The 72,089-nt window shown below is 35.8% G+C and overlaps 1 non-coding gene across 1 annotated transcript; it reads right to left on the reverse strand.

Moving 5' to 3' along the window:
• Positions 1-36,651: 36,651 nt before the first annotated feature.
• On the reverse strand, positions 36,652-36,722 carry LOC112578596. Its single transcript, XR_003102935.3, has one exon. It is a non-coding gene; the product is annotated as a small nucleolar RNA SNORD56 (small nucleolar RNA).
• Between the last annotated feature and the right edge of the window lie 35,367 nt (positions 36,723-72,089).

Genomic DNA, 72,089 nt, shown 5'->3' on the forward strand with positions numbered 1-72,089 from the left:
GCTTATTTAACTTATATGCAGAGCACATCATAAATGCTCAGCTGGATGAAGCACAAGCTGGATTCAAGATTGCCAGGAGACATATAAATAACATCAAACATGCAGATGACACCACCCTATGGCAGAAAGTGAAGAACTAAAGAGCCTCTTGATGAAAATAAAAGAGGAGAGTGGAAAATTTGGCTTAAAGGTTAGCATTCAGAAAACCCAGATCACGGCATCTGGTCCTGTCACTTCATGGCACATAGATAGGGAAACAGTGGAAACAGTGGCTCCGAAATTACTGCAGATGGTGACTGCAGCCATGAAATTAAAAGATGCTAACTCTTTGAAAGGAAAGTTATGACCAACCAAGACAGCATATTAAAAAGCAGAGACATTATTTTGCCAACAAATTTGGTCTAGTCAATGCTATCTTTTTTCCAGTATCATGTATGGATCTGAGAGTTGGAGTATAAAGAAAGCTGAGCGCCAAAGAATTGATGCTTTTGAACTGTGGTGTTGGAGAAGATTCTTGAGAGTCCTTTGGACTGCAAGGAGATCCACCCAGTCCATCCCAAAGGAAATCAGTCCTGAATATTAATTGGAAGGACTGATGTTGAAACTGAAACTCCAATACTTTGGCCACCTGATGCAAAAAGCTGACTCATTTGAAAAGACCCTGATTCTGGGAAAGATTGAAAGCAGGAGGAAAAGGCGACAACAGAGGATGAGACGGTTGGATAGCATCACCGACTCAATGGACATGAATTTGAGTAAACTCCAGGAGTTGGTGATGGACAGGGAGGCCTGGTGTGCTGCAGTCCATGGCGTCACAAAGAGTCAGACACAACTGAGAGACTGAACTGAACTGTTTTTCAAGATTATGTGATAAAATAATATTTGGGAAAAATGCAAATTTTAAGCTTATTGTTTTAATTAATACAAGTATATCTTTGGAGGTATCAGCATTTAATATAATGTAGATAAAGAATATTTTTTCAACTTAGATTTGCTAGTCAAATGGTTCATATTGTCTCTGTTGTAAAGTTTGTCAACCAAGGAAAAAAATCATAATAACCTTGCTGCTGCTGCTGCTGCTAAGTCGCTTCAGTCGTGTCTGACTCTGTGCGACCCCATAGACAGCAGCCCACCAGGCTTCCCGTCCCTGGGATTCTCCAGGCAAGAACACTGGAGAGGGTTGCCATTTCCTTCTCCAATGCATGAAAGTGAAAAGTGAAAGTGAAGTCGCTCAGTCGTGTCCTACTTCTAGCGACCCCATGGACTGCAGCCTACCAGGCTCCCCTGTCCATGGGATTTTCCAGGCAAAGTACTGGAGTGGGGCTTAGATAATGGCTAACTGCTTTAAGAGCTCATGAAATTTTCAGGAGTAATCTAAATATCAGTAAAGAGAAATAAATTAAATAGATGTAAATAAACGAGGTAAGAGTTTAAGTGAACTTTTCAGCAGCAGTTGTATTATGATATGTTTTCTTAAACAGTTTCCCAACTGTGTCTGGTAAGTTACACCTTTAGAGTTAAATTAAATAACGAAAATTTACTAAATATCTAGATCATTTCAAAATACTATAAGTAACATCAGTTACTAAATATGAGTGTCTCTACTTTTGACTTCCTATTGCAGAGGAACTAGATAAGTTTGGATCAATTGGTAAACAAGCTGTATGACAAGTTTAAAAATGTATACAATAAAATATAATTTTTCTAGAAATTATGAAATTTATTCATAAATTTGCCAAACAAACAAACAAAAATGCTTGTGTGACTGATCATTCACAGTTGTTTTATTCTTAGTTTTCCAGAAGTTGAGGTTTCTAAGAGTTAAAAAATTTAAATAATAAAAGTAAGTAGAGCAACTAAATCTAATGAGAAATAACTCTGTGTGCAAAGAAGGTAGGGTATATTTTTAAATAAGAAAGGGGAAAAAGTGGTGATACAATTTTGCTAAGGTAACATAAAGTAATTTTGACTTGAAATATAGCTGACATTTCAGAATGAGACAAAGGAAAATAAAGAACAAAAATAATAGAAGATTTCTGGAAAAAGAATCTTGGGAAATAGTTTTAGGTATGATTCGGCTGAATAAGATTGAATGAATTTAAGGGTTTAAAAATTAGCTTTAGATTAATAGTGTACTTTCGTAAAACTAAAATTTAGTTTTCTTTCATCTGATGGGGAAATAATGTCTTCTTGGACTACTATGCTTTTGGGAACAGATTATTCAAGCATCTTTACCTTTTACATAAACTAAAAAAAACATAAATTTCATGTTCTTGCCAAAATTGCATTCTGTTTGCTGTCTCCATTACCATGTCTTTAATTACTTAAGGAAGCTGAGTCTTTTTACTTAAAGAGCTTAGTGTTTTGTTTTGTTTTGTTTTCCATTTCATAAGTGCTCAACTTTCTGTATTTTGCTTCAGTCTTTGGTTAAATAGATAATGAGTATTATTTTATAATGGACTATGATCCTATGTAGTCAAATGTGCAAATCTTATGCTATTCTGACAAACTACCCCAAATCAAATTATAAATTAATTCCTTTTCACCTCATATATACTTGAAATTTTTCAGAGGATTCCTTGAACATTTCAAAGAATCTGTTCCTTCTCTTTATAAAAAGAGACATGTTTAAACTAATTAGGTGTATTTTACATGTTAAATTACATGAGAATGAAAAGTAATGCTAAACCTTCTTAAATTACATTTGTGTGGATGCTAATATGGCTTTAGAAATTATATAACACTTCTAAAGTTCTTATATCTCCTGGTAGAAAATTATCACTTTTAATTCTATTTTTTTTCCTTAAATTTTCCATGTCACAGAAATAACTAAATATCCTTATTAATTGCATCTGACTTTTAATCATGGGGATTTTAAGGTCTTTTTTACTTAAAGAGAGTTAATGCTTTACTCTGGTGCTTTTGCAAATATATTTTATCCTCAGAGAGACTTTTGGAAAGGCCTCTAACACTTAGTCTAGAATACATGGTTTGGATAAACTTTCAGATCATATCATTGAGTTGGATAAGGCTTTTCAGAACTCTAAAACACTGTTGGTTTCACAAAAATCAATAAGAATTAATAACATGAGACTGATGAACTGAGAAAGATAATTATATTTTTAGTTTTTAACTTTTTAATTGCTGGCTCTTTAACCTTTGCTTTTTAGATATAATGGAACATTTCCTCTTAACTTAAATTTTACTTATAACAATTCAGTAAAATTTGCCTTTCCAACAGAACTGAAACATTTAATTTTTTTCTCCCTACCTGATCCATTCAAAATTTGGAAACTTGAGTATTCATAATTTCATTGAAATATAATCGTTTACATAAGTTCAATAAGAATCTGTTATCCTTCTCACAGGACACAATTGGAAATTGATCATATTACTAAGGCTTTGATAGGAATGCTATATTTGAGAAAGACATACATAGACTCAGATATGAATAGACAACTTCAAGCAACTAAGGCTGACTGTACGGAACAAATAATTGCTTCTTGGAAATATTGACCTAACACCTTGCTTATATAGAATTCTCCAAAAAACTTTACAGGTGAGTAAATAAATCACTTCCTGGCAGGCAGGTGACCTCAGTATATTTTGGAGACTTCAAGAAGATTAGAACTCTATGAAATCTATAGGCATTGCTGGTGATGTCTGATGGCAAGTATTTGACTTGGCCATGTAGTCTCAAGAGGGTAACATAATCTCCATAAATGGAGATTGCTCATGAAAAGTGCCTTCAAAACAGAGTTAAAATGGTTTATATAGTCAATCACTATTCTTTCTGCTTTTATGTAAATAATTATGCTATGTTTATTGATACTAGACTTATTCTGTAAACAAATTAGCTTTATTTTTGCTACTTTTGTAAAAAAATAAGTAATTTTAGATTAAAACATGTTTTAGTGAAAACTATGATGCACAATTATGATATTAGATATAAGACTCTACTGCCATTAAATTTATTTGATATTTTGTCACTTATCTAAAAATTGTATTGGATCCTGATTTTGTTGTTGTTGCTGTTGTTTTTTAGTTTTCTCCAGTATTTAACTACAACTCTCTCAACTAACATTTACAATTTTCTCTTATCCTTTTGACTTGGAATCCAGGAGAACTAGAATTGCATTTTGTTTTTCCCCAAAATGGAAGCTAGAAAACTTAATATAAACTTCAGAGAAGTCACCACAATAAGTTTTTTTTTTTTTTTGTCTCCATGGAAATGCCTCTTATTAAATACCTGATTGCTTGCACCATAGGTCTGACTTTGGGAGCCCACCTGCATCACCGTCTCCTGAAATGAATTCAACTAAACTGACTTATTATCAAGACTAAGAGACTGATTCAATGAGACATAACAATCAAAAAGCTCAACTTTAATATGTAAAACTTGGAAAACAAGGAAAGTTTCACAGAAACTGTTGGGGCCCAGGACAGGACACCCAAATGTGCCTCAAAGGCATATTGATTATTTCAAATTGAAGTTACTTGAAAAACGATAGGTACAAGAAGGACACTTTGAACTTATTTGTGTCCTTCAATGCAGGAAATAAATATTTCATGTGATGTGTACCCTCCCTGTGGCACAAGGCTGGTGAGAGGCATCTGTATCAACAGAGAAAGGAAGTTCAGGGCCCAGAAGTCTGTATCAACAAACCTTGTTACTTCTCCATTAATTTACTCTCCAAGCCTAAGCTTTGCTTAAATTTCTTACTAATTAAGCATCTTACCTAAGCTTCTTTATTCTGTCAAATCCTCACAAATTTATTATTTCTTTATGTAAAAAGATGTATAATAACTGTCTGCTTTTAGTTGTTCTCTGAGTGTCACTTTAATAATTTCCCTTGCATGCAAATTTAAATTAGTTTTAAACTGTCTCCTGTCAATTTAATTATCAGACCAACTACAAGAATGTAGCAGGTAGAGTAATATTTTTTTAGTTTCCTTCACAACAGTGTTATCAATATATTTTCAAAGCAACTAGGTGTAACATTTTTCAGAATAGTCCTCTTATCTGAATATTAAGAGTTATAATAGAAATGTAAAACTTCTTTAAAACATAGGCTAAAATACAGTTTTTCTACTTTAATACACAAATTTATCATTTTTATCAATTTTTTATAGTATGTCTCTGTAATTATACCAACATAAATAATTTTGAAGTCCCTTGGCTCCCTGATACTGGAACAAAATGTGTTGGACAAGCTTGTATCATCCGATTACTAAAGTTCTCCATGATCATTTGTAAATATTTTATCTCATTACTTACTCATCAGTTACTCTTTAACCCATCAATAATGTATTGATGCCTACTATGAGTGGTTGCTGTTCAGTTGCTAAGTTGTTTCTGATTCTTTGCAACCCCATGGACTGTATGTAGCCTGCTAGGTTCCTGTGTCCATGGGATTCTCTAGGCAAGAATACTGGAGTGGATTGCCATTCCTCCTTCCATGTTATATACCTAGAATAAAGATATGTATATTATATATATTTTGCCTTAAGGAAGCTCACAGTGCAATTTATGTGATTGGCAAACACCATTTCTAATAGAATAAATAAAATTGTTGAATTAGGGTTCTTAACAAAGTCATATGGAAACTCGGAAGTGGATGGTGATTAGTACTCACTGCAAACCTTTATTCTTTATAGTGAAGGGAAGGCTTGGGCTGTCTCTTAGAGATATAGGTAATTTTTTTTTTTCAGATGGGAAAATATTCTAAGTATTTCAGATAATATGAATGAAACATATGATATGAAATACATGCTTGGCAATTAAAGAACACCAAGTAACTAGAATAGAAGAGACAGGTAAGTTAAGTCTGTGCCACATGATAAAATAGGCTGAACTCTGCTCAAATAATTTGGGATTTTATTTTGATAACATTGGGGAAATCACAATGATTCATCTCAAAAGATTGATTGTAGGATTGCCTTTATTTCTGTATACTTTGAGGTAATTCTGTTGGCAGTTTCAGATTGAATGCAATAACAAAGAACAGGATATTTTCTAGTTAGATTATTATTTCAGGCAAGGAATCATAAACAATTAAACTAGGGCAACAGTATGATAACTAAGAACATTGTAAATTTAAAATTTTTTATAATTAATTTTAAACTTGATTGTTAGAAAATTTACAATATTGTAAAGTAATTAGCCTACAATTAAAATAAATTAATTTCAAAAAGTCATTTTGGGGAAAATTAAAAATATATTCACATTAAAAATAATTTTATTCCTTTATCTAAAAATGGTAAATTTTATTTTGCAGTGATTAAGATGATTTTGACAACATAAGGTGTTATTTTAGAAATACAAAAAAATGAGATATATATACCATTGTACATTTTATCATACATAAAGGATACAAAAATCATTGTACAGTTTAAAAGTTAAAGTCTTTTATAAAATATATGGGGACTTGATAGAAATACAAATTTGAGGGTCCATCTCAAGCATAGGAACCAGAAATCTGTATTTTAACAAGTTCTCAAGGTGACACAGATGAACACAGAAGTTTGAGAATTGTTGTGCTATGGTAACAGGCAGGTGGCTATATACTAAAGTAAGTTTGATATTTTAATATTAGAAAGTTGAGGAAGCTCTTATTTGATCCATTGCAGTTTTATTTGATTTAATAAGATAAGGAAGTGGGGGAAATGGAAGATTAAAGAAAGTTTTTGAAACAGTATGAAATAAATTTTAGGTAGAAATAAATCCAAATTGAGAGACTTTTAAGGCATAAATTTTATCTGTCACAGACTGAAATGACCTCTTCCTTCTCTGAAATTTCATATTTTATTGATGCTGTGAAATAATGCTATTTTATACCTCTGTACACTTTGGATAATGCCTTTGATGTTAGTATCCTCTTATTTCTACTGGAATGTCTCAGAACTTTGTCTTTTTTTTTTTTTTCCAGTTTGTGTTTTTTTGGGCCAGGTCTGTTGCCTTCCACTCTTTTACTTCCTTAATTATTTCTATGATGTGATTTTAAATTATTTTCAAACTGTTTAAGACATGAATAAAACAACTTAGACATAAAGAAATGCTGTGGAGACCCAAATGGAAAACAAAACAAAACAAAAATGTGATAAAGTTTTAGAAAAAAAAAAAAAAAATGGACCATGCTTTCTATTTTTGTGGCACATTTGAAAAATTGTTAGTAACTATTATGAGGTCAAAATCAAACTAAATTTCCTATTAAAGGTGTGATAAAAGCGACCAACATTATTCTCCTCTGCTATATCGCTCAGCTTATTAAGTTGTCATACAGGAATTCTATGTGTTGTCAACCTATAAGCTGTAAGCTACCTTGTCACAAGACAAAAAAGCCTTTGTGCTCTGAAATTTTTACTTTACTCACACAGACATGATATATTGTATGTGTGCTTTTTAACCTTGAAATTCAGTTACCCTATCTCATGTTGTTGAATAAAAATAAAGAGGGAACCAGATCATGGAAAGATACTAGTACTTTTCCTTGCTCATTCTTTGAAAAACTTAAAATAATGATAATATAAATATAAGAGACTCTGCAGCACACCAGAGTATTAGAAAGAATTTTAGATGACTCCCAGTAACAGAAGTAATATCAATCAATTGAAAATGAATGAGACTTATTTCCGCTAAGACAAGCCTGACTAATGAAGTGAAAGAGACTCAAGGAGAAATGAGTATCAGGGAAGATTGACCTGTCTCACTGAGTCATGTTCAGGCTATTCAACAGCCTTGTATAAAAGTGACTGAATCCGTCTTTATTTTTAATATTCAGACCTTGATGAGCTTCAAAAACACATGCATCTCTGGTGCAAATATTAGGAACAGTGAAAAGTGTTCTATTAAACACCTAATTTTAAACCACCATATTTAAGTTTGTCAAAAGAAGTAGAAATAGTTGATAACAAATAAATAAATAGTAAATAAAGTAAGTATTAGAATAAAGAAAGAGTTCCAGATAAAAACATCTACTTCTGCTTAATTGATTACACCAAAGCCTTTGTGTGGATCACAACAAACTGCGGAAAATTCTGAAAGAGCTGGGAATACTAGATGACTTGACCTGCCTCTAGAGAAATCATTATGCAGGTAAAGAAGCAACAGTTAGAACTGGACATGGAAAAACAGACTGGCTCCAAATAGGAAAAGGAGAATGACAGGGTATATATTGTCAGTCTGCTTATTTAACTTATATGCAGAGTACATCATGAGAAACGCTGCTCTGGAGGAAGCACAAGCTGGAATCAAATTGCTGGGAGAAATATCAATAACCTCAGATATGCAGATGACACCACCCTTATTGCAGAAAGCAAAGAAGAACTAAAGAACCCCTTGATGAAAGTGAAAGAGGAGAGTTAAAAAGCTGGCTTAAAACTTAATATTCAGAAAACTAAGATCATGACACCTCCGGTCCCATCACTTAATGGCAAATAGATGGGGAAACAATGGAAACAGTTAAAGACTTTATTTTTGGGGGCTCCAAACACACTGCAGATGGTGACTGCAGCTTAGAAATTTAAAGACGCTTGCTCCTTGAAAGGAAAGCTATGATCAACCTAGCTGCTGCTGCTGCTAAGTCACTTCAGCCGTGTCCAACTCTGTGCGACCCCATAGACGGCAGCCCACCAGTCTCCCCCGTCCCTGGGATTCTCCAGGCAAGAACACTGGAGTGGGTTGCCATTACCTTCTCCAATGCTTGAAAGTGAAAAGTGAAAGTGAAGTCGCTCAGTCGTGTCCAACCCCCAGCGACGCCATGGACTGCAGCCTACCAGGCTCCTCTGCCCATGGGATTTTCCAGGCAAGAGTACTGGAGTGGGGTGCCATTGCCTTCTCTGACAGCATATTAAAAAGAAGAGACATTACTTTGCCAATAAAGTCTAGTCAAAGCTTTGGTTTTTCCAGTAGTCATGTATGGAGGTGAGATTTGGAATAGAAAGAAAGCTGAGTGCCAAAGAATTGATGCTTTTGAACTGTGGCGTTGGAGAAGACTCTTGAGCGTCCCTTGGACTGCAAAGCAATCCAACCAGTTTATCCCAAGGGAAATCAGTCCTGACTATTCATTGGAAGGACTGATGCTGAAGCTGAAACTCTAATACTTTGGCCACCTGATGCGAAGAACTGAATCACTAGAAGAGACCCTTTTGCTGGGAAAGATTGAAGGTGGGAGGAGAAGGGACTGACAGAGGATGACATGGTTGGATGGCATCACATACACGATGGACATGAGTTTGAGCAAGCTCTGCAAGTTGGTGACGGACAGGGAAGCCTGGTGTACTGCAGTCCATGTGGTTACAAAGAGTCAGACAAAACTGAGCGACTGAAATGAACTGAACTGAACTGAGAGTAAATAAATAGTAAATGTTTCCTGAATTGATGAAGAAAACTGGTAAAACTTAAGAGTTACTGATACAAAGATGTAGGAAACATAGTATAATCAACAAACTTCATATTTATGATATGATGATAAGATTTCATTAAGTAAAAAATCTTGTTGTTGGCATGAATTAAACTTGTTTTTAACATTTCTTGAATGCTTAAAGTTTAAAGCCTAAGTTTTAACATTTCCACAATGGAAGGGATACATCAGCAGGCTACTTTTGTAGGCAAAGTAATATCCATAATTTAAAAACTTCTATATTTTGTATAAAACTTAGGGACGAATTATTTAATTCTTACTTTTTTTTTTAATTTTATCAGTAAGATGAATGAATACAAGTACCCTTATCAGAGAACCATTGATCTTCTATCCCATGACTGTTTCAAACACTTGTATATATTTAAAAATTTATATCATCATTAAATTGCATATTATGAATTATCAGATTAAAAAAATGCTAGTTTACTCTCTGTATTAGTTTCTTAGGGCTGGTATAACAATTTATCAAAAAAAGTTGGCATTTAAACAACAAAAATTAGTTTTCTCACAGTAAGGAGGCCAAAAGTCTGAAATCAGGATTTTGACACAGCTGCACTTGCTGTGTCAAAACTTTAGGGGAAACTTTAGGGGAGAATCAACTCTTTAACTCACAGTTTTTGTGCCTATCAGCATTTGTTGTTTGTGGCAGCATTAATACAGTCTCTACCATCATCTTCATATTGTCTCTATCTATCTTCCTTTTTTCTCACTTTTTAAAGAATTACTTGTCATTAGATTTAGGGCCTACCTAGATAATCCAGGATGAAGCTCCTTAATTTAATCACATCTTTTCCCATATAAAGTAATTTTCACAAATGCCAAGAAACAAAAATCTATTTTTATATCACGTTCAACACATTAAATACTGTCATTTCAATTGTAAATAAGATTAAATCAATTTATCTCATCTCAAAGATTATTTTTAACTATAGTTTGTGATTTAAAACATTTGTCAGCAATGAAAAGTTATACTAAAAATAGACTAAAGTTATCTTTTTTAAATTTGAACAAAAATAGTGTAACTAAACTTTTTCCTTTACAGTCAGTTCATCTCAGTTCATTTCAGTCACTAAGTCTTATCTAACTCTTTGTGACCCCATGCACTGTACCGTGCCAGCCTTCCTTGTCTCTCACCATCTCTCAGAGTTTATTTCTAAAAATAATTTCCTATGGTCTACCTCATCAACCCACGCCAGTATTCTTGCCTGGAAAAATTCCATGGATGAAGAAGCCTGGTAGGATTACAGTCTGCAGGGTTGAAAATGAATTGGACATGACTTAGCAACTAAAAACAACAACAACCTCAACTTAGCTGCACCTGTTCAAAAACATTTGTACTGTCAACACGTTTTCAACAATATAGTTCAAGAGTGAGGCAGAAAGCAAAGGGCAGTAATAATTTTTTAAAACAGCCAGATATATTTAGGCAAAATGTGACTTTTAATTTTTAATAGTTTCAATAATATGATTTTTAATACCAGTTATAAAACTATGGCAGATACTATCTGGAGACAATCTATAGTTATTTTATTGAATTTAAAGTAAGTTCCTTGGCTAATATAACATTTTAGTTGTTTTGATTCATCTACATATTATCCCACAGTAAACAAAATTTTGTAAAAAAGATTATAAATAAAATATTTCCATTTTGCCAATATGTAGGAGTTGGTGATGGACAAGGAGGCCTGACGTGCTGTGATTCATGGGGTTGCAAAGAGTTGGACATGATTGAGGGACTGAACTGAACTGAAAACTTCAATCTGCCTATTTTATAAATATAAACCTTTTTTGATTTGATTATATCTAGATATTTATTTTCTAGACATAAAATATATGTGGCTTTATTTTCTCAAAATATTTAATAATTTAAGTAATCATTATTTATTTTCCCTCATCAGATTTTATCTTTAAAAATTAAACAACAATGACTGAATAAAACTAATTTTCATCTCAGTCATTTTTAATTTATGTGTGTGGAATGAATTTGTATTAAAAGATGATTAGGAGACTATTGTATTGAAAGCTACTAGTTGTTGTTTAAAGATTATTATGAAGTGACTCTTAAAAATGGTAACAAAATTTATAACTACACATAGCCATTAAATTTCTCATACCTAAATTTAAATATGGTTACTTTAAAAAAAAATAGAATTTCTTTGAAGAAAATGTTCAAGGAAAATAAAACAAATTGCTATAGAAATTTCAATAGAAGTTATAGTCAATTTTATGTAAATACATATTTGTGAGTGTGTATGTGTGTGTGTGTGTGTATATATATATATATATATATAAACAATATATTCCTTTCCTAAGTCTAAAATGTCTCCAGAGATTAATGTTTAAAAAAGAACAAGAGTATGTCAGGAAATAAGGATTAAACATATTTTGGACTGATGCAACAGAAATATTATAACGTAAGCATTTCATAACCTTGGCATTGACAGTTGACAGTCTATCACTGTTAATGCATCCTGTAAAGCACAAAAAATAAGTTGTTAAAAATATAGAAACAGTACAAATTAGAGCCAGATCACATTAGTATGAGTTTACTGTGCTTGTAAAAAATTTGCAACCTGGGACCTATCCCCCCCATACTCATATGGAGCTCAGAAGTATGCAGCTACAAACTGACTTCTGTAAGTGAAAATAGAGTTTTTTAACCTTTGAAAATGATAGTCTATCACAATTGAGGTTCCAGGTGATAGAGTATTAGTTAAGAACAATTATCCTAAACGATTTCCCAAACCCAATAATGCAGTAAGCCACAAGAATGCATCAATGAATGGGTGATAAATATGTGCATTAATATTGTATGCTACCACTGTAATTTTCATTTGATATTATTATGACTTTAACCACTAATGTATACTTATGTGTGTGTGTGTGTGTGTGTATATATATATATATATATACACCCACATACACATATATACATAATTATATATTGATATAAATGTATACTGATATATAGGGAGTCTCCAAATTTAAAGGTTTGATATATTTGTTTCTTTTTGATGCACACTAAAATAATGCCTGATCTTCCAGTAAGAATAAATTATATCTGATTATTCTAAGGCAAAGTGACATATTAGAAAATTAACTCAATTCAAATTAATTACTTCTTGTAATTACTTCTTTATTTTTATTATATAATAATAAAAATATTTTAAAATTTAAAAAAATGTCTGAAATATTGCAAAATAAATTTTAAGTCATTTAAAAGAAATGGATAGAAAACATTTATTTATCAAGATACTACAGAACTTACCTAATTAAGTTTGATGTCTGATTCCTCATGGGCTATAGATATCTAATCTTTCCAGTTCAAACATGACTCAATGATCACTATCACAATTAAATCAAGAAAACCATTCGGTTTATGATAATAGTAAAAAGAATAAAATAACTAAGGATAAAATTAACCAATAAAGTGAAATACATGTACACTAAAAACTGTAAGATACTTGAGAAAGCAATTGAAGAAGACACAAGTAGATGGAAATATGTTTTGCCTTCATGGATTGAAAGAATTAATATTGCTAAAATATTCATGTAATTCTAAGTGATATACAGATTCAATGCAGTCCTTATCCAAATCCCAACATTTGTTTCACAAAAGTAGTAAAAGAAATCCTAAAATTCATATGGAATCACAAAAGACTCTGAATAATTAAGGGAAATTTAAGAAAGAACAGAGCTAGATTCACTACAGTCTGATTTCAAATTATTGTTCAAAGGTATAATAATAAAAACAATGGTACTGTCATCAAAACAAAGACATAGGTCAATGAAACAGAATACTGAGCCTGAAAATAGACTCAAGAATATATGGTCAATTAATTTTCATAAGTGATATCAAGAACACACATGATGGTGTAAGTACAGTTCAACAAATGGTGAGGGGGACTGGGTATCCATATATATAAGAAAACATATATTGGTCTCTGCCCATAGTACCTGCACAGAGGATTGTGAAACTTTGTAATTCTCTGGATGATAAGAGCATTAGGAACGTCTTTTGTTCTAATATTTGGTCTTTGACCCCAGTTCCTGATACAGGACTCCTGAAACACTGGTAAATCTCCTGGATGATAGGAGTGTTTTTCTTTCTAATGAAGCAACTATCAGATGGGTTTCTGGATGGCTTCTGAATAAGTGCTGGTCAACCAGAAAGAACAAACTATGATTCAGTCAGTTCAGTCACAGACAATGAGTCGTGTCTGACTCATTGTGACCTAATGGATTACAGCACACCAGGCTTCCCTGTCCATCACCAACTCCTGGAGCTTGCTAAAACTCATGTCCATTGAGTCAGTGATGCCATCCCACCATTTCATCCTCTGTTGGCCCCTTCTCCTCCTGCCTTCAATCTTTTCCAGCATCAGGGTCTTTTCAAATGAGTCAGTTCTTTGCATCAGGTGGCTAAATAATTGGAGGTTCATCTTCAGCATCAGTCCTTCCAACGAATATTCAGGACTTATTTTCTTAAGGATTGACTGGTTGGATCTCCTTGCAGTCCAAGGGACTCTCAAGAGTCTTCCTCAACACCACATTTCAAAAGCATCAATTCTTCTGCCCTCAGCTTTCTTTATAATCCAACTTTCATATCCATGTATGACTACTGGAAAACCATAGCTTTGACTAGACAGACCGTCAGCAAAGTAATGTCTCTGTTTTCTAATATTCTGTTTAAATTGGTCTTAACTTGTCTTCCAAGGAGCAAGCATCTTTTAATTTCATTGCTACAGTCATCATATGCAGTGATTTTGGAGCCCAAGAAAATAAAGTCTGTCACTGCTTCCATTATTTCACCATCCATTTGCCATGAAATGATGGGACCAGATGCCATGATCTTGGTTTTCTGAACATTGAGTTTTAAGTCATCTTTTTCACTCTCCCTGCTGGGAGCCAGCACCGGAGTTCCCACCCATGACAAGGTCATGTGGGAGAGCCCTGACAGGCAAGGTGAGTCAGGGCTCAAGGGCGCCGCCCGCCCCCCCCCCTCCCCCGCCCCCCGATCTGCCTGAGCGTCTACCCCAAAGCCAAAATCTGTCTGTTTTACTATTTCGCGACTTTGACCAACTCTTCTGACATTAACGGGGGGCTATCCCCGACCACCTTTCTCTAAAGAAAATCAATTTAGAGCTCTAGTTAATAAGTCTCCTGGGCATAATAGGAGTGTTTCAATTCAAAGCCCTCTGATGACTTTCTAGCATGTCTGACAGGTTTGTTCAGATTCACAGCCTCCCAACCACAAGAGGCACAGGAAGTTTAAGATATTCTAACAATGCAGAGCTTCTCAGAGAGTTAAAATTGTTAGAACAGAACTAGTAGAGGATTTCTTTGTTGAGCTAATGCTTGCTTCCAAGTTTCCATATCCCTTACCTACTGTGTCCCTGGGAGTGTATTGATTAATATAGTTGATGTATAGAAATTTAAGTAGTAGCTTTAATGTTTGTAACCTTGGACCCTTGAGTTAATTCTTTTCTTGTTATAGCCCACCAAACTTTTACCTTATAGGAATGCAACTTTATCTAATGCTTTTGGAGGGTGGCACCTGACTTTAGAATAATCACCTTTAGAGAAAAATAAGTTTTCTGAAGAAAGGGTCATAAAATGTTAACAGGCCTCCTGGCCAGAAGATGATGTAAATCACCTAAAGCTTTTGCATATGATAAGTTTGCAGAAGAAACCCTGGCTTCCATAAGGATCAAGGACTGCTGACCTTGCATGACTCTACCCCCCTCATTATCCTCTATGCACAACTTAAGGTATAAAAACTACTTTGGAAAATAAAGTATGGGCCTTGGTCAAAGTTTGGTCTCCCCGTGTCATTCTTTCTTGTTTATTTTTATCTCCTTTTCTTTTCTGTTCTTCCTTCAGGACATTTAATTGGAGTGTGGGGTCCTCTGGGACCACTTACTTGCCTGGGCTTCTAAGACCCATTTGAGAAGGTGCCTAAGGTGGGGCACCTTCAGCTATTTGAGAGGGTGCCTGCGACCTACGTGAACAGAGCAAGGCCCGTGCTGGGGCTTTATTGGCTTTCTGCATAAACCAAGGAATATCAGCCTCTTTTCTCTCCTCTATTTTCTTAACTGCAAAATTCTTTCCCTGTCTCTTTCTCCTTTTATCTATCCTTTTAATCGCCAACGCCATCCTCCCAAGGGAATCCCTGGATCCAATCAGGGCTGGACCTCAGTATTCCCCTTTCACTTTCATCAAGAGGCTCTTTAGTTCCTCTTCACTTTCTGCCATAAGTGTGGTGTCATCTGCATATCTGAGGTTATTGATATTTCTTCCAGTAATCTTTATTCCAGCTTATGCTTCATCCAGCCTAGAGCTATCAGGGAAGCTCTGATTAGAAGTTTGAAATTTTCAGCCCTGCTCCTCATTCTCTTGAGAAGGGCTGGAAAATGAATTAATGTTCTATTATGCCTATGTGATGAGGCCATGATAAGAATCCCAATAGTATCGGGTTCAGAGAGTTTTCAGGTTCCCAAGCACATTTATGTACCAAGTAGGTGATGCACATTAACTCTACAGGAACAGAAGTTCCTACTCTTGGGACCATTCTATATTTAACTCTATCTCTTCATCTGACTGTTCTTCTTTGTCCTATATCATTTCCTTTAAAAAATAAATATGTTTTTCTTAGTTCTGCTAGCCTCTGTAACAAATTAATCAAATATGAAGAAGGGCTCATGGGAACCTCTAATTTATAGCCAAATCAGAGTTGTGGGTAACCTGGGGACCTACTACCTGCATTTGACATCTGAACTGGGGAGTGGGAAAGCAATCTTGCTGGACTGAGTCCTTAATGTGGAATCGGACATTGTCTTCAGGCAAATAATGTTAGAAATGAGTTAAGTTATAGGACATCCAGCTGGTGTTGCAGATAATTGCTTGTAATGGGGAAAAAATCCCACACATTTGGTGGCCAGAAGTCTCAGAAGTGAAGAGTTCTTTAGGAAATTAGAGGAGAAAGACACACAGGATAGAAATATACAGGAGCAGAAGAATAGTAGTTTTTTTTTCTTCAATATAACATGTAAAAGAATAAAATTGGAACTTTATGCCACACTGGGCTTCCCTGGTCGCTCAGATGGTAAAGAATTTTCCTACAATGAAGGATACTTGTTTTGATCACTGGATTGGGAAGATGCCCTAGAGGAGAGGATGGCAATCCACTCCAGTATTCTTGCCTGGAGATTTAATGGACAGAGGAACCTGGTGGGCTACAGTCTTTGGGGTCTCAGAGTCCAAACTACTGAGCAACTAAGGATGGCACAGCACAGCATGCTGCACTATAGACAAAACTCAATAAAATAAATTAAAACTTGAAACCATACATCTCCAAGAAGAAAACAAAGGGAAAAACACCTTGACATTGGCCTTGGCAATGCTTTTTTGGATATAACATCAAAAGCTTGGGTAACAAAAGTGAAAATAAAATGAAACTACTCAAACTAGGGAAACTTCCAAGACAGCCATGTCAAAAAAATAAAATGGAGGAAAAAATAATGGCTATCTTTTCAGGATATTAATGCAGAAAATCATAAAATGATTTTAATAGTAAATATTTTTTAAAATAAATGTTAGTTGTAAGTATCTTCCTCAGTAATATCTTACATAGAATATTTGTTTATTCCACTCATAAATCAGTCCTATAAGATAGGTATTATTATTACATTTTTACAGATAAGTAAATACTGGCTCAGAGAAATTATGGAACACTGCTTCTAGTGAAGACAAAATTCAACTCAATTTTTTTTTTTTTTTGGCATTTCTTAAAATTTATTAAGTATTATAGCTTAACATCTGTGGTATTTACATTGTAAATTCATTTTAAAAGGAAAAAGATTATGCTTCATTTAAAAATGTGTACCATGCAAGAGAAGCTATGGTTTTATTTTATTTATTTTTTTTTTTGCTTTTTAATTCTTTTTTTTTTTTTTTTTTTTTTACTTTACAATATTGTATTGGTTTTGCCACACATCAACTCAAATTTTACAGTCATTCTCTTAAATAATTCTCAACTTATCAAGTTAATTTTTAGAGGACTCAATTTTTCTTGTGGACCTGTAGAAAGTAATATGAAGCAGATTTCCTTCATGTGGTTAACATGTACTTGAATTCTAAGAATTCAAATAAAGCCTAAAATGGATAAATCTGTTGAATGATCTGGACAGCTGAACAGCAAATACCTGAGGTTGAATAACATCTGTATCCAGTTACATTCTACAAGCAGTACACAGAAGATGTAAAATACATAAAATTTTATAAAATAATTTTCATGTTAAATTTCATCTGAAAATAGAATGTATAGATGGAAATGTTATGTAGAGAGTTCAAAACATACAATTTTGGCAGTAGAATACAATGCATATTTATAAGGTATTTGTCTCTGTTAATCCAAAAACAAGCAGGCAGATTCAAACACAGAACATTAAGCACAAATTATTGAGAAAGTTAGGGAAATGATATCACAGTCATTATGTCAAAGCTTACTGAATACTTTTCATATAATATTTCATAAGCTCACAGTCCATAAGAAACATGAGCTTGCAGAGAAATGCCTGAAAATTAACATAAGTTTATTTTTGTTGTATGTACAAAAGTGGTAACAAAAAAATGGTGACCAATTCATTGAAAAAATAAGGAGAGATATCATGAAATTGAAAATAATTTAGTAGGCATTAAGGATAGGCAGAAACTTTTATATTTGGGCCCATGGAGAAACTGGGGTCCTAAAATAGACATTAGAAAAAACATCGACAACAAAAAAAAACTATACTAATGTTAAAAAATGCACTACTAAAGACTCTATAAAGAAAGCTGAGCACCAAAGAACTTATGATTTTGAACTGTGGTATTGGAGAAGACTCTTGAGATTCCTTTGGACTGCAAGGAAATCCAACGAGTCCATCCTAAAGGAGATCAGTCCTAGGTGTTCATCGGAAGGACTGATGTTGAAGCCGAAACTACAATACTTTGGCCACCTGATGTGGAGAGCTGACTCATTTGAAAAGACCCTGATGCCTGGAAAGATCGAGGGCAGGAGGAGAAGGGGAGGACAGAGGATGAGATGGTTGGATGGCCTGACCGACTCAATGGACATGGGTTTGGGTAGACTCCAGGAGTTGGTGATGGACAGGGAGGCCTGGTGTGCTGTGATTCTTGGGGTCACAAGGAGTCGGACATGACTGAGCAACTGAACTGAACTGAACTGAACTGAAAGACTTTAGTCCAGGAATAACAGGGACTATTAAATGAGAAAATATTACCCGTTAATTAATCTGATACATAATGAAATATAAATATGGTCAAAGCAGCAGTTACCTACTGTTATTTGAGATTATTTTATGTTCTACTTGCAATGCTGAGAGACAGTCAATATATAACATCTAACTTAATCACTCCCATAAATATTATTGTTAATAAAAAGTATCTTATAGCCCAAGTTGTATAAATAGTGTGTATGAAAGTCACTAAACATATTATCCCATCCCAAATTGTCTGCAAAATATATTGTATTTTGTAAGATCCCTTACTCCTCCTAAAGTCTTTTTTAAAAATCCATTTGAAAATTAAAATTAGTAATATCAGTAAGACCTAGTAATAGATTTTTAACATTTTAAGTTCCTTGATTTTACTTTTATATTTAATGTTGCCATTCATTTTACAATAGAAAGTCAGCCTTGCAATTATTGGAAACCCTTAGGCACTGATTACTCCGTGTTATCAATACCTATAGCTTCTCCATTTTTTTTTTCTCCTAAACCAGACTCCTGAGTGGGTGTGTCTAAATGATGTAACCATCTTTGCCTGCTTCCTTACATAAAGGAAAGGAATGTTTTAAGGTTTTTTCTTTAAACAAGAAGACTCATTAACAAGAATCCCTAAAGGAAAGTAAAAGTCCATTAAAGGTATTCCAAGGCCTTATTTTTATTCCTGTAACATGAATTGAATCCACTATAATTGGTATATGCAAAGTTAATAGCCAAGAGGGGGTTGCAAGTGGAGGAAATGTTAAGTTGATTTAAAATTTTAATTCATTTATCCGGATAGTGTAGCTTTGTTTTTCCTCCCATTACAAAGCTCTTTGTACAAAAGAGCAAATATATATATATATATATGTATATATATATATATATAACCATAGAATAAATAAAAATTGGCTCAAAGTGAATAACTCACCAGAATGTATCCACAAATATATAGCCATTATGCTAAAGTCAAAAAATTTGAGGTTGAAAAAGCATCTTCTTTAACTTTATCAGCAAATCATACCAACCTTAGTTTTCTAAACTTTCTAAAGATTCCTTGTATAATGCATGTTATTTAGTTTATGATACAAGTATTCTTAGATGTATGGATGTGAGAGTTGGACTGTGAAGAAATCTGAGCACCGAAGAATTAATGCTTTGAATTGTGGTGTTGGAGAAGACTCTTGAGAGTCCCTTGGACTGCAAGGAGATCCAGCCAGTCCATCCTAAAGGAGATCAGTCCTGGCTGTTCATTGAAAGGACTGATGCTGAAGCTGAAACTCCAATACTTTGGTCACCTCATGCGAAGAGTTGACTCATTGGAAAAGACCCTGATGCTGGGAAAGATTGAGGGCAGGAGGAGAAGGGACGACAGAGGATAAGATGGCTGGATGGCATCACCGACTCAATGGACATGGGTTTGGGTGAACTCTAGAAGTTGGTGATGGACAGGGAGGCCTGGTGTGCTGCGGTTCATGGGATTGCAAAGAGTTGGACATGACTGAGTGACTGAGCTGAACTAAACTGAACTGATATGATTCAATTTTATTCAAAATTTATAAATAGGTTTGTGATAAATAAAAGGAGCACAATTTTCTATAAACTATATAAAATGAATCATCTTGAAGAAAATGAGCAGTTTGCTTTATATAGAGTATTAATAGTATTCAACATAGACTGCTTAAAAAAAAAATCCTGAGTTTTTATAATGCATTAAAAAGAATACATGTGAATCAGTTCTAATGAGGTGGATGAAACTGGAGCCTATTATACAGAGTGAAGTAAGCCAGAAAGAAAAACACCAATACAGTATACTAACACATATATATGGAATTTAGAAAGATGGTAATGACAATCCTGTATGCAAGACAGCAAAAGAGACACAGATGTATAGAACAGTCTTTTGGACTCTGTGGGGGGGAGGGGGCATGATTTGGGAGAATGACATTAAAACATGTATAATATGATATAAGAAATGAATCACCAGCATTCAGCATCTATATGCTGTTTCTGCTGATGGATTTAGTTTTGTGTATCAGTTCAGTTCAGTTGCTCAGTCATGTCCAACTCTTTGCAACCCCATGAATCGAAGCACGCCAGGCCTCCCTGTCCATCACCAACTCCCTGAGTTCACCCAGACTGACGTCCATCGAGTCAGTGATGCCATCCAGCCATCTCATCCTCTGTCGTCCCCTTCTCCTCCTGCCCCCAATCCCTCCCAGCATCAGAGTCTTTTCCAATGAGTCAACTCTTCGCATGAGGTGGCCAAAGTACTGGAGTTTCAGCTTTAGCTGGATCTCCTTGCAGTCCAAGGGACTCTCAAGAGTCTTCTCCAACACCACAGTTCAAAAGCATCAATTCTTCGGCGCTCAGCCTTCTTCACAGTCCAACTCTGACATCCATACATGACCACAGGAAAAACCATAGCCTTGACTAGACGAACCTTTGTTGGCAAAGTAATGTCTCTGCTTTTGAATATGCTATCTAGGTTGGTCATAACTTTCCTTCCAAAGGAGTAAGCATCTTTCAATTTCATGGCTGCAGTCACCATCTATGGTGATTTTGGAGCCCAGAAACATAAAGTCTGACACTGTTTCCCCATCTATTTCCCATGAAGTGATGGGACCGGATGCCATGATCTTCGTTTTCTGAATGTTGAGCTTTAAGCCAACTTTTTCACTCTCCACCTTCACTTTCATCAAGAGGCTTTTGAGTTCCTCTTCACTTTCTGCCATAAGGGTGGTGTCATCTGCATATCTGAGGTTATTGATATTTCTCCTGGCAATCTTGATTCCAGCTTGTGCTTCTTCCAGTCCAGCATTTCTCATGATGTACTCTGCATAGAAGTTAAATAAGCAGGGTGACAATATACAGCCTTGACGAACTCCTTTTCCTATTTGGAACCAGTCTGTTGTTCCATGTCCAGTTCTAACTATTGCTTCCTGACCTGCATACAAATTTCTCAAGAGGCAGATCAGGTGGTCTGGTATTCCCATCTCTTTCAGAATTTAGACTGGCTCAAAATGAGGCAAGGAGTACATTAAGGCTGTGTGTTGTCTCTCTGCTTATTTAACTTTTATGCATAGTACATCATGCAAAATGCCACACTGAGAGAACCACAAGCTGGAATCAAGGGTGCCCGGAGAAATATCAACAAGCTCAGATTTGCAGATGATACCACTCTAATGGCTGAAAACAAAGAGGAACTAAAGAGCCTCCTGATGAAAGTGAAAGAAGAGAGTGAAAAAGCTGACTTAAAACAACATTCAAACAACAAAGATCATAGCATCCAGTGTCATCACTTCATGGCAAATAGATGGGGAAACATTGGAAACAGTGACAGATTTAATTTTCTTGAGCTCCAAAATCACTGCAGATGGTGACTGCAGCCATGAAATTAAAAGATGCTTGCCTCTTGAAAGAAAGGCTATAAGAAACCTAGACAGCATATTAAAGGCAGAGACATCACTTTGCCGACAAAGGTCTATACAGTCAAAGCTATTGTTTTTCCAGTAGTCATATATGGATGTAAGAGTTGGGCCATAAATAAGGCTGAGTGCCCAAGAATTAATGCTTTTAACTATGAGGCTGGAAAAGACTCCTGAGAGTCCCTTAAAAACAAAGAGTTCAAACCATTCAATTCTAAAGGAAATGAGCCCTCAGTATTCATTGAATGGACTGATTCTGAAGCCAAAGCTGAAGCTCCAATACTTTGGCCACCTGATGTGAAGGGCCAGCTCATTGAAAAAGACCCTGATGCTGGGAAAGACTGAGGACAGGAAGAAAAGAGAGCGACAGAAGATGAAATGGTAGGATGCCTTCACTGACTCAGTGGACATGAGTTTAAGCAAACTCTGGGAGATAGTGAAGGACAGAGAAGGTTGTCTGCATTCCATGGGCTTGCAAAAGACATACATGACTTAGCAATTGAACAATGAATAAAAATTATTCCTCTTAGTTTCCTAAGACAGAACTGTGCAAATAATCCTAGTTTTCCTCTATCACTTTCCAACTCTCTTCAATGACTTCATATAATCAGTATAGCACATGAATAATACAAGCAGAAATGTATATGAATGGAATAAGTACTTTCTACAATTAATTTATTCAACAAGACCTGATTTATATAAAAATAATTATGTAAATCCCTTAAGGTATTATTTATTAGAAATCTGGTATTGGATAACAGAATTTGATACAAGCAGAAGCTTTTGGAAATTTAGTCCTAATGAAAATTCATTCCAATTTACAGTATATACAATGATGAGTACAGGGCCTGTCCTTAATATCTTGAACTTAAAACATCTAGGCCTACAAACATATTTTTAATTGTCTATTTTATTTTTATGCAAATTATTACTGTTGTAATTGAATTTACTAGTTGGTAGATTATTACTATTACTGTTGTTTGTTTTTATATATGTTAGGTAGTTAGAATAGGAAAAAGGAGTCCAAATGGCGTTGGCTAAAAGACAGGGAAGGGAAAAGCCCATGAAAATAGAACAAAGGAAGGTCCAAGGACCAGAGTGAAGACCTCAGTTAAAACAAACATCCCTCCCAGCTATTCCAATTTACATAAGGCAGGCTCAGGGGGAGGAGGAAAAACATATAAAAAGAGGAGCCAAAACAGCCTGGGGCTTCTCTTCTCTTCCCATCTTTTGGGTCGGCCTGCTCTCACGCCTCAAGAGGATGTCTTTTCCTCTGCTTGCCAAATAAAACTTAGCTGTAACATGGAGTTGTAATACTGGTCTGTCCATTGCTTCTAATTTTTGCTGTGGTGAGACAGAACCAAGGAAATTAAACACTCTCCCAACAATATACAAATTAACCATGAATTTTATTGCATTATTGCTATGTATGATGTCATTATTTCATATTGTCCTAATATGTTCAAAATATATATATATATAGTACTCTTATCTTTGTCAATAACTATATGAAATTAAACAATTATTTAATCTTTTGAGTATCTTACTCAAAAAGGTAATTACTATAGATATTTTGAGCTTTTATGGACTGTAGCCCACCAGGCTTCTCTGCCTATGGGATTCTCCAGGCAAGAATACTGGAGTGGGTTGCCATTTCCTTCTCCAGGAGATCTTCCCTACCTAGGGATCAAACCTGGGTCTCATACATTGCAGGGTTCTCCTGCATTGTGGGCAGATTCTTTGCCATCGAACCACTAGGGAATAAGCTTTTATATTGCTTATTAAAAAAAAGAAAGAAAGAAAATAGCAGATAAATACATCTATATCATGTTAATACTTAGTTCCTAAATAAACTTTTCCATAAATTGCCGATTGGAATTCCTATTATTGAGTCTTAAATGGGTTTTTATCTCTGCCAGATTTAGATTTTTCTAGTTCTTTCATATTTATATTCATATTTTACCTGAAATGATGTCTTGCTTATTGATTCCAATGTTGTAAAACCACTAACTATTTTAAAACTCTCCCCTCAAATTTTATACCTCTTCTTTACCTTATCCTTTCCAAAGATTAATTCTGTATTCAAAACTTTAAGAACAGGGGGTATCTGAAGACCAATATAGGGCTCTCTATTTTTTCTTCTATTTGCACATCAACAAAAATCTGTAAGGAGACACAGAGCAACTTGAATCAAGATGCCTGCCTCAGGAGGATGGATTGCATAACTTTTATCACCCATATTCTCATTCACACTGATTTAAAAACAGAAATGTTTATAAAGTTGACAATATAACAAAGAAATGGAGATGAATATATGTGCTAAGCATTGTGTGTGAATATGTTAGAGATCTGTGTATTTCAAAGTTCTATTCTCCCTGTTCTTACTGTTTTCTCCTAGAGCTCAGATAAGCAATGATACTGCTTCAAATTGTGCTGAATAAAAGCAGCTCCATACCTCATACATAATTCACCTTTACTGACAGGAACACACAATTATACAATCCTGTCAGCCTATAATATTATTTGGTAATTGAAAGGAAAATTTATTTTATGTGTGAGTTGATATTTATCTGTAGACAGTAGGGAAAAAAAAGGAAATTTTCAGTGTTTCTTTTTCGAGTTACTCAATATATTTTTTACTAGATAATAATACTTCCAAGTTGCACTATCCTTAGTTTTACAATATTTGAGATTTGATTATATCTTTACATACATGAGAACTTTTCAGTTTTAGTTTCAGACTACTAATAGAACTGAATACCCAAAATATATGCCCTTCCAATGTCCTATTTTTAGAAGCTTTAGAGTTTTCATTATTTCATCTTGTTATGTAACACATAATCATGTGATGTTTTCTAAGAGAATTGGATTTGTCAAGCATCAAAAAATTAAAAGAAAGCATAAAATAAACATATATTGATGATTTTAATTATATACTAAACTGATCTACTTGAAAGTACAACTTAACAACAACAACAAAAAAAACTTGGTGCCCATGATTGATTTTGAAAATGATCCCCGAGTGTAGAAATTGGAAGCCAGATGCATGGATGAAGGAAATAAGGAAAATCAATCCAAGAAGCCTTCTCAAGGTGACCACTGCTAAGGATGATGGGTCAACATGCTCATTGACTCCTTTTGATGATCTGGAGTTCATTTTCTGATTTTGTGTATAAAACATTTAACAACCTTATTTACATATTTAAGGAGAAATTTAGGCTTCAAGGCAGTTTTTAAGGCACTTGTTAAATGTCTATTTAACATTTTATTTCTATCTATAATTCCAAATTAAGTGCATTCATGTGTCTGTTAGCAACTAGACTAGAGTCCGTGTAGAGTGTTAAGATTTTGCCACTGACTCTAACTTCGAAAGAAAAATAGGTCAAAAGTTGTTTAAAATGAAAATATTTCCCACAATGGTCTCTCTGAGGATGAGTACAAACGGGTAATTCGTTTTGCTTCATCATAGTCTGTACTCCTCAAAGTCAAATCTGAAATTCTTGTGTTTTAAATGTCTCTTTCAGAGGCTTAACAACAAAGGAGAATAACAAAGTACCCTTGGAAAAACAAATCAGGCACAAATACTGGGGGGTGGAGGGAGCTGTGGATTATACTCACTTACACTTCCCTTTTCCTTTTTAGTACTGTTTACTTGCCACCAACACAAACTTGAACAAATACTCAACAAACTGAAATTTAATTCTACCAAGGTCCCAGGGAATGCTAGGGGAGAGGTTTGACTAGAGAGCTTCACTGAAAACTCCACGGTTGCCCACTGACTTTGGAAAACTGAAAGGCCAATATCTGTACTACAGACCATTTCTGCAATCAGAATTAAGAAACTGGAATGCTTCCTCCCAAATATGCTGGCCACAGATAAAAGTGGGAAGCGGTTATCTACAAGTGGCTATCCCCAAATGGTCCTAATCAACCCTGCTCTGCTGACTCTCCTTTTTTCTAAGTGTGCAGGTATGATTGACACCTGTTTATCACAGAAATTATCACCCTCAGCATCAGAGAAGTCCCCATGAAAGAGACTGAAAGGTCTATAATAAGATTTGGGTCAGAAGCTGCCCTGACACCTGAACAAGACTTGTTTCGAATCATCTTGAAACTGGTTGCTGATGGAAAAGTTCTAGATAGAGTTGGGGCTGAAAGACTCTATCATGGCACACAAATTATGCCCCATAGGACTTGCCATCCAGGGGCAAGATACCCTAGAGAAGGAAATGGCAACCCACTCAGCAGCTGCTTCACTGCTATGTTAACCAAAGCAAAGCTAATGCTGTGAGTTATTTTGGTTTAAAAAATATATGTGATTTTTCTATCCATATTATGCAGGTGAAATCTACTGGAATTGAAAATAAAATATAAAATAATTTTTGTTTGTCAAGATCTTGGCTCTACTGTTTTGAGTCCCTATCTTGTTCTAAAAGAAAAAAAATAACCCTGTTATTAATAACTGAAGTATGCTTTAAAATAGTGGCAAGGGAAATTGGAAAAAATCATTTTTAGTTGAAACTGAACATCCCAGGAAAATATCACTACTTAAGGGTATTTTGGATGTAAAATTGTATTCAAATTTATTCCTAGTAATAAAGCAGATATTTGCAGGAAAATGAAATTATGAAATTCAGGAGTTGTTTTTCTAATCAAAAATCATAGTTTACTTATAGTCTATATGTTCTAATATCAAATTGCCTATGAAATGGCTAGCCTTTAATATATTTGTTAGTTGGGAGAACTAGTTTGGTTTTCTGAAAAATTCACACGTTCTATTTACAAAGTTTTTAATGCAGTTGTTTTTAGTAAAATAATGCATACCCTTTAGCTGTTTATATTGGAATTAACTGCTAAGACTTGTATTTGAAAAAAAGATATAAGTTAATTAACCTAACAAATGAGCACAGAAGAAGCTGGATACATCTACAGGTGGTAAATCATTTCAACTGTGAGGGAAATGGGAAAGTAAAAGTGATAGCCAGCTGTTCAAAGCAGTGCTAATTTTGCACAGTAAGCTGGAACTCAAAATCCAAGTTAAAGCTTAATGCAATCTCTTCAAGGCAGCAGATGCTTATGGGGAAAAAAAAATAACAGAACAATTTGTTGCAGAAAATTACATTGATATTATGATCTATGATCCAGACATCAAAGATATCTTGTAATCAATAGTTTACTATTACAAATACAGCTTGATTGCACTGGCACAGAAAATTAAAATTCTGTATTAAAAATGCATAGTAAAACCATCTGGAATGAGACCCTGTTAGTATACCATCCACCATCAGACAGATGCTTGACAAACTCTGTTGAGAATAACTAGACCAGGTGTATCAGACCTTTTTTGGAATAAAGCACTTTCCAATGTTTTTTGGAGAATGTTAAGAGAAAATAAGAATTTTTAAATCTATTTAGTGACAGATAAAGGTTGTTAAAAGATAAGACAAATCCAAGGAAAATATATAGAATTAGTTTTATCATTGATAAATATATTAGTTTAACTGTATGCATGTGTGCTCCATTGTGTCCAACTCTTTTTGACCCTATGCCCATAGGATTCTCCAGACAAGAATACTGGAGTGGGTTGTCATACCCTCCTCCAGGGACTCTTTCAACCCATGGATTGAACCCGCATCTCTTGCACCTTCTGCATTTCAGGTATATTCTTTACCCACTGAACTACTTGGGAAGCCATAGTAAACAGCAAATGCCAACAATATAAAAGTAATCAGGAGACTTCATGGACGGACATGTCCGATAGCAGGTGGTGGAATTATTTAAACTAAATTATCTACTCTGGTATAGCTATAAAATAAAATATGATATAATTCATCAAACACCATATGCAATTTTTTATTTATAATATTTTCTTCTTTTAAATTTTTTTAAAATTCTATTTTTAATAAAATATTTTACTTTAATTGGTGTTTTACACATATTTACATATCAGTGGGAATGTTGGGGAAAAAACACCAATAGTATCATCTCAATGGACTTCCCTGATGGCTCAGTGGTAAACAATCTGCCTGTGAATGCAGGATACTCAGGTTCAATCCCTAGGTAGGGAAGATCCCCCAGAGAAGGAAATGACAACCCACCCCAGTATTCTTGTTTGGGGTTTCATGGACAGAGGAAGCTGATGGGCTACAGCCCATGGGGTCGCAGAGTTAGACACAACTTAGTGACTAAATAGCAAACAGTATCATCTCAAAAAAAGGGAATCACGTATTAATGCTTTCCTTTCCTAGGTTCTTCTAGAATTTTAGTAGTTATTTAAGTTGATTTTTTTTTTCATGAGATATGCTGTCTGAATGTGAGGAATTCACTGAAATTTTTTTTTGTTTTTTACCTATTTCTAAGAATTATATATATACACTGAACATCAGAAGCCTGACTTAGACTTAATGTTTCACCACTTCTCATAAAACAAGGAAATCTTGAAAACGTATAAATCCTTGATGTTTTAGTTATAACATGTCTTTCCTCTACATACATTATAAACCTCATAATACGAAGTTTGCTTTGAAACCATATTTTCAGAAAACATCAAGGGAAAATACTCTTTTATATTTCACCCTTATTAGTATTTCCAGTGTTTCTTTAATACCTGTTCCTCCTGTTTGCATTTCATATCAGGTCAAAATTTACTTTAGCATTCCTTGTATTGCATTTCCATTGGTGGAATAAAAAATCTTATTCTTTCTTCTGAAATGAAGTTTTCTTTAATCTCAATGTCTTGATTTAGGTTTTACTTTCATAGTATATGTTTGCCTGATTTGTAATACCAGATAACTTTTTTCATCATTTAAAAATATTTGCTCACTGCCTCTGGCCTCATTTTTCTGTATATTTAAAAAATTGGCCATCCAAATTCCTGAATATTCCGTCAAGTTCCATAATATATATGCAATATGTCATTTTTCTCTGGCTTCTTTTAGGTTACTCACTTTATCTTTAGTTTTTAGTGATTTTACTGAGATGTAGTTAAGTGACCTGTTTGTTTTTATTCTTCCAGTTTGTGTTCTCTGAGATCCTAAATGTAAATGTATGCCTTTCCCCAAACAGCTATGATATTTTCATTTTGTTTTTTTCTTTTGTTTTCTGTACTACTCTCCTCTTCTCATAGGAATTATAATTACACATACAGGGGACATTTTGATACTGGCCAAGAGATTCCTGAGACATTTTTCTCAATAATATTTCTCTTTTATGTATAAAAAAATATTAGATCATTTTTATTGATCAAGTCTTAAGCCATCTCTTTCTTTTGCCATTTCTACTTTGCTCATTAGCCTATTTTGGAGAAGGCAATGGCACCCCACTCCAATACTCTCGCCTGGAAAATCCCGTGGATGGAGGAGCCTGGTGGGCTGCGGTCCATGGAGTCGCTGAGAGTGGGACATGACTGAGAGACTTCACTTTCACTTTTCACTTTCATACACTGGAGAAGGAAATGACAACCCACTCCGGTGTTCTTGCCTGGAGAGTCCCAGGGACAGGGAAGCCTGGTGGGCTTCGGTCTATGGGGTCGCAGAGTCGGACAGGACTGAAGTGACTTAGCAGCAGCAGCAGCAGCATAAGCCTATTTAGTGAGTATCTTGTTTTATATGCTGCATTTTTACATTCTGGAAATTCATTTCAATTTAAGAATATTTTTTTCTTGTGGGGGATACTTATGTTATCTTCCATGAATTTTTTTTATTGGAGTATAATTGTTTTACAATGTTGTGTTAATTTTTACTTATATAGGAAATGAATCAGTTATATGTACACGTATATCCCTTCCCTCTTAGACCTCTCTCCTATGCCCACAATCCCATCCATCTAGGTCATCATAGAGCACTGAACTGATCTCCCTGTACTACAGAGCAGGTTCCCACTAGATATCTGTTTTACAATGGCACCCTACTCCAGTATCTTGCCTGGAAAATCCCATGGATGGAGGAGCCTGGTGAGCTACAGTCCATGGGGTCCCTAAGAGTCGGACACAACTGAGCAACTTCACTTTCACTTTTCACTTTGATGCATTGGAAAAGGAAATGGCAACCCACTCCAGCGTTCTTGCCTTGAGAATCCCAGGGACGGGGGAGCCTGGTAGGCTGCTGGCTATGGGGTCACACAGAGTCGGACACAACTAAAGCGACTTAGCAGCAGCAGCAGCAGCAGCAGTGTATTTATGTCAAATAATTTCCCAATTCATCCCCCCTCCACTCCCTTCCCCCACTGTGTCCACAAGTCCATTTTCTACTTCTGTGTCTCTATTTCTACCCTGGAACTAGGTCCATCTGTACCATTTTCCTAGATTCCTCATACTTATCTTAATATAAAATATTTGTTTTTCTCTTTTTGACTTACTTCTCTCCCTATGACAGACCCTAGGTCCATCCACATCACTACAAATAACCCAATTCATTCCATTTAATGGCTGAGTGATATTCCATTTTATATATATATATATATATATATATATATACACACACACACACATATATATATATATTATAGCATACCTTCTTTGTCTTCATCTGTTGATGGGCAGTTAGGTTGTTTTCTTTTCTTGGCTATTGTAAATATGCTGCAATGAACAATGGGGTACCTGTGTCTTTTTGAAGTATACTTCAAAATCACTCTTTCATAGATCACAATAAGATTGTTTTTGACCCACCTCCTAGAGTAATGAAAATAAAACTAAAATAAACAAATGGGACCTAATTAAACTTAAAAACTTTCCTGATAACCACTATGGTTATCCCCAGTAATGGAATTGTTGGGTCATATAGTAGTTCTTAATGGACATGAGTTTGAGTAAGCTCCAGGAGTTGGTAATGGACAGGGACTCCTGGTGTGCAGTCCATGGGATCACAAAGAGTCGGACATGACTGAGCGACTGAAATGAACTGAACTGATAGTAGTTCTATATTTAGTTTTTTAAGGAACCTCCATACTGTTCTCATTGTGACTGTCTCAAATTACATTCCCACCAACAGTGCAAGAGGGCTTCCTCTTCTCCAGACCCTTTCTAGCATTTACTGTTTCCATATTTCTTGATGAAGGCCATTTTGACCAGTGTGAGGTGATATTTCATTGTAGTTTGATTTGCATTTCTTTACTGATTAGTGATGTTGAGCATCTTTTCATATGCGTCTTGACCATTTGTATGTCTCCTTTGGAGAAATGTCTATCTTGTTCTTCCACTCATTTTTTATTTGGATTTTTTTTTTTTTTCATAATAAGTTGCATGAGCTATTTGTATATTTTGGAGATTAATCCTTTGTCCACTGCTTCCACACACAAAAATAAACTCAAAATGGATTAAAGACCTAAATGTAAGACCAGACACTATAAAAATCTTAGAGGAAACCATAGGGGGAGAAAAAAAAAAAAAATCACTCTTTCATAGATCACAATAAGATTGTTTTTGACCCACCTCCTAGAGTAATGAAAATAAAACAAAAATAAACAAATGGGACCTAATTAAACTTAAAAACTTTTGCCTAACAGAAGAAGGCATAAACAAGATGAAAAGACAACCCTCAAGATGGGAAAATACATTTGCAAAATAATCCTTATTTCTTTATTCATTATCTTAATATTTTCTCTATTCCCTTGAACATATATTTTTCAAGTGCTTTAAAACTGCTTTCTGATAATTACAAATTCTGGGTTATTTCACATTTGTTCTTCTGTGATCCTTTTTCTTCAGAATTAGTCTTATTTTCCTGATTCTTCAACATTGTGAATAATATAATATATTGTACAAATTATGAATTCTGCCATATTCTCTGAAAAATATTATATTTTTTTAGGGGCAACCATTCTGGCTGGGTTCATACTATAGATTCAGTTTCTTCAGTCACCAGTGGTAACCCAAATTTATTTCTTTAAAGCTTAACTTGCCTTCATAAAATCACACATATGCAATTTAGAGTACAGCTACCCAATAAGCAGAGATTACACACAGAAATTAAGGCTGAATTCTTTAATTTTCCTTACTTTTCAGAAATTGTGGTTCCAGTAATCTCCATTCTGTCTTTTCAGGACAAGATTTCAAAGTTTTCAACTACTGTTTATTATATAGACTCTGACTAAAAAGAAAAAGAAATAAAAATCAACTGCACACATATTTGGAAATGGCTACAGTTTATGGTGAATTGTTTACCTCGGGCCACAATGTTTTTTAGTTAATGCAACATGCATTGCTTCTTCTGTGTCTTTGTTGTTGCCAATATCTGGAATCCATAACAACCACATCCCATATCTCAACTTTTATATATACAGACATACAGTCTTTTATTCCTTAACTACTATTCATATTTCAGACCACAGCACTATTTCCTCTGTTCTAGGAAATATTTGTGGACATGGCTAAGAGGTCAATATTTTTTAGTTGAAGTGATCAATACAATTTTCTATATTGAGTGCTCCATAATCTTTGAATAAATAAGTGAGAGAAAAACCAGGGAATTACTGAAAGAAAGCATGAATGTATAACTACATGAATGAGTGAACAATCTTTAATGAACATCAATGTTGTTTCTTCAATGTGAAATGTTTTTTCTCATATCCACTTCAGCTGCATCTTAGGTCTTACATTAGTAAAGCTCAGTAGCTGTATTTGAATATAAATATAAATACATAAATGAATGGTAAATAAAGTACTGTAGAATTGTCTTTACTTTTGCTTTTGGAGTAGAAAAGTGTCCTCATTAATAGTGAAAATGAAGGAAACAAACCAAAAAAATCAATAAAAATAAATTGTGGTTGTTGTTCAGTCACTAAGTCATGTCCAAATCTTTGAGACTCTCAGTTTATATACTGCTGAAACCTAGCTTGAAGAATCTTGAGCATAATTTTGTTGGCATGTGAAATGAGTGCAATCACATGGTAATTTGAAAATTCTTTGTCATTGCTTTTCTTTGAGATTGGAATAAAAACTGACCTTTTCCAGTTCGTTGGCCTTTACTGAGTTTTCCAAATTTGCTGGCCTATTTAATGCAGCACTTTAACAGCATCATCTTTTAGAATTTGAAATAGCTCAACTGTAATTCTATCACCTCCACTAGTTTTGTTGGTTGTAATGCTTCCTAAGGGCCACTTGACTTCACACTCCAGGAAGTCTGGCTCTAGGTGAGTGATCACACCATCATGGTTATCTGGGTCATTAAGAGCTTTTTTGTACAGTTCTTTTTTTTTTTTTTCTTGAATAGCAGATATTTATTGTCTCACATCTCTGGAGGCTGGAAGTTCAAGTTGCCAGGGTTGGTTTCTGGTGAAACGTCTCTTCCTGGCCTGCAGACAGCCACCTTGTGTCTTCACCGAGCCTTTGCTCTGTGTGCACACAGAGAGTGAGTGAGTGAGTGAGTGTACTCTGGTATCTCTTCTTTTTCTTATAAGGACACCAGTCCCATTGGATTAAGGCCCCACCCTTATGACCTGGTTTAAGCTTAACTCCTCCCTCAAGGCTTCATCTCCAAACAGAGTCAAATTGGAGTCTGAGGCTTCAATATGTTCATTTGGGGAGGGGTGGCGCAATTCAGTACATAATGTCATCTTTCTAAATGTCTGCTAGTCTGTTTTGTTTTGTTGTGAGCAATATCTAATTGTTGTAGCTTGACTACCTGATTAGTAGGAACTTTGAGCATCATATCTTTTTTTAACTTTATCTACTTATTTATGACTCCCTATTCTTGCCACTTTTTCTTAATCTCTTCTGCTTCTGTTAAGTTCATGCTGTTTTTGTTATTTATTGTGCCTATCTTTTCATAAAATATTCCCTTATTATCTCCAACTTTCTTAAAGAGATCCATACTCTTTGCCATTCTATTCTTTCCTTTTATTTATTTGCATTGCTATTTTAAGAGGATTTTCTTAAAATGCATAAAAGTGGAAAATAAATGTAAAAAAGAATTCAATTTTTGAACAAATTTAAATTTTGGAGAAATTATAAATGTTAATAATCTATTTTGTATTTTGATATTATTATTGCTAAGTTACTTCTAGAATATCTGCCCATCTCTATAAGCCCTTACTGATTTTTCCTACCTCCTACTTGCCATAGCTGAACTATTCATTTGCAATTGTGCATGCTCAGTTACTTAGTTGTGTCTTACTCTTTGCTACCTCCATGGATTGTAGACCAGCAGGCTCCTCAGTTCATGGAAATTTCCAACCAAGAATACTGGAATGGGTTGCCATTTTCTTCTCCAGAGGATCTTCCGTACCCAGGAATTGAACTCACATCTCCTGCATTGTCAGGCAGATTCTTTACCAGGGAAACACCTGGGAAGCCCTCATTTATACCTATATACAATTATTTAAGTATTGTAAGCACAGATGCTTACAATGCTAGCTTTGTTTGCTTCATACTTTCATGTAATGAATTAATAAATTAAATTTCATACTGTAATGACCATAACTCCTTTCATTTAAAATAAAAGCAGATCATCCTTGAAAATATGCTAAATATGTTAACAATTCAACCAAATGCTAGAACTAAATTTGTGTAACTAAATGTTCCATGTACTTAGAAAGTTTTGACCACAGGAACAGAAACTTCAAATTTCAAGCAGTTCTGTCTTTATAATAATGACCTAAAAGGGAGCTAAAATATAATGAGCCATCTAGTCTTGTTGGCATTTTAGTGATTTAGTATTCAACTGCTTAAGAAAACAATGGCAGTAGAAAATAATTTTACTTAATGCTCTGATGCATTTTATTTTTAATTCTCATAGCTCAGGGATAAGACCATCTGTGTTATATTAGCTGAATGAAAGATTGTTAAAAAGCAAGAATTTCCTTAAGCCTGAATATACAGGTGCTATGATTCATGCAGTGGGAATGTAGCTAAGAAAGCATTAGTATAACTGCATAATCTAAGACTCAGACAAGCAAAGATTGTCTACTCTAAGAGTTGAGTTTTGTGTTCATGACTGATGAGATTGTTGTATCAGGTGAAAGAAACGGCCTCCCTGGGCACACATATGCTAGTTGCTGATAAGATGGTTTCCTGGTTGCATTGTTTTTATGCTGCTTTTAATAGGTTTCTTTTCTCTTTTTTTCTGACTTCTTAGTTTTCATGACTGTCTGTTGATATCTTGATGTGTAGCCATTTACAGGAAAGTAAGAACAAATAATTTGCTAGGGGAAATTATTGTGTTTTGTAGAGTTATATGCTCATTTTATTTCTAATCACTATCATGGATTTCTACCAATAGATAAAAGTCACAAGACCCATGTAAGTTTTTCTAATGTCATTTTTAATGGATAAAACATATTGTAAAAAGACTTTAAATCTATTATATTTTCTCTCTAGTTTATCATTTCTAAATTGTCATTAGCATTTTTCATTAATGCTTTTATTAACCATTTTAGAATTAAATTCCTTTGAAAATCATAATGGCCTCCACAATATCTAGATGTTTTTGTGTAATGTAGAAAAAGTTTTTACAACATCACACAAGTTTACTCTGATGAATCAGACTAACATGGGTAACTTAGCTGCTCAATTGAGATGACTATAAGCTTTCAGAAATAATACTGAAAGAAGATTTAAATTCATAACCCAAATATTCTATAAATAAGTACACATTTACTCAATAAATATACAATGTGTACAGAGATAAGTAAGACCATTGTCTCTCCAGGTGCTCATAGTCTTTGGAGAGATGTAGGAATAGATCAGGTGGTTCTATAAAATATAGTAAGATGCAAAATGCAAAACCCTATAAGAATATAGGGGAGGAATTTCTGCTGTGTTTGTAATTACACTTTGAAATACAAAAGAACCATTCCTTTAGATTATGAGTCACAATTGGGAAGTATATCACCTGAAGACATTGAAGTCATCTTGATAAGGCAGATGCTATTCTAAGTAAAAATATTAGCAATGTTTTATCAAACTTATTACATGCTCAATTGCTTGTCTCCAGTAGGTTTTTGAATATTCAGCCATTGCATTAAATCTTGAGCATCTTGTCTGAGTTCCCAACAGCAGATTGCACACTTAAATTAAGATAATTCCAGTTGAGTTTGAAGGTATAAGATGTAGGGAAATAAAAAGCTAATAACATCTTGACTTCTACCCTCCAAGGTATGTGTAGTAGGAGGGGGAAAGCTTGAACTGGATGAGGATTTTAGCATGGAGGGAATTGCACTGACAGAAATGTAACTGAAAACCAGAAACCAAGAGACTATTGTTTTAGTCTATAAAATCCTGCTTTGTGAAAAAGCAGTGCATAAAATGTTATCTAAAGTGTATAAAATGATGACTAGTGAAGTGAGTTAAAAAAAAAAAAACTATACTTTAGTGAGGACAATTTATTCCTAAAACCATTTATTGAGGAGACTATTCTTCCCCCATTGTATATTTGTGGCCTCTTTGTTGTAAATTAATTGAGCATATATGTATTGGTTTAATTGGGGACTCTATTCTGTTTTAATTGAAATTTAAAAAAAAATATAAAAAATAAAATTCCGATTACTAAAGATGATTTTTATACAGACACTATGTTGTTTTTTGTTTGTTTGTTTGTTTTTTTACTCAGACCCAAAGTATCAACACTCACTAGGTGAACTGCTGTTGACGAAAAATACTGCCATCATTGTAGAAGCTGCTAGGGTAGTCAGCCTCCCCACCCTCCCAACTGCCCACTCCCCCACCCATACCAGAGAAGCAATCCATTCGTGAGGCAATACTGCATTTTTTTGCCAGGTATCGGGAGATGCGAACTTTGTTCTTGGCAGCTGCTCGGCCAATGAAGGTAGAGTGGAAAATGAGTCCGTATTTTGGGGTGTTACCCCTTGTCTTCAAGGCTCTGGGAGAAGAATATTCAGCGGAGATTTTAAGATCAGAAACTTCAACGGTGTTAGCTAAGGCAGTGCTTCCCTTCCCTTTCCCCGCAGTTTCCAGAGTGAGCCTCAGGCCAGGTTGGGTTTCTACCCCAACTCATGCTAACCCACCGCTCCCAGAGGCAGAGGGAAGGCATCCAATGTCGCTGACCTGGAAACTTGGTCCCTTTGCTAGGCCCAGGGAATCACTCAGACACCAGGACTGGCCTATACAGACACTATGAATGGTGTTTTAGAGTAATAAAACTGTCATGTGAGATAGTTTTAAAATTTATGAAATAAAGATAAGTGAATCTATATAATTGATGATTCTGTGTGTATATCTCATAACTTGTAATATTTTTGGTTGCTAACCACCCTATCTAGAAATAAAAATTTAAACTAAGTAGTACATTGATTTCTCTCTATGGAAGAGACTTTAGGTAGTCACATCATAGCAATTCAATCTTTTACCTGATATCAACCTTTCTTAGAATGGCTTCTATCTTCGGAGTCACTTCTTGATTTAAAATGGTCAGTATTGTTTAAAGAAATTTTCTTTAAAACTCAAATTCTTTTATATTTCATATTTTATATGATCAAATTATTTTATATTTTATTTCTAGAATTCTTCATATTGGTGACATCTGTCTTTAAAGGAGAATAAGAAAGCACATTTTACTTGGGGCTGTTGTTGCCTTGAATAAAATCAAGGTTCTTATTAAAGAAAAGGGGGAATCGATGTTTGATAGGCAACTAATCATGCCAACAAGATATTCCAGTATAAAATCAAGATATTTGATTAATTTAAATAATCTATAATTTTCTATGGAAAGATGATTTACTTTCTATTCACAAAACTAATATATTTATAAAATTTTTTCCAAGTACATAATTTTATCCTACTAATTCTTTCTTTTTCTTTTGAATTTTTCCTTCTCTCCTAACATAAATAAAATTACATCATTTGGATCAATTCAGTAAGTTAAATTTTTTATCCTATATCACTGATGGATTCCTGCAATATTATGCTAAATTTCAGAAACATAGCAAATAAATTGAAGTTTAAAACAAACGTGTCTATATTTTACCAGAAGTGTAAATATATTGATTTTTTATTTCCCTGTCCTAACCACTGTTCTTGCACGCAAAACCCCTAGCTTAAACCAGCCTATTAACAGTTAGCATTGACCACTACAATCAGATATCATGCACTGTCTATAAAAGATTTGTAACCCCTTTGTTTGGGGCTCAGAGTATGAAGTGTTAACTCCTCTAGGCCAACTGGCTTAATAAACCTGAGTTCTCCAACTGAGAGAGTCAATTCCTAGGCAGGTTAATAAGAAGTCCAGGGATCCCCGAGGAGAGAGGCGTCTGGAATTGTCAAGGTGGAGAAAAGGACAAACTCTTTTATTTTCTCTACATTCTTTAGTCTTAGTCACATAAAGTTTTTTTTTTTTTTTTCTTCCTTTAAGCCCAGAACTGATGATTACACAACAAGCAACTCAGTTTAAACTCTGTACTAGGGATTATATAGCAACAATGTATCCTACTTGAGGGCAGTTTCTCCTTCCTGAAAAGCTTCTGACTTGATTCATTCACACAACAGAAACACTGGAAATGAGAAGATAGAAGAATATATGGCTTTATTTAACCTATGAAACCAGTGTAACCAGTTCCTCCTTCTTGTGGCTCTGAGAAGACAGAAGGGCCTTTCACTCTCTTCCCTTCTAGCATTGCTCTGCCTCCTGGAAAAGTTTGGGGTGAAAGCCTGTGGCTTATTCGTCATTTCATCCCTCAGGGTCAGGACAGGAATTCAACGAGGGTGCTTAAACTGTTTTAGATAATTATCCGTTGTTCCATGTCCAGTTCTAACTGTTGCTTCCTGACCTGCATACAAATTTCTCAAGAGGCAGGTCAGGTGGTCTGGTATTCCCATCTCTTTCAGAATTTTCCATAGTTTATTGTGATCCACACAAAGGTTTTGGCATAGTCAATAAAGCAGAAATAGATGTTTTTCTGGAACTCTTTTGCTTTTTTGATGATCCAGCAGATGTTGGCAATTTGATCTCTGGTTCCTCTGCCTTTTCAAAAACCAGCTTGAACATCTGGAAGTTGATGGTTCACATATTGCTGAAGCCTGGCTTGGAGAATTTTGAGCATTACTTTACTAGCATGTGAGATGAGTGCAATTATGCAGTAGTTTGAGCATTCTTTGGCATTGCCTTTCTTTGGGATTGGAATGAAAACTGACCTTTTCCAGTCTTGTGGCCACTGCTGAGCTTTCCAAATTTGCTGGCTTACTGAGTGTGTACTTTCACAGCATCATCTTTCAGGATTTGAAATAGCTCAACTGGATTCTATCACCTCCACTAGCTTTGTTTGTAGTGATGCTTTCTAAGGCCCACTTGACTTCACATTCCAGGATGTCTTGGCCCTAGGTGAGTGATCACACCATCATGATTATCTGGGTGGTGAAGATCTTTTTTGTACAGTTCTTCTGTGTATTTTTGCCACCTCTTCTTAATATCTTCTGCTTCTGTTAGGTCCATACAATTTCTGTCCTTTATTGAGCTCATCTTTGCATGAAATGTTTCCTTAGTGTCTCTAATTTTCTTGAAGAGTTTCTAGTCTTTCCCATTCTGTTGTTTTCCTCTATTTCTTTGCATTGATTGCTGAGGAAGGCTTTCTTATCACTTCTTGTTATTCTTTGGAACTCTGCATTCAGATGTTTATATCTTTCCTTTTCTCCTTTGCTTTTCACTTCTCTTCTTTTCACAGCTATTTGTAAGTCCTCCCCAGACAGCCATTTTGCTTTTTTGCATTTCTTCATGGGGATGGTCTTGATCCCTGTCTCCTGTACAATGTCACGAACCTCATTCCATAGTTCATCAGGCACTGTATCTATCAGATCTAGGCCCTTAAATCTATTTCTCACTTCCACTGTATAATCATAAGGGATTTGATTTAGGTCATGTTTGAAAGGTCTAGTGGTTTTCCCTACTTTCTTCAATTTAAATCTGAATTTGGTAATAAGGAGTTCTCCTGTTTGGTCACTTCCAATTTGTCTTGATTCATGGACCTAACATTCCAGGTTCCTATGCAATATTGCTCTTTACAGCATTGAACCTTGCTTCTATCACCAGTCACATCCACAACTGGGTATTGTTTTTGCTTTGGCTCCATCCTTTCATTCTTTCTGGAGTTATTTCTCCACTGATCTCCAGTAGCATATTGGGCACCTACCGACCTGGTGAATCCTCTTTCAGTATCCTATCATTTTTCCTTTTCATACTCTTCATGGAGTTCTCAAGGCAAGGAAACTGAAATGGTTTGCCATTCCCTTCTCCAGTGGACCACATTCTGTCAGACCTCTCCACCATGACCCTCTCATCTTGGGTGGCCCCACATGGCATGGCTCGTGGTGCGGGTAAGGAGGGCGGAGAGGAGCTACTCAATGTTCAGGAGGGGAGGCTGTGAGGAGATACCCCTCGTCCAAGGTAAGGAGCATTGGCTGCACTTTGCTGGAGCAGCCGTGAAGAGATACCCCACGTCCAAGGTAAGAGAAACCCAAGTAAGAAGGTAGCTGTTGCCAGAGGCATCAGAGGACCGACACAGAAACCATAATCACAGAAAACTAGAAATATTTACAAACACAAATGTCCATTATGGATAAAGAAGTGTGTTAGTTCTCAGGAACAAAAGAACAAGATACACACCTCCTCCCCCACCCCCCCAAAAAAAGATGATTATTTTTCTAGCAGAGTTTCAGTCTTTAAAAGCTGAATCTACAAAATGAGCTATGAAGATGTAATGAGTAGAGGGGAGAAAGTCAGTATGAGACATATTCCTAAAGGGCTTTTGGATTAAATATCTCTCCATTGTAGTCTTGTAGTCTTGGCTCAGAAAACAGCTCAATCTTATACATGCCCTCTCTTAATACTGGTGTGATTTACTTCCATAATCCACAAGAGAGAAATAAGAAATCTGCCTAGCAAAGTTGATAGGTGAACCTAGAAACTCTCTATGCATAAACTACTTAGTAAATTTGACTCTTTGCTTTAAGGACTGGGATAGGTTGCATCATTTTTAGTAACTACTCACCCTATCTTCTAAATGAACATTGTATATTTTATTGGACCATTGATGTCTGATCTTGACCATCACCTTTTTATTAATGGATGTGAGTGGCAATAATAATGAAGTTTTGAGTAGATACTTTAAACGTTGTTGAGAAATTTGGCTTATACTCTTACATGACTACCCTCCGTGAGAAGAATATGCCCAATCACTGACTTTATCAGTCTGAATCCTAGGTGAGAGACAGGTAGCCCAACAGAGCCACAGATAACCTGTGCATCTAAGAAAAAAAAAATTAAAAGGTTTTTTGTACGGCTCTAAGATTTTATTTTACTTTTTGGTTAAATTACCTAATACAGGGACCAATAAACATTTCATTTTTTCCTATACAAGTTTTAGAAATTTCCTGAAGGCCACTTCCAGTAAGAAAATCCTTTATCTACTTAAACTAAACCTGTGGAGTGCAGTTTTATTGTTTTATTATAGAACAATGACTTGAACTTTGTCTCCTTAAAAGCTCTGAAAGAGTGGGACTTACAACAAGCTTAATAATGAAAAGGTAGCATTTGCTGCAACTTGACTACATAAAATAAGGCTTGATGAAAATTAAATATTAATATGCAGTTTACATTAGATGCTGCTTCACAGTTTCAGAAAAATGAACAGTAATCAAATGAGGGTGTCACATAATACACAGCAAACAGAGAGCCAATTATGTAAATGAATGCCCAAGGTTAGCATGATACAATGCTTTTTAATTTGACTAATATTAAAATCAACTTGTTCTTAATGTAATGGATGGCTGTGACAACAGTTAAAGAGCACCAAATGTTTTTTTGTAATCCCCTGTCAAATTAAAAATGCTGTTGTGAGTGACCTGCTTTTCACAGTACAATAGTTGAAAGGCTCAAAATGTGCAATATTTCCTAAGCTTTAGAAACATTAAACTAAAATGCTTCTGAGATGAAAGTCATAATGACCAGTGTACATCTACCTTCTTCAACTGAAAATACATAACAGTGAACTCCAACTGCCACAGTGCATTTTCAAAATAAAAGTTTCACTCATTTATCTGAATTAATTTGAATTTAACAGATAAACTGCAGATAATTTTTTTAATTATAAACATTTTATTCCTGACTCTATGTAAAAAAAAAAAAAAAAAAGAATTCTTCAGCATGATCTGTGTTCCTCTTTTATTTTCCTCCTTACTAATCTACTCACCCAGTTAGTATACTTAAAAAAAAAAAAAAATCACTATGAATAGAGCTATAGATTTCTTTCTCTGTATAAAATAAATGCATATGCATATAGACATAAATGTGTATATTAAAATCCATAAAGACATGAAAAGATATTCAGCCTTATAATTTTCAACACTAAAAGAATATATTATTTGCAAAATCACTGGAACATTTAACATACTTGAATTTTTAATGCTAAATTTGGTAATGATAGTGTTTCATTTGAGATAGCAATATATTTATAATGTTCAGGGTGTTTATATCTGAAATTGATTTTTCTATAGAACTACAAGTGTGGAATTGTCCTAAGCTATTGATTATCTTCTAAGAAGAAAAGACAAATCAATTTCACTTTGACAGTGTTCTTTCTAACAAGTGTCAGAATGTTTTTGTGGTAGCCTGAAAGTTTTACCAGAAGAAAAAAGGATAAGAAACAGCAAGATGGGGAAAAGGAGAGGTGTCGGGGAAAAGATCATATCACACCTTTTTATTTAAATCTTTATCTCTAGTGAACAACCTCTGTAATTAAAAGTAATTTAATCATTGCTTTAAATTAAACACACTGAATGCAAATTTTTGAACCTGGTGATGAAAACTGGAAGTGGATATTTCAGACATCTTTGTACAGTTCTTAAGAAAACTGGGATATTAATCATTTATTTCTCAATTTCTATCCTAGGGTTTTCTGGACATGGAGATTAGAGTATCTGTGTATCCTATTTAAGAAATGGAATATCAAATTTCTAATACAAAATTCTATGCAGAGCTTACAAGTGGCTCGTGTAGTGAAGGTCCCTGAGTTTGCAGTTTATTAATTTATAGAAATCTTTTTTTGCATAAATAATAACTGACAAGAGCTCTGTCCACATTGTTAAATACTCCCTTTTCAAGGAAAGAACAGCACTTTAAAGTATTAAGGTGCTGCAATTCACAAAACTAAGTTAAATATGAAAAATTCTTCAGAAAGTATACAATTCAACAATCTAAAATACTATTATTCTAACCAATTTTAGTTATAAAAACATTTTTAATATACTCACTGATAAAAACTTATTAAAATGCGATACTCATGTTCTTCCAAACTCTAATCAGGTTAATGGAAATTTAATGTTTAAATTAATGATGTACAAGATGGTGTATTAGTAACGGGTGCTCAAAGTTTCACCCATAAGCACACTTTCCTTTGAAAATTACATATTAAATTATTCAAATCAATTACATAGGTTTTACTTTTTAAATATTATAAAATTAGATTTAAGTTTATTTGAGACTTTAGGTATTTAAAAGAAAAAAATGTTTCTCATTGTTGTTATAGTTATATAAATGATAATGTATTTTGAAGTAAAAACAACTTGTAAGTTTTTATTTTGGCTAATCTATGTAGAATAACTAAAGTTTAGAAATAATAATGACTGAAATTGTGTTTCTCTGACCACCTGTTTATTTCTTAAATCCAAAGGAATAGCTAACAAACAAAATATCCAAGTTACCTCTATTATTTTGTGCAGTGGTTTTAAATAGAATGCTAATGAAAGTTATAGAGCTCTACTGTCAAATAAGATAACCATTAGTCACTCATGGCTATGTTTAAATATCAATTAGTCAGATTAAGTACAATTAAAAATTTAGTTTCTGAGTTGTACTAACATGCAGTTGATGACTGCAATATTAGCTGGCATAAAGAACGTTTCCATCATTACACAATCTATTATCACTGTTATCACAGAGGCTTTTGCAAAATTCTGTTAGAAGTCATCCTCAAATTATCTATTGTAGGTCGGCTAAAGATTTGCTGATCTTCTAGATACCATGATCCCAGTGCTTTACTTTTCTTTTTCAGCTTTGTCTTTATTTCCTATACACTGCTGGTTTTGTTCATTTGTTTTTCAATTTATTTTTTACAATGTTGTGTTGGTTTCTGCCATATAACAATATGAATCAGTCAGAATTATACAAGGTTTTATTTATTTTGAAAATACTTTTTCTATTTTACATATTTTATCACAAATTATCTTAAACTTACATAAACTTTGAAAGAAGAGCACAGTGATAGTCCATATAAACCCAGCCAATGCTTAAATACTCTTCCAGTAACTGAGAAAATCACAAACAGGAAATCACTAAAGATCCTAAATATTTGGGCAATACTATCAATCAAATCCAATAATTGATATCTATTAAACACACCGAACAACACAAGAATACCCAGTATTTAAAGTGTACAAGGTATGTTTACCAAGGTAAAACACAAATTTTGAGCCATAAAACACCCATAATACATTTCAGAAGGTTGAAATAGACTGAATGTGTCCTCTTATTACAATTACATTAAATTATAATCAATAAAAAGCATATACCTAGAAGATTACCAAATATTTGAAAATTAAGCATGATGTTTCTAAGCACCCATAAGTCAAAGAACTTGAAATATATTTCAAAATGAATATTAATAAATCCACAACATATCAACATGTGTGGGAATGAAGATAACACAGTGCTTAGATGGAAATGTATGACTTTAAATGTTTATATTATAAATAAGAACAGTATAACATCATTTTTCTAAGCCCCAAAATTAATACAATAGGAGAATAAAAGAGCAAATTAAAGCCACAGAAAGTGAAAAGAAAGGAATTATAAGAGAAAAAAAAATAATATAGACAAGGACAAATGTTTCAAAAAGTTAAAGTCAAAAGTTTGTTCCCCCAAAATATTAATAAAATTGATAGAGGAATACTAATTCAGAAAAAAGAGAAATGAACACTCTGGCTCCTAACAACATAAACTTTACATGAAAAAATACAAGTTGAATGGAAACTATTATAAAATATTTCATGTTGCCTAAAGAGAAAGAGGAAATAAAAATCCAAACAGCATTCTTTATAATTATAAAGTGAATTTTTATTAGAAATCCTTTCTCCAAATAAATCTTGATGCATGAATTATTTTACTGGAAAAACTCTCAAATGTTTTAATAATAAATACCACTGTAACATACACATATACTTTCAGAAATAGAAGTGGTTGTTTTATTTACTAAAGAAAAGCAGTCTTATCAACTTATCAAATACAAAAATGTGGTAATGACTTTACCAAAAATACACACACACAGAGGCACACACAAACACACAAATAGCCTTTATGAACATAGACCACAAATGTCATAAAATTATTAGTTAAATAAAATCCAGCAACATATAAAAATGTTGATATGCCCATGATTGACTGGAGTTTATCTTAATAGACCTTTTAATGAGTAAATCAACTTAATAAACATATTTATAGTAAGAAAGACATATCCAGATGCTTCAGGAACATGAATCCATTGTTTATTTTTCAACCCACATGTTGTTGAGATGAAGTACTAGCCACAGTGGAATTTAAGCCTTATTCCAGCTTCATGATAACCATATCACAATATCCAGTCAGACAGAGGAGAGCAATAAGGTGAGTATTTGGAATTCTTAATTTCATTTGCATCTTTAGAATAATTTAATTCTTTATTGGCTCAGTTCTGCATTGTTTTTATATCATTAAAGCTGAGCATGGACCCTGTCCTCAGCCCTTCCAAAAGTTCAGTGCTACTAAATTTATCAATTCCTTTTTGGTAATATTGGAGGTTTATGACATTGCACAGGAGGCCGGGATCAAGACCATCCCCAAGAAAAAGAAATGCAAAGAGGAAAAATGGTTGTCTGAGGAGGCCTTACAAATAGCTGTGAATAAAAGACAAGTTAAAGCAAAGGAGCAAAGGAAAGATATGCTCATTTGAATGAACAGTTCCAAAGAATGCAAGAAGAGATAAGAAACCCTTCCTCAGTGATCAATGCAAAGAAATAGAAGAAAAGAATAGAATAAGAAAGGCTAGAGATCTCAAGAAAATTACAGATATCAAGGGAACATTTCATGCAAATATGAACACAGTAAAGTACAGAAACAGAAGATATTAAAAAGTGATGGCAAGAATACACAGAAAAACTGTACAAAAAAGATCTTCATGACCCAGATAATCATGATGGCATGATCACCAACCTAGAGCCAAACATTCTGGAATGTGAAGTCAAGTGGGCCTTAGGAAACATCATTACAAACAAAGCTAGCAGAGGTGATGGAATTCCAGTTGAGCTATTTCAAATCCTAAAAGATGATGCTGTGAAAGTGCTGCACTCCATGTACCAACAAATTTGGAAAACTCAGCTGTGGCCACAGGACTGGAAAATGTCAGTTTTCATTCCAATCCCAAAGAAGGGCAATGCCAAAGAATGCTCAAACTACTGCACAATTGCACTCATCTCACACGCTTGTAAAGTAATGCTCAAAGTTCTCCAAGCCAGACTTCAACAGTATGTGAATCGTGAACTTCCAGATGTTCAAGCTGGATTTAGAAAAGGCAGAGGCAACAGAGATCAAATTGCCAGCATCCATTGGATCATCAAAAAAGCAGGAGAGTTCCAGAAAAAAATATCTACTTCTGCTTTATTGACGATGCCAAAGCTTGCTTTATTGACTATGCCAAAGCTTTTGATTGTGTGAACCACAACAAATTCTGGAAAATGCTTAAAGACATGAGAATACCAAACCACCTGGCCTGCCTCTTGAGAAACTTGTATGCAGGTCAGGAAGCAACAGTAAGAACTGGACATGGAACAACAGACTGGTTCCAAATTGGGAAAGGAGTATATTAAGGCTGTATATTGTCACCCTGCATATTTACCTTATATGCAGAATACATCATGTGAAACGCTAGGCTGGAAGAAACACAAGCTGGAATCAAGATTGCTGGGAGAAATATTAATAACTTCAGATATGCAGATGATACCACCCTTATGGCAGAAAGGAAATAACTAAAGGGCCTTTTGATGAAAGTGAAAGAGGAGAGTCAAAAAGTTGGCTTAAAATTCAACATTAAGAAAACTGGCATCTGGTCTCATCACTTCATGGAAAATAGATGGGGAAACAGTGACAGATTTTATTTTGGGGGGCTCCAAAATCACTTCAGATGGTGACTGCAGCTATGGAATTAAAAGATGCTTGCTCCTTGGAAGAAAAGTTATAACCAACCTAGACAGCATATTAAAAAGAACAGACATTACTTTGCCAACAAATGTCTATCTAGTCAAGACTACGATTTTTCCAGTAGTCATGTATGTATGTGAGAGTTGGACTCAAAAGTTAGCTGAGTGCCAAAGACTTGTTGCTTTTGAGCTGTGGTGTTGGAAAAGACTCTTGAGAGTCCCTTAGATGGCAAGGAGATTCAACCAGTCCATCCTAAAGGAAATCAGTCCTGAATATTCATTGGCAGGACTGATGCTGAAATTGAAACTCCAATACTGGCCAGCTGATGCAAAGAATTGACTCATTTGAAAAGACCCTGATGCTGGGAAAGATTAAAGGCAGGAGGAGAAGGGGACGACAGAGGATGAGATGGTTTGATGGCATCACTGATTAGGTGTACAAGAGTTTGAGTAAACTCCTGGAGTTGGCAATTGACAGGGAGGCCTGGGGTGCTGCAGACCATGGGGTTGCAAAAAGTCGGGCAAGACTGAGCAACTGAACTGAACTGAATACTATATACAATGGGTGACTCATTTCTTCAAAAAAACTGTATGATAGATTCATCTTGGTATTGATATTTAAAAGTCATATTATTCATACTTGTTTAAAAACAATACAAATGAGTGAATGTATTTTGACTATTTTTCTTGGGACTATTATTTTAATGACTTCATAATAATCTTATCCATGTCTGCCATGTTATACTGTATATATTCCATAAGAACATATTTCAGGAACATTTCTAGAAAGGTTAAAACATTTTGTAAGAATTTTATTATTTTCATTTCAGTATATCAATTTAAAATTTGCAAGACATTTAACATTACTGCAATTACAATCTTATAAGCTTATCAGTGGTATTTAAGGCTTTCTATTTTGTTCAAGTTCCTATCGTCAATATAATGCATGGGTTTGCTTGCTTAAAATCTGTTAGAGAGGTGGTGGTGACATAGTAAGAAAATAATTTCAGTAAATATATGAATATAAGTGAGAATAATTTCTATATTTTCATGTGAGTTTGATGACTTCTCAGTCTGCTTTGTGCCATTGGCATTCCCTATCCTCACCACATAAGTGTCATTGCCTTTATATATATACATATACATATATATATATATGTATATATTTTTCTGCAACAGATTAACTTTTCTGCTTCCTTTTGGTATGCTATCTTATTTTTATTCCTGTGATTTTTATCTCTATAGTCAGCCCAAAACTTTAAATATAAAGCCTAAAAAGAAAATTTCTGCTTTAAAAAAATTAAATTTAAATTGTTGTTGTTCATTTCCTAAGTCATTGCTGATTCTTTGCGATCCCATGGACTAAAGCTCTCCAGGCTTACCTGTTCTTCACTATCTCCCTGAGTTTGCTCAAACTCATGTCCATTTAGTCATTGATGCCATCCAAACATCATCCTCTTTTACTCCCATCTCCTCAGTCTTTCCCAGCATCAGGGTCTTTTTCAATGAATTAGCTCTTCACATAAGGTTGCTGAAATATTGGACCTTCAGCTTCAGCATCAGTCTTTCCAATGAATATTCAGGGTTGATTTCTTTCAGGATTGACTGGTTTGATCTCCCTGCAGTCCAAGAGGCTTCTCCAGCAGCACAATTCAAAAGCAGCAATTATTCAGCGCTCAGTCTTCTTTCTTCTTGATGGACCACCTCTCATGTCTGTATATAACTACTGGAAAAGACATAGTTTTGACTAGATAGACCCTTGTCAAAGTTATGCCTCTACTATTTAATACACTGTCTAGATTTCTAATAGCTTTTCTTCCAAGGTGCAAGCATCTTTTAATTTTGTTGCTGCAGTCACCTTCCGCAGTGATTTTGGAGACCAAGAAAATAAAATGTCTCTTTTTTGTGATCTATTTGCCATGAAGTGATGAGACCAGATGCCATGATCTTAGGTTTTTCAATGTTGAATTTAAGCCAGGTTTTTCGTTCTCTTTCACCCTCATCAATAGGCTCGTTAGTTCTTCTTTGTTTTCTGTCATTAGAGTGGTATCATCTGCATATCTGAGGTTGTTGATATTTCTCCTGGCAGTCTTGGTTCCAGCTTGTGATTCATCCAGCCCAGCATTTTGCATGAAGTACTCTGCATAGAAGATAAATAAGCAGGGTGACAATATACAGCCTTGACATAGTCCTTTCCCAACTTTGAACTAGTCAGTTGTTTCCTGTTCAGTTCTAACTGTTGCTTCTTGACCTGCATACAAGTTTCTCAGGAGACAGGTAAGGTGGTCTGGTATTCTCATCTCTTTCAGAATTTTCCAGTCTGTTGTGATCCACATAGCCAGAGCCTTTAATGTAGTCAAAGAAGTAGATGCTTTACTTGAATTCTTTGCTTTTTCTATGATACAGTGGATGTTGGCAATTTGATCTCCAGTTCCTCTCTCTTTCCTAAATCCAGCTTAAACATCTGGAAGTTCTTGGTTCATGAACTGTTGAAGCCTAGCTTGGAGAATTTTGAGCACTACTTTTCTAGTGTGTGAGATGCATGCAATTGTGCAGTAATTTGAATATTCTTTGGCATTGCCTTTCTTTGGGATTGGAATGAAAACTGACCTTTTCCAGTCCTGTGGCCACAGCTGAGTTTTCCAAATTTACTGGTATATTGAGGGCAGCACTTTCACAACATCATCTTTTAGGATTTGAAATAGCTCAGCTGGAATTTCATCAGCTCCACTAGCTTTGTTCATAGTAATGCTTCCCAAGGTCCACTTGACTTCACATTCCAGGATATCTACCTTGAGGTGATGATCACACAAGTGTTTATTTGGGTCACTGAGACCATTTTTGTATAGTTTCTCTTTGTATTCTTGCCACAGAAGAACTATATTCATTATTTATCTATCTTTAGCTATCTTTATTTTTTCCAAAAATATTAATATCATTGTTGTTGATTTGTTTTCAGTCATTTAGCATTCTATGCCTGCATTCCACACACTTCATGTCTTATCTTCCTAATTAGGGTTATCCTTTAGTTCTTAGCTTATATGTGAGTTTCATAGAAAGACCTTCTTAAATTAACAATCATAAATGATCACTGCATATTTTTTATAACTATATGGTATTTTTTAAATTAAATATTGCATATTTATTTTTCATTAACTTATCTTCTCTAGTAATTTGTAAGATTTAGACTGCCAAAAAATATAGGCATAATTATTTTGCATATCACTATTTATATAACACCTATAAGAGTTCCAGAATATAGATATTCTGTAAATAAATGAAAGTTTACCCTACAACAAAAATGACCACATAGCTAATGTGGCCCTCAGGAAGATTTCATCCATACAAAGGTATACACTTAAGATAAATTCACGAAAATTTGATTATATAAGCCAATTATTGAAAATTACTTCATAGGATTAATGAAAATGTAAATTCTCTTAAGCTTAAGTTGTCTATATTCTTAAAGCTTTGTGTGAGGAGATAACTTGGATGGAAGACAATGCCATAATCATATATTTATGTCATTGTCCAAACCTTTATAATTGTAATTAGTATTACTGTGATTTGGGTGTAGTGGAAGTGTTATTACTCTTAATTTAACATCATGTGGCATGATGTCTATGAAATTGTGAGACTTTAATAAATCAGCTGAATCATCCAAAATAGTTTTACCTATTTTCATTAGTAAAGCTAATAATTTTCTATTGCCATTGTCCTTGTTTAAAAAACGTTTATGATGAGCTGCTGCTGCTGCTAAGTCACTTCATTCGTGTCCGACTCTGTGAGACCCCATAGACGGCAGCCCACCAGGCTCCCCCATCCCTGGGATTCTCCAGGCAAGAACACTGGAGTGGGTTGCCATTTCCTTCTCCAATGCATGAAAGTGAAAAGTGAAAGTGAAGTCGTGCAGGCATATCTGACTTTTAGTGACCTCATGGACTGCAGCCTACTAGGCTCCTCCATCCGTGGGATTTTCCAGGCAAGAGTACTGGAGTGGGTTGCCATAGCCTTCTATCATGTGAAAAAATCACTGCTTTTTAGTTCTGTTTTTATGTAATTAATTCAAAAGTAGGTGTTAAAAAATCCTGTTGAACAATGGATCATTCTAGACAAGTTTATGTTGTAGCAGGTGGCTTTTAGGCTATTTTCTTTCTTTCTTCACTCCTCATTCACAGGTCCAGTATATTCATTATTTAATTAAGATAAATTGCTGAGTGTTATATGTCAAAATAGTTACAGGTTCTAAGGATACAGCACTGAATATTAATGACTTACCCTTGTTTTCATGAGGATCATATTCTAGCAGAGAGATATAGACAATACACATGTGAATAAGATGCAGCGAATATTAGGTGATGGCAAGTACCATGAAGAAAAACTCATCTGAAAATGGTAACAAATAATATCAATGGTTAAGAAACAAGGTATTCTTTTAAATTCTGTGCCTGGGGAAGATCCTATAGAGAATATTAAAACCCAGCAAAGACTGAAGGAAGTGAGAGATTAGCCCTACAGTTATGCAAGAAGTGTGTTCCAGACAAAGAATCATCAAGGTTAACATGTGTTATAGAGGATGACTCCTCCATTCAAGGAAATACAGAATTCATGTGTCTGGAATTGAGCAAACAAGGTAAGAAAGTATTAGGAAATGAGACCAGAATGGAAAATGAGGACTGAATTATATAACGTCTTACAGGGTTTTGGTTATTACTCTCAGTAAAATGTGAAAGCATTGCAAGGAATCAAGCATGTAACTTTCATTATATAATTAAGTTTTCTAAAAAGTCCTTTGTGGACACTCTATTCAAATATTGCTAATAGTTAAATCAAGATAAAGAGTTGGACACAACTGAGTGACTGAACTGAAATGAAATGAAATCAAGATAAGGACATGAATGATAAAACTGATTGTTGGATTTAGCAACATGGAGATCATTTGTGATCTTTGGAGTTGTTATTTCAATGGTATTAATGTGAAATATGAATGAAGCAAAGTTTAGAGATGAAAATAATCAGAGGAATTGATTGTGACAAGTATAGATGACCCTGCTCATTCCTAAAGTTGTTTTCAGTTCCCTGGCTTATTCTACTCCAGTGCCCATATACTATATGTTCCCCTTACTTTTGGACTGTGACCATCTATGATCATTTCTCTAATACATGTTTTTTCTTACTTTTTTTAAATTGAATTATATCTTTAATGATTAAATTCTACCAATTTTATAGCTTCAAAGAATTAACTCTTTTCAATTTTTTTTTTCAGAAATTCATGTGAATTTTAACACACATACAAGTATCTATTACAATATACACATAAAAACACATGATATATTGCAGAGCAAAAATCCCTAAATTTAAGGCAGGGTTTCCTTGGTGTCTTGGACAGCAAAGAATCTGCCTGCAATACAGGAGATCCATATTGATTCTTGGGTCAGAAAGATCCCTTACAGAAGGGAATGGTTACCCAGTTCAGTATTCTTGCCTGGAGAATTCCATGAACAAAGGAGCCTGGCAGGCTACCGTCCATGGGGTCACAAAGAGTTAGACACGATTGAGCAACTAACCCTTTTTTCACTTTTTTATTTGGAATTTAGTTCCTGTTTTACCATCCCCTAAACATATGTCCTTGGATATATCCCTGAATAAAATTTTTGATATAAAAAAATGTAAATACCACAAATGATTATTCTCAACAAATAAGAAAAACATCAATACAGTATACTAATGCATATATATGGAATTTAGAAAGATGGTAATGATAACTCTGTATGTGAGACAGCAAAAGAGACACAGATGTATAGAACAGACTTTTTGACTCTGTAGGAGAGGGAGAGGGGGTACGATTTGGGAGAATGGCATTGAAACATGTATAATATAAGAAATGAATCACCAGTCCATGTTCAATGCAGGATACAGGATGCTTGGGGCTAGTGCACTGGGATGACCCAGAGGGATGGTACGGGGAGGGAGGTAGGAGGAGGGTTCAGGATGGGAGGCACGTGTACACCCGTGGCAGATTCATGTTGATGTATGGCAAAACCAATACAATATTATAAAGTAATTAGCCTCCAATTAAAATAAATAAATTTACATTTAAAAAACAACATATTAATGAAAACAATTGGTAAATTATAGGCTATTTATTGCATCATTTAAATTTGTATACACATATTTTTTGATTAATAATTTAAGAACAAATATGTTAATGTGGATGCTTACCTAAAACATTTTCACCTAATGATTGGTTATTATAAAACTGAAGCAAGATTCTTAATTTTGTCACCTTGCTACACATCATGATGTATATAGTTATGTGACATCTTTCACACAGCTTGCAAAATTCATATTTTCCATTTTAGTATATAATGTTAGGAAATAATTTCTATAAGAATGTATACTATTTCCACAAGTTTAAAAGGCTACCTTTGGGCCTAGAGGAAGTGACTGATGATCAAGTATTAATGAGTACAGTGTTTCCTTTTGAGGTGATACAATTATTTGGGGATTAGATGAAGATGGTAGTCACACATAATTTTGATGTATTAAAAAGCACTGACCTGTTTATGTTAAAATAGTTCAGTTACGGTTGTGAAACTTGAGATTTACCTGGTGGTCCAGTGGCTAAGACTCCATAATCCCTATGCATGGATCCCTTTCTGGGACGTAGATCCCACATTCCTGCAACTAAGAGTATGCGTACCACAACAAAAATCCCATGGGCCACAACTAAGATCTGGCACAGCCAAGTAAGCAAATTAAAAAAAAAAAAGAAAAAAAAAGAATGAAACTTCTTTGAAAATGAAAAAAAATAAAAAAGTGAAACTTCAGCTTTATTTAAAAGACTGAGGAGATATATATATATATTTCTTTTTTTAAATTTTATTTTATTTTTAAACCTCAAACACTGTATTAGTTTTGCCAAACATCAAAATGAATTCGCCACAGGTATACATGTGCTCTCCATCCTGAACCCTCCTCCCTCCTCCCTCCCCACACCATCCCTCTGGGTTGTCCCAGTGCACCAGCCCCAAGCATCCAGTATTGTGCATCGAACCTGGACTGGCAACTCGTTTCATATATGATATTACACATGTTTCAATGCCATTCTCCCAAACACAGTCACTAGGCAACAAATCATATGATCATCTTATCAAAATTTAGAGAATGATAGTTTACCTACATATTGATGTGGGTGATAAAGTATATGGTTACTGTATTTAAGTTCAATAAAATAGTTAGGTACTAAGCTATCTTATTGGGACTTTCCAGGTGGTGCTAGTGTTAAAGAACCCGCCTGCCAATGCAAGAGACATAAGAGATGCAGGTTCAATCCCTGGGTCGGGAAGATCCCCTGGAGGAGAGCATGGAGAACCATTTCAGTACTCTTTTCCCATTGCAGAGGAGCCTGGGAGGTTACAGTTCACAGGGTCACAAATAGTTGGACATAGCTGAAGCTAAGCAGGTACACAAGTCATCTTCTTAAAATATCTCTACTTTATATTAGCAAAAGTTCAATATTTTCAGAACACTTGAAGGACTCGTAACTGATATAAATATTTAGCTTGAAGCAGACATTTTAGATTGCTATAATTAAAATTCTACAGATCTTCTAAATATTACTTGCAATGTTATGTGAAATCTTTTGATTATCATGCTTTTGTTAATCTTTTTATATTGAATATTAAACAGAATTTGTACAGTAAAGCAGCTAACAACCCTTTCTTTGTGAATAATAGTAATATATTTCCCCTATTAATTCTTGTATTTCTTTTAACTTTGGCAATGTCAACAATTATTTCTTATTAGGTTGGGTATTGACAATAATTGTAAATAGTTAGTTGAATCTCAGTAGCTTAGTTTTACATGAGAACTTCTTTGTGCCCTTTGATATGGCCCAGAGGTCAGTAGTGCAGAATTATTATTTTGTAAAACATTCTTTATTAAAATTAAATGGCTCCTGTGTTATAATTTTTGTATTTTAAAGCTCTGTGACATACCATCAAAGATATGTTGCATAACAGAGTTTACATCTTTCAGTAAAATATTTTACTTTTTAATTAGTTTATTATTAATAAAGTGGGAGCTTTTACAATATCAATGTCCTGATTCTTCAACAAATCAATGGCTTTGTAATATGAAAGAAGAAGGATTCTTAGAAAATGCAAAAGATTTAATATATCTATCATTTAATTTTAATATGTAGACTTCTGTTGTAATTAAGACAGGACTTCTTTAATATAATAGGAATTGTGATTAAAACTGGATATAGATGATACTGACAAATTATTTTAGTCATTTTGTATATGATAATGTCACCGTGTGTGTGTGTATTTAAATGAAAACTCTTACCTTTCAGAGACTTAGTCTTAGCCATTTAATACTATCGTGATGATATATTTTGTAAACAAGAGCAAATAAATTAAATAAGTAGCCAAATGAATGAATTATATATTATGTTGCTGCTGCTAAGTCACTTCAGTCGTGTCCAACTCTGTGTGACCCCATAGACAGCAGCATACCAGGCTCCTCTGTCCCTGGGATTCTCCAGGAAAGAATACTGGAGTGGGTTGCCATTTCCTTCTCCATATTATATACTATGCAACTAACTAAATACATAAGAATAAACGTGTGGACGAATAGAAATGAAAAAAAAAAAGTGTCAAATCGGAAATAATTGTTGAAATTGTTGATGTTTTGCTATATGTGTGTCCCTGGCAAGAGTCCCTAGAGAATTAAAAAATTGCCACACTAGCTCTTAAATAGCATTAACCCTGCTGTTCCACCCTATTTTTCTTGCTAAACCTATATTACAGCACCCAGAGATGGCTAATCTACAAGAATAATGTCTTTATTTTCTAAGACTCTTTATAAACTCAGTTCAGTTCAGTTCAGTCACTCAGTCATGTCCGACTCTTTGCAATCCCATGAACCAAGCTTGCCAGGTCTCTCTGTCCGTCACCAATACTTGGAGTTTGCCCAGACTCATGTCCATTGAGTCGGTGATGCGATCCAACTGTCTCATCCTCTGTCATCCCCTTCTGCTACTGCCTTCAGTCTTTCCCAATATCAGAGTCTTTTCAAATGAGTCATCTGTTCACATCAGGTGGCCAAAATATTGGAGTTTCAGCTTCAGCATCAATCCTTCCAATGAACACCCAGGACTGATTTCTTTAGGATGGACTGGTTGGATCTCCTTGCAGTTCAAGGGACTCTCAAGAGCCTTCTCCAAAACCACAGTTCAAAAGCATCATTTTTCTGCACTCAGCTTTCTTTATAGCCCAACTCTCACATACATACATGGCTACTGGAAAAACCATAGCCTTGACTAGATGGACCTTTGTTGACAAAGTAATGACTCTGTTTTTTAATTTGCTGTCTAGGTTAGTCATAACTTTCCTTCCAAGCAGCAAGCGTCTTTTAATTTAATGGCTGCAGTCACTATCTGCAGTGATTTTGGAGCCCCCCAAAAATGAAGTCAGCCACTGTTTCCACTCTTTCCCCATCTATTTGCCATGAAGTGATGGGACTGGATGCCATCATCTTAGTTTTCTGAATGTTGAGTCTTAAGCCAACTTTTTCACTCTCCTCTTTCTCTTTCATCAAGAGACTCTTCAGTTCTTCCTCACTTTCTGCCATAAAGGTGGTGCCATCTGCATATCTGAGGTTATTGATACTTCTCCCGACAATCTTGATTCCAGCTTGTGCTTCACCCCGTCTGACATTTTGCATGATATACTCTGCATATAAGTTAAATAAGCAAGGTGTCAATATACAGCCTTGATGTACTCATTTCACAATTTGGAACCAGTCTGTTGTTCCATGTCCAGTTCTAACTGTTGCTTCCTGACCTGCATATAGGTTTCTCAAGAGGCAGGTCAGGTGATCTGGTATTCCCATCTCTCTACTGCCTATTCTCAAAATCTGAAATTTTTCAGACCTCTTTTTCTAAAGCTATACTTTTCTTTCCTGAAGTAGAATGCCCCCTTAGAATCATTCTCATGTTGCATCATTCTGAATAAATCATATTCTTAAATTATCTTACTGTCTTTTCTCTCCTATCATTGTTTAAAAAAAAAAATCCATGATAAGAAAGTTAAAAAGACAGTAATTATTTCTAGCTTTAACTAAATGGATTCAAATAATTCCAATTTTTTTTCAATTTAATTGATTGATATCATCCATTATATTATGACACATAAAATTACTAGAAACACTCTACTTGCTTATGTCATTAATATTTCTACATTTATTTTTTTCTCTTTTTTAAATTTTATTTTATTTTTAAACTTTACAAAATTGTTTAGTTTTGCCAAATATCAATACTACATTTTATTTATCAAAGAAGTATCCTGTTCACAATAGACTCACATATATAAAATCACTTGGTAGGTAAATTTAAGTTCCAGTACTTAATGAACTGAAGTATTAGCTCTTACTTTCCTTTTTGAAATTACTTGTCAAAATATTCCACATGATTACAGTGCTTTGAAACGTTGAAACATTTTCTAGATCAGTCTAGGGTCAATTTCGTCCGATATCATACTGTGATTAATTTTAATACAGTGAAATTTGTTGGTACTTCCTTTATAGACCAACAAATATAATCACTTTTGGTAGATGAGCTATGTTCACTTGAAATAAATGTGAATATACTTGAAAACTCATCTGTCAGTCACATCACATATTTTCACAATTATATGTAAATTAATGCTCAAAATTCTCCAAGCCAGGCTTTTGTAATACGTGAACCGTGAACTTCCAGATGTTCAATCTGGTTTTCCAAAAGGCAGAGGAACCAGAGATCAAATTGCCAACATTTGCTGGATCATGGAAAAAGCAAGATATATATATATATATATATATATATATATATATATATATATTTCTCCTTTATTGACTATGCCAAATCCTTTGACTGTGTGGATCACAGTAAACTGTAGAAAATTCTGAAAGAGATAGTAATACCAGACCACCTGACCTGCCTCTTGAGAAAACTATATGCAGATCAGGGAGCAACAGTTAGAACTGGACATGGAACAACAGACTGGTTCCAAATAGGAAAAGGAGTACGTCAAAGCTGTATATTGTCACCCTGCTTATTTAACTTATATGAAGAGTACATCACGAGAAATGCTGGGCTGGAAGAAGCACAAGATGGAATCAAGATTGCAGGGAGAAATATCAATAAACTCAGATATGCAGATGACACCACCCTTATGGCAGAAAGTGAAGAGGAACTAAAAAGCCTCTTGATGAAAGTGAAAGAGGAGAGTGAAAAAGGTGGCTTAAAGCTCAACATTCAGAAAACTAAGATGATGACATCTGGTCCCATCACTTCATGGGAAATAGATGGGGAAACAGTGGAAACAGTGTCAGACTTTATTTTTCTGGGCTCCAAAATCACTGAAGATGGTGATTGCAGCCATGAAATTAAAAGACGCTTACTCCTTGGAAGGAAAATTTTGACCAACCTAGACAGCATATTCAAAATCAGAGACATTACTTTACCAACTAGGTCCGTCTAGTCAATGCTATGGTTTTTCCAGTGGTCATGTAGGGATGTGAGAGCTGGACTGTGAAGAAAGCTGAGCGCCGAAGAATTGATGCTTTTGAACTGTGATGTTGGAAAAGACTCTTGAGCGTCCCTTGGACTGCAAGGAGATCCAACCAGTCCATTCTGAAGGAGATCAGCCCTGGGATTTCTTGGAAGGAATGATGCTGAAGCTGAAACTCCAGTAATTTGGCCACCTCATGCGAAGAGTTGACTCATTGGAAAAGACTCTGATGCCTGGAGGGACTGGGGGCAGGAGGAGAAGGGGACGACAGAGGATGAGATGGCTGGATGGCATCACCGACTCCATGGAAGTGAGTTTGAGTGAACTTCGGGTGTTGATGATGTACAGGGAGTCCTGGCATTCTGCAATTCATGGAGTTGCAAACAGTTGGACATGACTGAGCAACTGAACTTTACTGAACTGAATTTATATATATATATATATATATATATATATATATATATATACATACATATACTTTTGAGTGGTTTTAAGATGTTATTTGATTTCTGATTGTTCTACTATAATATCTTTATATTTTTGTATTTATTTGATTTATGACTGGTAGGCAATCTTTATTTCATGGGTTGATCACCTGGCCCATTCTGATCTATTAGCAGCAGTGATGCTCAATTACTTGACTGTAGAATTCATAAAAGCAATAGTTTCATCTGACACCACATTTGCTGAGCTTTAAGGAAAGACACAAAAGAGGAAACATTAAAGAAAGTTCAGTAACAGCATACCGATGATCTTCTGATTCCCATGCATAGCATCTGATATCCCAGTCTTTCCATATCAGTTGTGTGTGTTCACAAGACTAGAAGTTGAGTGTCTGTAAGCAATCTCAGCTTCAGAAAGCCACCTACATGTGATCCATAGCCCACTCAGAGAAGTGTGATCACTTCCTTTCCCCCGGCAAACTGTATCTCATCCTTCCCAGTTACTCATTACTCGATAAACAATCTCATTAAGAAATTACCAGTGGTTGGGCTTGCACATTGTCTTTGTTCAGAATTTCATTTGTCCTATATAAAGCAGATTTTTCAACCCTGAACAATTCCTGAAGGAAGGTCATATAAGTTACTCAAACATGGACAAAAGCTTCACACATCTTAGACTAGAATAAAGACCTTAGAACCTTCTTTTAATTAATTTTTTTCCAGATAACCTCCATCCAATCATTGCTATTCTTGCTACAGTTAAGTTAGACATTAAAAAAAAAAAAATTCTTAAGGAAAAAAAATTTCTACAAAATTATAATTTCAGCCTCAAATAAATAAAAATATCCATGATAAGGTTTCTGATATTCCTTTGCCAACTAGACTATTATTCATGAAATTTTACCTACTATTTGCAAATTATACAGATGTCAATAGAAGCATTTAACTGTGTGTGTTACTTTCCCAAAGCTAAGTTTATTTCTTCATACTTCTATTATTAGTCTCCATGTGTAATATATCAGTTTGAATTTTAAGCCAACTATTTAAAATGTATGTTTTTCTTAAGGAATATTTTCTATAGATTTACATACTTACTTGACTATACATTTGAATAAATAATTTTATTAAATTATTTTATTACTATAACTAATTTAATTTTCCTATAGAATTGTTGAATAAGTATCAACATTAATCTTTAGGAGTTGCATTTAGCTTTATCAGTTTACTACATTAACTACCAAACATGTCCGGGTTTCCCTTGTGGCTCATCTGGTAAAGAATCCACCTGAAATGCAGGAGACCTGGATTCAATCCCTGGGTTGAGAAGATCCCCTAGAGAGGGGAAAGACTACCCACTTCAATATTCTGGCCTGGAGAATTCTATGGACAGTATAGTCCATGGAGTTGCAAGGAGTTGAAAGACTGAGGGACTTTCACTTTCATCAAACATTTCCAATATTCCAAAAGTGAGGCATTAAGGTTTCCTTCCTGGATTTCTCATCATCATTGTGCCCAAACCTCCAAATAATAAATTGTCCTTAAATTCATGCATTCAGTCTGGTTCCCAAGATCCCTAAGGCCCTCCTAAGAATCAGGGTCTGTGTTGATTAAGCCTCTACAAGTGCTGTGTCCATTGAATACTTGTGGCACTGAATCAATTTAAGTATAATGTATTTGCCTATTAGAATTATGCTCCCCAGAAAATGTGTTGCCCTTCATACCTAGAAAATTGCCTGAACAGAATGTCATTGTGATTCACAGCAACACACGCATCAGATGTTGTCTGCCAGTCACTGTAAATCTGGTCAAGCTCAGAGGGAAGATTTATCTGCAAGCTGAATGAGAACCAATATTATAAAAATAATAAAAAATGTAGCCGAAATGAAAATTTCTACACTGTTATATTCAAGCAGATTATCACAGGACATGGATTGATGTCTTTGCTCCAAATCACCAAAGTCTACTTGTCAGGTAAATTTCATAGGTTGAATTCATTCAGTTCTTCACAAATGATAACAAATCAAGGGTGTCTTTGAGAACTGCCATTGAATGGGCACTGCAACTGAGAGAAACAGCTCTGAATATTGTCTTGTTCTGAATTATTTGAAGACAGCTATTGTATCTTACATCAGAATCATTTTCCATTAATGGGCTTCAATTTTTTCTGTGACAATTTCCCCTCATTTTCCATTTTTAATACTTGTCATTATATAGACTTGACATTCTGAATGAAAGAATAACCATCCAACTGGCTATCCACAGGGTAAGTTTCAGGAATAGATCTACCAGAGTTTTATTTTTGGTTTGGTCTCTAGACAGAGGATGAGGTGGTTGGATGGCATCACCGACTCAATGGACATAAGTTTGAGCAAACGTGGGAGGTGGTGGAGGACAGGGAAGCCTGGCATGCTGAATTCCATGGGGTTGCAAAGAGTTGAACATGACAGAGAGACTGAACAACAAAAACAACTAGAAGGAATAGTGTTAGAAAACTAAAATATAATGGGACTGTCTTTACCCCTTGGAAACTAGGTGAACATATCTCAGTTCTAGTTTAGACACTGAAGGAATGTTGCCTGTTCTGCCTAATCTTGTCTTATTCTAAGAAACTAAAACAGTGTCCTAAGCAAAAGTCTCCTCCTGCCAGAAAATAAGTGCAGTCCCAGACCTGATACAATTGCATTTGGTGAAGTAATGGCAAATTTTTTGATACAGGAAATAGAGAATTTTATGATTCCATGATTCCCTCATAGCAGGCCCCCACTCCCATCAACACATATAAGACCTTTCCAGAGAATCTCCCGTTTACTCTTCCTCATGAATGGCTCAGTAGGTAGAGAACTTACCTGCAATCCAGGAGATACTGGTTAGATCCCAAGGTTGGGAAGATCCCCTGGAGGAGGAAATGGCAACCCACTCCAGTATCTTGCCTGGGAAATCCAATGGACAGAGGAGCCTATTGGGCTATAGTCCACAAGGTTATAGAGTTGGACACGACTAAAGTGACTGAGCACACACAGAGTCAGAGGAAGGAGGCATTCACCCACTTGAGTCACTCAGTCTTTCATTCTCTTAGCATCCCCTATTCTAGTTACTATGGTTGTGCAGCAAAGTTGATCTTAAGACTGTGAGCAAATTACCTCAGCATAAAGCAATTATCTATCATGATCCTGAAAAACGCTAAGAAAACAGAAAGTCTCTACTGTGTAGAATTATCACTGCTTCATGTTAGCTGGGGCCTGAGAGGGAAGACTCCGGGCTCACTAATTCACAGGTCTGAAGAAAGATGCTGGCTGACAATGGGAAGGACCTGGTTTACTAACCACTTGGGCCTATTCATGTGGACTCTCCAAGTTGCCTTCTTCACAGAATGGTGATTGAGTTCCCAGGGTAAGTGTCCTTTGAGTGGGGAGGATAGAAGCCATGTAATTTTTATGACTTGCCCTCAGAAGACACAGAGTAATCTGTTTGCCATATTCAAAGGGTCTAAGCAATCCAGGTACTGGAGCAGTGGCTGCACAGCACTGGAGAAACTGTGAGGAGATACCCCACATTCAAGGGTAGAGAAGCCCCAGCAAGATGGTAGGTGCTGGAATGGTGGCTGTGTGGCACTGGAGTGACTTTGAGGAGATACCCTATGTCTGAGGCAAAGGAGAAGCCCCAGCAAAATGCTTCATTTCAGTTCAGTCGCTCAGTCGTGTCTGACTCTTTGCAACCCCATGAATCACAGCAAGCCAGGCCTCCCTGTCCATCACCAACTCCTGGATTCACTCAAACTCATGTCCATCGTGTAGGTGATGCCACCCAGCCATATAATCCTCTATCTTCACCTTATCCTCCTGCACCCAGTCCCTCCCTAGCATCAGAGTCTTTTCCAATGAGTCAACACTTCATATGAGGTGGCCAAAGAATTGGAGTTTCAGCTTCAGCATCAGTCCTGCCAATGAAAACCTAGGACTGATCTCCTTTAGAAGGGACTGGTTGGATCTCCTTGCAGTCAAAGGGACGCCCAAGAGTCTTCTCCAACACCACAGTTCAAAAGCATCAATTCTTCAGCGCTCAGCTTTCTTCACAGTCCAACTCTCACATCCATACATGACCACTGGAAAAACCATAGCCTTGACCAGATGGACCTTTGTTGGCAAAATAATGTCTCTGCTTTTCAATATACTATCTAGCTTGGTCATAACTTTCATTCCAAGGAGTAAGCATCTTTTAAATTCACGGCTACAATCACCATCTGCAGTGATTTTGGAGCCCCCCAAAAATAAAGTCGGACATTGTTTCCACTGTTTCCCCATCTATTTCCCATGAAGTGATGGAACCGGATGCCATCATCTTAGTTTTCTGAATTTTGAGCTTTAAGCCAACCTTTTCACTCTCCTCTTTCACTTTCATCAAGAGGCTTTTTAGTTCCTCTTCACTTTCTGCCATAAAGGTGGTGTCATCTGCACATCTGAGGTTATTGATATTTTTCCCGGCAATCATGATTCCATCTTGTGGTTCTTCCAGCCCAGCATTTCTCCTGTACTCTGCATATAAGTTAAATAAACAGGGTGACATTATACAGCCTTTATGTACTCCTTTTGGAGAAGGTAATGGCACCCCACTCCAGTACTTTTGCCTGGAAAATCCCATGGATGGAGGAGGCTGATAGGCTGCAGTTCATGGGGTCGCTAAGAGTCGGACACGACTAAGTGACTTCACTTTCACTTTTCACTTTCATGCATTGGAGAAGGAAATGGCAACCCACTCCAGTGTTCTTGCTTGGAGAATTCCAGGGACAGGGGAGCCTGGTGGGCTGCTATCTATGGGGTCGCACAGAGTCGGACACGACTGAAGTGACTTAGTAGTAGTAGTATGTACTCCTTTTTCTATTTGGAACCAGTCTCTTGTTCCATGGCCGGTTATAACTGTTGCTTCCTGATCTGCATATAGGTTTCTCAAGAACCAAGTCAGGTGGTCTGGTATTCCCATCTCTTTCAGAATTTTCCACAGTTTATTGTGATCCACACAGTACAAGGCTTTGGCATAGGCAATAAACCAGAAATAGATGTCGTTCTGGAACTCTCTTGCCTTTTCAATGATCCAGTGGATATTGGCAATTTGATCTCTGGTTCCTCTGCCTTTTCTAAAACCAGCTTGAACATCAGGAAGTTCACGAATTATGTATTGTTGAAGGCTGGCTTGGAGAATTTTGAGCATTACTTTACTAGCTTGTGAGATGAGTGCAATTGTGCCATAGTTTGATCATTCTTTGGCATTGCTTTTCTTTTGGATTGGAATGAAAACTGACCTTTTCCAGTCTTGTGGCCACTGCTGAGTTTTCCAAATTAGCTGGCATATTGAGTGCCAATATCAATCTGATTTCACTTTTGACTATCTGGTGATGTCCATGTGTAGAGTCTTCTTTTGTGTTGTTGGAAGAGGGTGTTTGTTATGACCAGTGCATTCTCTTGGCAAAACTCTATTAGTCTTTGCCCTGCTTCATTCCGTACTCTAAGGCCATATTTGCCTGTTACTCCAGGTGATTCTTGACTTCCTACTTTTGCATTCCAGTCCCCTATAATGAAAAGGACATCTTTTTTGGGTGTTAGTTCTAAAAGGTCTTGTAGGTCTTCATAGAACCGTTCAACTTCAGCTTCTTCAGCATTACTGGTTGGGGCATAGGCTTGGATTACAGTGATATTGAATGGTTTGCCTTGGAAATGAACAGAGATCATTCTGTCGTTTTTGAGATTGCATCCAAGTACTGCATTGTGGACTCTTTTGTTGACCATGATGGCTACTCCATTTCTTCTAAGGGATTCCTGCCCACAGTAGTAGATGTAATGGTCATCTGAGTTAAATTCACCCATTCCAGTCCATTTTAGTTTGCTGATTCCTAGAATGTTGACGTTCACTCTTTCCATCTACTGTTTGACCACTTAAAATTTTTCTTGATTCATGGACCTGTCATTCCAGGTTCCTATGCAATATTGCTCTTTACAGCATCGGACCTTGCTTCTATAACCAGTCACATCCACAGCTGGGTATTATTTTTGATTTGGCTCTATCCCTTCATTATTTCTGGAGTTATTTCTCCACTGATCTCCAATAGCATATTGGGCACCTAACAACCCAGGGAGTTCCCCTTTCAGTATTCTTTCATTTTGCCCTTTCATACTGTTCATGGGATTCTCAAGGCAAGAATACTGAAGTGGTTTGCCATTCCCTTATCCAGTGGACCACATTCTGTCAGACCTCTCCACCATGACCCTACCTTCTTGGGTGGCCCAACATGGCATGGCTTAGTTTCATTGAATTAGACAAGGCTGTGGTCTGTGTGATCAGATTGGCCTGTTTTCTGTGATTATGGTTTCAGAGTGTCTGCCCTCTGATGCCCTCTAGCGACACCTACCATCTTACTTGGGTTTCTCTTACCTTGGACGTGGGATATCTCCTCACGGCTGCCCCTCCTGACCTTGGATGTGGAGTAGCTCCTCTCAGCCCTCCTTTGTAGGAGGAGCAAAATCACCTTTAGAATCAAAACCCATACCTGCCAGAGATGCTCAGAGGGTTCAAACAATCCTTGTGTGCACCAGAACCCAGAGACCCACAGATACTGAGAAAGAACTGTTTGAGTGTCTCCTGAAGAGGTTTGGGTCATCAGTGGACTGCTGCAGGGGCAGGGGCTTTGGGTGCATCAGACCTGCGTATGGCATAAGCCTGCTTGGAGGAAGTCACCATTAAACCCACCATAAAGCTGCTAGAATTTACACAAGACTGGGGAAACAGTCTCTTGGAGGGCACAAACAGAACCTTGTGTGCACCAGGACCCAGGGGAAAGGATTAGTGACCCCACAAGAGAATGACTCAGACTTGCCTGGAAGTGTCCAAGACTCCAGCAGAGACGTGGGTCAGTGGTGGCCTGCTGCAGTGTTGGGAGCACTGGGTGTAGTAGTACATGCATGGTACCTTATGAAGGAGGTGACCATTATCTTCATTATCTCCACCATAGTTGGGCCGCAGGTAAATAACAGGGAGGGAACACAGCCCTACTGATCAACAGAAAATTCAATTAAATATTTACTGAACATGGCCCCGCCCATCAGAGCAAGACCCAGTTTCCCCTCAGTAAGTCTCTCCCATCAGGAAGCTTCCATAAGCCTCTTACCGTCTCCATCAGAGGGCAGACACTGAAATTCATAATCACAGAACACTAACCAATCTGATCACATGAACCACAGTGTTATCTAACTCAATGAAACTATGAGCCATGCCGTGTAGGGCCACCCAAGATGAACAGGTCATGGTGCAGAGTTCTGAGCAAATGTGGTCCACTGGAGATGGGAAAGACAAACCACTTCAGTATTATTGCCTTGAGAAGCCCATGAACAGTATGAAGAGGCAAAAAGATAGGACACTGAAAGATAAACTCCCCAGGTCAGTAGGTGCTCAATATGCTACTGGAGATTAGCGGAGAAATAACTGCAGGAAGAATGAAGAGACAGAGACAAAGCAACAACAACACTCAGTTGTGGATGTGACTGGTCATGGAAGTAAAGTCTGATGTTGTAAAGAGCAATATTGCATAGTAACCTGGAATGTCAGGTCCATGAATCAAGCCAAATTGGAAGTGGTGAAATAGAAGATGGCATCAACATTTTAGGAATCAGTGAACTAAAATGTACTGGAATAGGTGAATTTAACTAAGGTGACCATTATATCTACTACTGTGGGGAAGAATCCCTTAGAAGAAATGGAGTAGCCATCATAGTCAACAAAAGAATCCAAATACAGTGCTTCAATGCAATCTCACAAATGACAGAATGATTTCTGTTTGCTTCCAAAGCAAACCATTCAATATCACAGTAATCCAAGTCTACAGCCCTGCCAGTAATACTGAAGAAGCTGAAGTTGAATGGTTCTATGAATTCCTACTAGACCTTGTAAAACTAACACACAAAAAAAGATACCCTTTCATTATAGGGGACTGGAATGCAAAAGTAGGAAGATTAGAAATACTAGATTAACATGCAATTTTGGCCTTGGAGTACAGAATGAAGCAGGGAAAAGGCTAAGAGAGTGTTGCCAAGAGAACACACTGGTCATAGAAAACACCCTCTTTCAACAACACAAGAGAAGACTCTACACATGGACATCACCAGATGGTCAATAGTAAAATCAGATTGATTATATTCTTTGCAGCCAAAGGAGGAGAAGCTCTATACAGTCAGCAAAAACAAGACCAGGAGGTGACTGTGACTCAGATCATGAACTCCTTATTGTGAAATTCAGACAGAAATTGAGAAAATATAGGGAAAACCACTAGACCATTCAGGTATGACCTAAATTAAATGCCTTACGATTATACAATGAAAGTTACTAATATATTCAAGGGATTAGATCTGATAGACAGAATGCCTGATGAACTATGCATGGAGGTACTTAACATTGTACAAGAGGCAGGTATCAACACCATTCCCAAGAAAAAGAAATGCACAAAGGCAAAATGGTTATCTGAGGAGGCTTTACAAATAACTGTGAAAAGAAGAGAAACTAAAGGCAAAGGAGAAAAGGAAAGATATACCCATTTGAATGCAGAGTTCCAAAGAATAGCAAGGAAAGATAAGAAAGCCTTCCTCAGTGATCAGTGCAGAGAAATAGAGGGAAACAATAGAATGGGAAAGACTAGAGATCTTTTCAAGAAAATTAGAGATACCAAGGGAATATTTCATGCAAAGATGGGCTCGATAAAGGACAGAAATGGTATGGACCTAACAGAAGCGGAAGATATTAAGAAGAGGTAGCAAGAGTACACAAAAGAAAAAAAAAAAAAAAAGAAAGAAAGAAAGAAAGAAAAAAAAAGAGTATACAAAAGAATTCTACAGAAAGAGGGTCAGGATGGGGAACACATTTACACCCATGGGTGACTCATGTCAATGTATGGCAAAAACCACTACAATATTGTAAAGTAATTAGCCTACAATTAAAGTAAATAAAAAATAAATCTACATGACCCAGATAATCACAATGGTGTGATCACTCACCTAGAGCAAGACATCCTGGAATGTGAAGTCAAGTGGGCCTTAGGAAGCATCATTATGAACAAAGCTAGTGAAGGTGATCTAATTCCAGTTGAGCTATTTCAGATCCTAAAAGATGATGCTGTTAAAGTCCTGCACCCAAATGCCAACAAATTTGGAAATCTCAACAGAGGCCACAGAACTGGAAAAGGTCAGTTTTCATTCCAATCCCGAAGAAAGGCAATGCCAAAAAATGCCCAAACTGCCTCACAATTGCTCTCATATCACATGATAGCAAAGTAATGCTCAAAATTCTCCAAGCCAGGCTTCAACAGTACCTGAACCATAAACTTCTAGATGTTCAAGCTGTATTTAGAAAAGACAGAGGAGCCAGAGATCAAATTGCCAATATCCATGGATCATTGAAAAGGCAAGAGAGTTCCAGAAAAACATCCTCTGCTTTACAGAATACACAAAAGCCTTCGACTGTGTGGATCACAACAAACTGTGGAAAGTTCTTAAAGAGATAGGGATATCAGAACACCTGACCTGCCTCCTGAGAAATCTGTATGCAGTTCAGGAAGCAACAATTAGAACTGGACATGGAACAACAGACTGGTTCCAAATTGGGAATGGAGTATGTCAAGGCTGTATATTGTCACCCTGCTTATTTAACTTATATGCAGAATATATCATGAGAAACACTGGGCTGGATGAAGCACAAGCTGGGATCAAGGTCGCTGTGAGAAATATCAATAACCTTGAATATGCAGACGGCACTACCCTTATGTCAGAAAGTGAAGAACTAAAGAGCCTCTTGATGAACGTGAAAGACGAGAGTCAAAAAGTTGGCTTAAAACTCAACATTCAGAAAACTAAGATCTTGGCATCTGGTTTCATCACTTCATGGCAAATGGATGGGGAAGCAATGGAAACAGTTATAGACTTTTTTTCGGAGGGCAGGGGTCAAAAATCACTGCAAATGGTGACTGCAGCCATGAAAATAAAAGACGCTTGCTTCTTGGAAGAAAAGTTAGGACCAACCTACACAGCATGTTAGAAAGCAGAGAGATTACTTTGCCCACAAAGATCTTTCTAGTAAAAGCTGTAGTTTTGCCAGTAGTCATATATGGATGTGCGAGTGGGACTATAAAGTTGAGCACCAAATAACTGATACTTTTGAACTGTGGTGTTGGAGTAGATTCTTGAGAGTCCCTTGGACTGCAAGGAGATCCAACTAGTCCATCCTAAAATCAGCCCTGAATATTCATTGGAAAGACTGATGCATAAGATGAAACTCCAATACTTTGGCCCCCTGATTCAAAAATCTGACTCATTTTAAAAAACCTGATGCTTGGAAAGATTGAAGGCAGGAGGAGAAGGAGATAATAGAGGCTGAGATGGCTGGATGGCATCACCGACTCAATGGACATGAATTTGAGTGAACTCCGGGAGTCAGTGTTTGACACCAGTCCTGGCGTGCTACAGTCCATGGGGTCCCAAAGGTTCGGACATGACTGAACAACTGAATGGAACTGACTGAAGCATTCAAAGAGGCCCATCTCAGATTCAATTGCGGGGGATGTAGACCCTAACTCTAGGTAAAGGGAATGTCAGTAACAGCAAAATTATAACATATAATGGAAGTATGGAAAGATGGAGTTGGGGTTAAGAGTTAGCAGATGCAAACCAAAACCAAGTATATAACTTGGTTTTTACAACATCCTTATGTATAGTCAGTTCAGTTCAGTCACTCAGTAGTGTCCAACTCTTTGTGACCTCATGAACTGCAGCATGCCAGGCCTCCCTGTCCATCATCAATTCCCGGAGTTCACTCAAGCTCAAGCCCATCGAGTAGGTGATGCCATCCAGCCATCTCATTCTCTGTTGTCCCCTTCTCCTCCTGCACCCAATACCTCCCAGCATCAGAGCCTTTTCCAATGAGTCAGTACTTCACATGAGGTGGCCAGAGTACTGGAGTTTCAGCTTTAGCATCATTCCTTCCAAAGAACACCCAGGGCTGATCTCCTTTAGAATGGACTGGTTGGATCTCCTTGCAGTCCTAGGGACTCTCAAGAGTCTTCTCCAACACCACAGTACAAAAGCATCAAATCTTTGGTGCTCAGCTTTCTTCACAGTCCAACTCTCACATCCATACATGACTACTGGGAAAATAATAGCCTTGACTAGATGGACCTTTGTTGGCAAAGTAATGTCTCTGATTTTGAATACACTATCTAGGTTGGTCATAACTTTCCTTCCAAGGAGTAAGTGTCTTTTAATTTCATGGCTGCATCAACATCTGCAGTGATTTTGGAGCCCAAAAAAATAAAGTCTGACACTGCTTCCACTGTTTCCCCATCTATTTCCCTTGAAGTGATGGGACCAGATGCTATGATCTTAGTTTTCTGAATGTTGAGCTGTAAGCCAACATTTTCACTCTCCTCCTCACTTTCATCAAGAAGCTTTTTAGTTCCTCTTCACTTTCTGCCATAAGGGTGGTGTCATCTACATATCTGAGGTTATTGAGATTTCTCCCGGCAATCTTGATTCCAGCTTGTGCTTCTTCCAAGAATTTCTTGAGCCTGGCATTTCTCATGATGTACTCTGCATTTAAGTAAAATAAGCAGGGTGACAATATACAGCCTTGACGTAATCTTTTCCTATTTGGAACCAGTCTGTTGTTCCATGTCCAGTTCTAACTGTTGCTTCCTGACCTGCATGCAGGTTTCCAAAGAGGTAGGTCAGGTGGTCTTGCATTCCCATCTCTTTCAGAGTTTTCCACAGTTCATTGTGATCCACACAGTCAAAGCCTTTGGCATAGGCAATAAAGCAGAAATAGATTTTTTTTCTGGACTTCTCTTGCTTTTTTGATGATCCAGCGGATATTGGCAATTTGATCTCTGGTTCTTCTGCCTTTTCTAAAACCAGCTTGAAATTTGGAAGTTCATGGTTCACATATTGCTGAAGCCTGGCTTGGAGAATTTTGAGCATTTCTTTACTAGTGTGTGAGATGAGTGCAATTGTGCGGTAGTTTGACCATTCGTTGGCATTGCCTTTCTTTGGGATTGGAATGAAAACTGACCTTTTCCAGTTCTGTGGCCACTGCTGAGTTTTCCAAATTAGCTGGCATATTGAATGCACACTTTCCCAGTATCATCTTTCAGGATTTGAAATAGCTTCACTTGAATTCCATCACCTCCACTAGCTTTGTTCATAGCTGAGCCACAAGCAAAACCTAAGGATACTGGAGTGGGTAGACTATCCTTTCTCCAGTGGATCTTCTCAAGCCAGGAAACGAACTGGGGTCTCCTGCATTGTAGACAGATTCTTTACCAATTGAGCTATTATGAAAGATTGTGATAATTCATTACAGTAGTAACACAGTTGTAGGCAACAATAAAATAAAATGCAAAGGACAATGATGAGCTACAAGGTAAAACAAATTATATACCTGTGATCTAACCAGTGGTAGAAACTAAGATATCAATAGTCATCACCCAGTACATGGAATTTTATTCAACTCTTCTTTGAAGAGAGCAAGAGACCATACTAGAACTTGGACCAAACTTCTATTTACTATGCAAATATTGACTTTACTGATATTAATGATGTTTGACTGATTTAAAAAAATGGTTGGGACACAAATAAATGATAATAATGGTAATAAGAAAGCACTAAATTGAGTGGCAACATAAGATTTAATCAATAATAGAATAATTTAAAAGGGGGAGATTAATGTGGTTGTTACAAAAATTATGATAAAATATGTGACTGTGGCATATTATTGCATCTAGAT

The sequence above is a fragment of the Bubalus bubalis genome, chromosome 13 (assembly GCF_019923935.1).
Source record: "Bubalus bubalis isolate 160015118507 breed Murrah chromosome 13, NDDB_SH_1, whole genome shotgun sequence".
Classification (NCBI taxonomy): domain Eukaryota; kingdom Metazoa; phylum Chordata; class Mammalia; order Artiodactyla; family Bovidae; genus Bubalus; species Bubalus bubalis.